Source organism: Cantharellus anzutake, assembly GCF_015039405.1.
Source record: "Cantharellus anzutake strain C23 chromosome Unknown EI90scaffold_61, whole genome shotgun sequence".
NCBI classification, from domain to species: Eukaryota; Fungi; Basidiomycota; class Agaricomycetes; order Cantharellales; family Hydnaceae; genus Cantharellus; species Cantharellus anzutake.
In genome coordinates, this window is record NW_024067011.1 from 3,847 (window position 1) to 75,935 (window position 72,089).

Sequence of the window (72,089 nt, forward strand, 5' to 3'; positions counted from 1 at the left end):
TTGCTGGTCAACCAACCTTCTTGGATAGTGTTCAACCGTCTGAGTAGCTGCACTGATGCTCTGGTGCACTGATGGAAAAATATAGGTTTTACACAAGGGCCTGAAGGTGTCAGGGCATGGCCTATCTGGCTACCCTGACCCCCTATGCCGGAAGGAGAGAAGCTGTAAGCTGATCCGGGTTGATCGGAAGAATGCAGGTAAAATCCCTCATTCTCTCATGCCACTATCTTCCACCACGCATCACGCATTTCCCACATCTTGCTTATGATTACCCAAATGTATTAGTCTTCTTGTCATGTTATTCTTCCTATTGGTTGCCATGTACTGTACTCACACAAGGATCATGGGGCTGTGTAGTGGTGTCATCAATCATGAGTAAGCAGGCTGGACACAGGTGTACTCTGACAATGGTGCCTATGTCACAATATCTCAGCCATTTTAATGATTGAATGGTAAAAACGACTTAACTGCCTTGGTCCCACGCCCAAATCACAATCTGATTCCGAGGCACTTTTGTTTTTTCTTCCATTCAGTTCGACAATGAAAAAACAAAAGCCCTCACCCACATGCTGCCTAACCGCATTCGTCATTGGGGGTCCGCGATGCGGCTGCAAGCAAGCCTGAAGGGCTTTTGCACTGTCAGGGCACGGACGGTTATCCGGCCGGCCCGGACCCCTATCCGGATAGGTTGAGTACCCGTAAGCCGATATCTGCGTGTGATTTGCCGTAGTTAGAACACAGGCTGTATTCAATGCGCTATTTCCGCTATCGCGTCATCCCTCACCCGCTATTGCCCCCTTATCCGCATGATCTATTCTCCTATTTCATGTCGCTTCTCTATCGGCTACCATGTGTTCCCAATGTAGCCGCGCTCTTGTGAGTTGCGGAACTCATGTATATAAGGCCTTATTGCCAGCTGGGTTGGCCCCCCAGCTTTTACAACGACTAGTTTCCCGGGGAGATTCTTACGTGCGAACTGACGCGCGGACTCTGACATGCACCCACCTTGGTTGAGGACGAGGATGAGGATGAACCAGTAAGGACTCGTGTTAACTACCTTGCCAGGCTGGTTCCTCGGCTGCTGACCAGCCCAATCGACAGGACCGACGCGCCAACGTTACCTGTTGCATCCCCTAAACAGCACCCGATGCCTGGGATTCCCAACACGTGCGCATCGGACTTCGGTCTTGCATGCATGGGCAGGGTGAAACATGTGGAAGGAGACACCAGAAGTGAGTCCGTTCCCCAGAGGCTTCGCAGTTTTTGCCCATTGAACACGCTGTAACTGACTGGCCCATTTACGTTCGCTGTAGATCTTGTATCAACGATGCATGACACTGCACTAAACCTGCTGACGCTGTACGCATCCCCTATGCGTCACCTTCGACTCTGAGTCCGATCGGAAACCCTCCATGACCGTCTGGAGATCCCCTCACCAGTGCATCTACAACTCAACGACGAGGAGGACTTTCTTCCTCTTCCCCCCGTTCACCCTCTTCCTCTTGTTTGAGAGCTAACTTTTTTCCATTTACATTCACGCTCCGTTCTGCGAACACAATGCCGAGAAGTTTACCACCTCTTTGTTGCCTTCATCTACCGTGTCACCCTGACCCTTCCCTCATCCTCGGAACCGCCTCCATCAGACTACTGCCCCCATTCCCACCTGCTAGCCTCATCGAGTCTATTTTGCTCAACTTTTCTTATTTTTGTATATAATAAATTCATAGTTGATTGACAATGACATTGCTAAGAATGAATTCTATTTGTTGGCAGAGTGGAAAAAATGGACCGATTCGATTTTCGCTGAACTCACAATATTACAAACTCAGCAGCACCCTGACAACCCCTGGTAGCAATGAATTAATTGCAAGGAGGCAACGCAGGAGCGCAAAAACTTGCCAGGACTTGCGAAATTTAGCGGAGGAGCTGGAATTGGGCATGAATGTGTACCTGGAGTGCCGCTACCTTCCCCCCAAGCCTCAGGTCTCCATGTGTCGAGAACCTCTCGATTTAACCGCTTTTCTAGGAATTTTGAATGAAGATCAGTGTTTTAACCGTTTAACCAAAATTTATCTATAGATTACTTGGTTAAACTTTATGTTTTAACCGGAACAACACTCGATATGGATGAATTGAATAAATGGTTAAAATACAGGCTTCTTTTGGATTCTCATAATCAGCAAATTCCGCATCCGATGTCAGTCTAAGGCCAGGGTTGGCCCTCTACATTTTTAAGCACAATTAGGCTTATTCCCACACACATATCGCGCTTGCACTTCCTTCTCTTACTCTGCTTACTTCTCATTGAATTCACGCGCCCATGGCTCCCTGGACTCACCCTCTCAACTTCTGGGCTTGCTTTTCACGTCTCCCATGCCTGCACACGCTTTTTTTGGGAAAAACTCGCGATATTCACGTGCACGCAATCTTGGAAACAAACCACTAGCATAACCCCAGTCTCTCCTCATGCATTATTCACGCGCTGAGGCATTCTAGACATGCTATGGTGCACTCTAGGCTCTCACTCGCGCTTTTAAACTTGTATTCGCGCTCTCTAGCCATTCCCACTCGAAATTCACGTGTGCACACTTAAAAACACGCGCTCACACACACTCGCGCCGTCTCTGGTATCATCGCACCCGTTCCAACGTGTGCACTTGTATTCCAGACCCATACTCGCGCCCTCTAAGCCCCCTGCATACACACACACGCGCCGCTTTAAGAGATGCGATGTACTGAGCTCAATGCACCCTGGCCACCTGCTGTCATTGCCCACTCCACTGTACCCAGCCATCCACCCTCACTCTCATCTCTTGCTCTCATTCACACTGCCACCCCTCACTCCATTGTAAGGAGCGAAGGTTATGCACCTGGGACTTCTTTTCATTCCTTATTTACTCCGATGTACATACAATCATTATTGTGAATACGACTTCATATTGTTTACTAGAAATGGCCTGCTGTGCAGCCTTGACCTTGCTTGTGACTAGGCTTCTTGCATCCGGTTGCAGCTTTTGTTTGGGTTGAATGACTCAGACATTATGTTTGCAACTTGACCAAAATATCTCCACAACATAAATTAACTGTGGTATCAATGTATACTTTGAGACTTTTGTAAACAAAGGGTGTGGAGGATGGGAATAAAATGAGAGGGAAAGTGACATTGTACTGGCCATTGATTGCTGGAGACAGTGTTGAAGAGGCATCGGGCATGTGTCACGATGTTGTGGGGACAACTCCGTGTACCGCAAAAAGTCGGATTCTGCAGAATTTGGTCACCAACATGCACTACATATCCGCTGACGCTCCCGATACTCATTCTATCACTATCCAACACTCCATACACTCACTCCATATTTTTCCATATTTTCCCCATCATTCCCGACAGCCCCAAGCCAAATTCCCACGCCCAACCACGCCGCCAATTTCACCCCCTCTCCAGATCTCCATAACCACACATACAACCCAGCCATTTTTCTACCCGTTGGTGATGCTATACCTTCCTCCTTTACCCATGGAGCACTTCCCAGAATGGCAACCCCATATTCGGATGGCTCAGCACGGTGTATAGCCTCACATGGTCTTGACAGCACCTGTCAATGGCCATATCTCAGGAAGTACTGCACCAATTGGGATGAATAAGAGCTCGTTGGAAAGCTGGAGACGAGGAGATTGCTGACGGGAGGATAGGCTGGCGCTGTGGCGAAGTGTTGCGGAGATAACTTTCACAATTCCCATTTCGGATCCATTATCATATGTTGCCCATTCATTCATATCTCTTTTATTGTTTCTTTGTTCCCAATTGGATATTCATCATTTACGGTTGCCTAACGGCCCATTTACATTCCCTCATTCCATTCATTCCATTTCCAACTCATATAAAATAGATAATAGCTTGTACATAACAAGTTAGTACTGAATAGACCCGTGAAGGGACAAGCAGAAGTTACATCCAAGAGATGCCATCCACGACCCTAACACCCCCTCTGAGTTAGTTGCTTACGTCTAAGACCCCTCTTATCAGAATCCTCAGCCTTGACGTCCAAGAGAGACATAGGTGAGTGTTTGTTTGAGGTTCTAGCAGACCTGGTAGCGCCCCAGGACCAAAACCCAGCCCCACAAACCACACCCGCGCACACTACAACCCTCCCCCTTCTCTCTGTCTCGAGTCTAGGTGATAGACCTGTTACAACGACCTGGCATATCTGTCACTTCTGTCAACGCTTCCTAGTGCCACTTGGCCCATCCCACCCGCTACCATCATCATCCATCCATCCATCCATCCACCTGTCACCCTCATCCACACTTCCTCCCCTGTGTGTACCTTCCAACCAAGGTTGCCCATTCGAGTGGTTCATTGTTGTCTGCCTGCCAGCCGGATGGCTTGCTAGATGTGTCAGAGACCAGGTTGAGACAAGGGAGTGTCTCCATGGCGGAGGGCTTCGGCCTCAGCGACTTATGCCAGGAGCGCTGTGCCAAGTAACATGTCCATGCCCTAACTTACTAAACTGGCAACCAGAACTGAAGGGGGTAAACTCTAGTCGATTTTATTACTGAGGTGTAACCTATGTACAAGTTGAGTATATATATAGTTACAACGAGGGCGGGTCTGCAAATGGTGGAGCAGAGCTAACGGGGTTAGACATTAGCTGATTGAGTATTACCGACAAGTCGGGTTACGGGGTTAATGGAATGGTAGGCGATAACCCAGAAATGGGAAAGGAGGGATAGGCCTGAAGGTGGGCTTGCAGGGCAAGCGAATGTATTGCCCAGCGGAGGAGGGAGTGTGCTAGCAGATGTCGGAGCTGTCCAGAAGCCTTCGGGGCTCCATACTTAGGGAGGCATAGGTAATAAATTGAAAGGAGGGGGTGGTGACCATCAAGGGGTACTGAGGTGATTGCGGAATACAGGGGCTCCGAGGTTAGTGAAGGAGGAGCGGAGGTAGACCAGAGGGATCGGAGGGAGTGGAAGTTGATGGCCAGGGATGGATATGACAAGATGGCCGGATGGCCTTTTCTCTTTTGTTCACTTGTGGACTATTGTTCCTCCTTTGCCACTTGTTGTTCTTGCTTGCCTTTTGTTGACCAAGTTTTCCGATATTAACTATTTGTCTCTTTCTTCATTCATTAATATCGCACTTGATCTGCCACCCTTCTGGGCCGGTTGTTAGAACCGGGCGGAAACAGACGACTCCGGAGTGGAATCGGAGACTTAGCGTGGAGGGACCTTGGCCTCAGCGACTCAAGCGGAGCGCTGTGCCATTGCTGTTTGTCCATTTGGTCCTTAATTTCACAGTAGGTGAGCAGGAAGTCTCTAGGGGGCATTTCAGGTCGATTTCGGACTGAACCAAAACGAGTATGTACAAGCGCCGATATATATAATGGAAGGGGCAAAAGCACAAGGAGAACAAAGGGTAACCAAATCGGAACAAAGACGTCCGAACGGGAACAAAGGGTAGAAGGAGCGGAGCGGTACCGAAGGTCATAAGGCAGGACCTGTGATACGTCCGAAAGGAGGTAGGGAGGGCGAGGCCCAGAGGGGCAGGAGGATGAGGGGAAGTGGGGATGATGACTAACTGGCTAGAATAGGAAGAAGCAGTAGCCCAAATAGGGATGAGGGGAAAACGCGAGAAATACATTACAAGCGGCAAGAGTGCCGAAGGCGATCCACGAAGCTCGGGGGTTGCGGAGGTTACGGAGGTTATGGAGGCGGGGTTGAAAGTCCGAGGGATATTGGCAATGGTGTTTACGTAGTATGAGGTCACCAATGCAATGGACTAAGACCGAGGTGGAGTCAAAGTCCGAGGTAGGGACTATGACGGAGGCTCGGAGCAAGGTACGAGCGGTGTCCGAGTGCGAAGTACGGGACAGCAGTGGAAGGTCGTAACTTGGCGGAAGGGTGGTGGAGGAGTAACAGAGGGAGGAGAGAGGGGAAAGGTAAGGGAGAAGGAGTGGCGGAAAGGAGAGTAGTCAGGTCCGAAGGTGAGTATCGGAGCGGACGGGGGAAGCGTAGGAGGATGACGGGAGGGTGGAGGTGTTGTGAAGGGGGAGCGGAGTAGTAGGAGGGTGGCGAGAGGTAAGGAGGAGGTGTGTTGCCAGGACCGAAGGTGAGTATCGGAGCGGCAGCGGTAGGTTATGACTCCGGAGGTGAAGAGGGTGGAGGTCCGGAAGTCGGGTCGGGGTCGGGTATGCATGGATATGACACCAGTCCTATTTAGTTAGTTGTGTTTATAACACATGTAGGTTGCACCAGATGTACCTCAGTTCATATATCGACTTGGATTTCCCCCCTCGTCTCTTCTCTACATCGTAAGGCTCCTGTCTGAAATTGGGACAACAACATAAGAATGAAGCGCAGCGCTCCACCTGAGTCGCTGAAGCTGAAGTCCCACCCCTCCGACCTTATGAGCCTGGATGACTTTGCGCGCCTTGCAGATCATCCGGATATGCATCCGACACGTTCCTGACAGCATGACACTTGTCATATCCGTACATACTCGATCCCGACCCAACTCCCAGACCTCCATCTTCACCACCTCCAGAGTCCTACCTCACCACTGTCCGTTCCGATATTCACCTTCGGTCCTGACACCACACCTGACACCACACCTCCTCTCACCCCTCATGCCACCTCCACTCCTCCATCCTTCTCCTGCCCTATCACTGTCCACTCCGATACTCACCTTGGACCGAACACCACTCCTCTCGCCACCCTCCTCCTATTCCTCCTCACAACACCTCCACCCTTCCATCACTCTCCTACCCTTCTCCCATCCACTCCGATTGGCGATGGAGTTTACTTGAAATGAGGTCACCAATGCAGTGGACTTAAGCTGAGGTGGAGTCAAAGTCCGAGGTTGGAACCATGATGGGATCTCGGAGCGAAGGTACGAGCGGTGTCTGAGTACAGGGTATGGGACTGTGGTGGAAGGTTGTAACTTGGTGGAGGTTGGCAGAAGAGGGTTGGAGGGAGAGGAGTGATGTGAGGAGCGGGGAGAGGAGGTGACAAGGTGATGAGAGGAGGTGATGAGAGGAATGATGAGAGGAGTGAGGAGAGGAGTGAGGAGAGGAATGGGGAGAGGAATGGGGAGAGGAATGACGAGAGGAGGTGAGGAGTGGTGTGGTGTCACATCTGAAGGTGGGTATCGGAGCGGATGGGGGTAGGGTAGGACTCCGGAGGTGGTGGAGAGGAGGGTCCGGAAGTTGGATCAGGATCGGGTATGTACGGATATGACAGAGAGTGTGGGGTCGGGATTCTGGGATATGACACTTGCTGTCCTCAAGCCACTGAAATCAGGCAGTATAGAGCTATGATTTTGACAGGAGTGAAACCCTGTTTCACCCTTCCTGTCAGGGACATATATCCAGAGGTCTGCAGGGGCACATGAGGTCACCTGGGCTTGTAAGGTCAGAGGGGTGGTGTTACACAGCATGCAGGGTGTGGTTGTGGACCTGTCCTGGGAAAGAGGATGGAGGGAGAGAACAAGTGGAGGGGCCTTCGGCCTCAGTGACTCTGGTGGAGTGCTGTGCCAACGTTCTGTTAAATGTGTGGCCCTTAACTTTCTTAGAAGGAGGGCATGGTCTCTGGTGGGATTATGGTTGTTGTAGGCAGGATAACCTACTATACCCTACACCACCAGTATTTTGTGGTTTACGTTCCTTACAGGTTTCTCACATGCGAGGACCATCTGCCAACGCTCATGGAGCGTAAACGCATGTTTATTTCATTTTTTGAAGTACAATTCTGCATAAGGCACTGGTACTGAATTGCTCCAGCCCAAAAACTACACTTGGCACTACTGGTCGCTGAGAGACGAGCAAGGACTCAGAAAATAGAGAAAAATAATAAATATGGATTCCCCAAGTTTCATCCAGATCAACCCAGCTGTTGAGGAGTAATGGTGGTGGCAATTTCTTACCTTGCCACAAGGTTCTACACGATGTTGAAAGACATGTGAGGGTGGCGGTGTCGAGAATCCTGGATGGCAGTGCCGAGATCCGTGCTTCAGGAGATCGCAAAACTGGTTTTCAGCCCAAAATGGAAACCACAAGCTGTACTGAAATAAACAAACAACCAGAATGCACTCCGGAGTGCTCAGGAGGATTCAGAAAAATCACAAAGGATGTGTATGAAGATTCAATTGACATGGGGACTCTTGCAGACACTTTCCAGGACATCTAACCCTGTGCATGGGCCAACTTGGCTGTTGACAAGGTGGTTATGGGGGATGGGGCTGACGTGGATGGGAAGCAGGCTCCGGTGCCTAAGAAGGAGAATGGGGGTGCAGGAGAGGATCTGGATGATGAGTTGGATTGTGGGTCATGTGTGTGCTTCGATGTGGAATATGCTTCGCCCAGTACTGCCAGGCCCTCGTCCATTCAATCTTAACTACCCTGTTGTACATCGTTCTCTTTTCTTTTTTTTTGATTTGCTGAATGACATCCCCCCCCCTTGTACCGTGCATTCTGAGTGTGATTTGTGAATAAGGTGCATGTTAGAGATGAGGCGCGGATTCAGATGACTCCGGAGTGGAATCGGAGACTTAGCATGGAAGGACCTTGGCCTCAGCGACTCAAGCGGAGCGCTGTGCCATTGCTGTTTGTCCATTTGGTCCTTAATTTCACAGTAGGCGAGCAGGAAGTCTCTAGGGGGCATTCAGGTCGATTTCGGACTGAGCCCAAAACGAGTATGTACAAGCACCGATATATATAATGGAAGGGGCAAAAGCACAAGGGAACAAAGGGGATCCGAATCGGAATGAAGACGTCTGAACGGGAACAAAGGGTAGACAGAAGCGGAGCGGTACCGAAGGTCATAAGGCAGAACCTGTGATACGTCCGAAAGGAGGTAGGGAGGGCGAGGCCCAGAGGGGCAGGAGGATGATGGGAAGTGGGGATGATGACTAACTGGCTAGAATGGGAAGAAGCAGCAGTCCAAATAGGGATGAGGGGAAAACGCGAGAGATACATTACAAGTGGCGAAAGTGCTGAAGGTGATCCGCAAAGCTCGGGGGTTGCAGAGCTTACGGAGGTTACGGAGGCGGGGTTGAAAGTCCGAGGGATATTGGCAATGGTGTTTACGTAGTATGAGGTCACCAATGCAATGGACTAAGACCGAGGTGGAGTCAAAGTCTGAGGTAGGGACTATGATGGAGGCTCGGAGCAAAGGTACGAGCGGTGCCTGAGTACGAAGTACGGGACAGCGGTGGAAGGTCATAACTTGGCGGGAGGTCGGCGGAAGAGTACCAGAGGGGAGAGAGAGGAGAAAGGGAAGAGGGAAGGAGTGGCGGAAAGGAGAGTTGTCAGGTCCGAAGGTGAGTATCGGAGCAGACGGGAGAAGCGTAGGAGGATGATGGAAGGGTGGAGGTGTTGTGAGGAAGGAGCGGAGGAGTAGGAGGAGGAGTAGTAGGAGGGTGGCAAGAGGGGCGGTGTTCGGTCCGAGGTGAGTATCGGAGTGGACGGAGATAGGGGAGGAGAGGGAAGGAGGAGTGGAGGTGGCATCGGAGGTAGAAGGAGGTGTGTTGCCAGGACCGAGGGTGAGTATTGGAACGGACAGCAGTAGGGTAGGACTCCGGAGGTGGGGAAGGAGGAGTTCCGGAAGTCGGGTCGGGATCGGGTATGCACGGATATGACAGTGCAAAGGTGGGAGGTGTCCCTAACTGGCTCTACGGGGGCAGTATGGTAGAAAAGAACAGGGACTGCAAACAACAGAGCCTCGAGCATATGACCTTGGAAGCGATCATGAATCCCAAGATGAACAAACAATGTCCAGAAGATCCTCAGGAGGCTGGAAAATGAGCCTTGGGAGTCGTAGTAGGAGTGGAATCATAGGAAATTTGGGGGTACCGAGTGAGGTTGGTGTGTAACCAGTGGTTCCGGGAATTCTGGAGTGATGATACTAGGAAGGGTCCGAAGAATCTCCCATAGTATCCGACGGAACAGTAGTGAGGAGTTCCTCTATAACTCAGCAATCTCTGAGATGAGGAAAGCCGAAGGTAGGAGGATCCTTACTAGGAATGGGGTGATGTTTGTGAAGGTCCAAAGTCTATCCCAGAGTCCTCCCAAGAGGATGGGACTCATAAGGGACGACAAGAGTGGAGTAGGTCTTGGTGGAAGCAGTAAGGGAAATCCTTAGTGAGCGAATGGCAGGCATATCCCCTTCTTAGGGTGGACGTCCCAGCATCTAACCTCAATATAGGATTGGTACCAGATTCCTAAGACTGGAAGGAACATGGAAGGGAGGATCACAACTCACTGATCAACAGGGTATCTGAATAACCAGGGTTGGAAGGAATTTCGGGAGGAATGGAAGGCTAGTTGACTGATTAAGGAGGTCCAAAGGTGACAGTTGAGCTCTGTAATACTCCAGAGAACTCTCAGGGTCACGGAGAGCAGGGAGAGTAATGGAGTTAATAAGTCCAAAGCTGACTGACAAGTTGGTGATCAGGACAGGACTGGTATTCCGAAAAGGTGTGTTGAATCGGGATAGTATATTCCTTAGGAGATTCTGGGAAGTGCTTTCATGTTTCGCAGCACTACCCAATTACAATTGCTCAATGGAGCAGACGATTGAGTAAGTGTCCTAGCAACAGGTGGGGTCCAGAAGTCATGAGGGAATGGGTAAAGGTGTTGATTACATGGACAAGGATAAAAGATGTTTTGTGGTCCAGAAGCGTTAAGCCTGAATTACCAGTCGGAGCCTACAAGGAACGAGGGAAACCTCAAAGGGTATGACTGCTGCTTGGAGGTTGGGGGAAACTTCAGAAAGTTTGGGAATCCCAACGGAGCTGCGAAATGCAAGATCGAAGAGGGACAATGAAGGGAATGAAGTGTGAGGTAGGAGAAGGTGCCTACCCAAACTGTCTTCCAGGGCTTAGGAAGTGGCACTCTAGTGAGCTGGGTTGGTGGTGATGTGCTAAGGTAGCAGAGGTCGGGTATAGATTGTAAGGATCGCTGCTGACTAGTGCAGGTGAACCTAGGTGGTTGTGAAAAGATCGAACGGAGTGAGTTCTAATCTACTGTCAAAACACGATGATCCTGGGTGCAGACAGGGCCCAACTAGGGGGGTTCCGAGAGCTCCAGTAGTGAACTGAAGCTTCTCCAGGAAGCCTGAGTCTGCTGACTACTACAAGAGGCTCATAGAAGGACGTGGCCTCAGCGACTTGGAGGGGAGTGCTGTGCCTCCATTACATCTTAGTAGTCCTTAATTTCAGATGTCTGAGGTATCTTGTAAGAGGGGAACATGAATCACTCATAGGGGAGCTTGGGGGTGAGGTTTAGTCAAGATTAAAACTAATGTACAGTGGGTTCTAATCTACATGTATATATAAAGTGGGGAGAGGACTTAGTCAAAGTCTGAATGATACCAAAAGGTACCGAAAGATACTGAAAGGTTCTGAAGGGTATCTTTAATGGGGAACCGAGGTGTCAGGTCGAGGAGGGCAGAGTAGAAGGCCAGGGAATGAATGGAAATGAGAAATGGGTAAGGGAGAGTTAGCTGACTGAATGAAAAGAAGATGTCAGCCATGCTAGAAGTGGGTGATGACTAATCAAGATGGTGAAGGGCAGAGTCACTGAGGGATACAGATAGCTCTGAAGCCGGAGTTACACATCTGAGAAATATTGGGTGACTCCAATAAATGAAATGGGTAGAAGAATGGTTTTAGAAGTATATAACAAAATGCTGGAGGTCCATCTGGAGGTTGGAGCAATCTGGGGATTCTGAAGGTTCCGACTTGGGACTGAGCTTCTGGGGTGGAGATGGCCAAGGGTGAATGTGCCAAAGTCCAGGCCGGAGCTGAGACAGTAGGGGCAGAGGTGGGGTAGGATCATAGGGAGAAATGGTGTAGGGGATGGCAAAGTTGTTAGGAAGGTGCAGTGAGGTGGGGAAGTGTGGGGTTGGGATTCTGGGATATGACACATCATTCCCCTATATCTTGCTCATTTCTGTATGGTTTCTCACATTCTCTCTGCACCAATGATTTTCATTTATTCCGACCTTTCTATTGATACTAAGGTCATTTCCCAGTTCTCAATATTTGCCAAGATAGCAAAAGTTCGTGCACACCATCAGCAATCACGTGTGTTGTTCGCATACATTTGTGCATGGCCAGCACTTAGAACTGATCATTTCAGCTTTCTTGCATGCATGGATGTTTATTACCTTAATACAGTCTCACACGATTTTATGTAGATTTTTCCAGCATGTTCTAAGTTGTTTTTCGCTTTTACTGTGCTTTGTTTTGACTGGTGACTTCCATTTTTGGATAGAGACTAGTTTTTGTGATCCCCTGAAGTACAGATCTTGGCATGCCTGGGACTGGGTGTGTCATGCATGCACACTGCAGGTAGGTCAATGGTACATTGATACAAAGAAGTTGTCCATGTGATAGAAGGAAAAGGAAAGAAGAGGAAAGAGAAGAGAGAAAGAAAGAAAAGGAAGAGAGAGAAAAGAGAAGGAAGGAGAAGGCAGGGGAGGGGAGTGAGGCACTGGGTGAAGTGGGGCTGGGTGGAGCTAGGTCAGGTGGGTGTGCCCTGACACTTACCTAGGCAAAAGATCTTGCTAACTTAATGGTTTCACATGAGGTTAAGAAGCTGGAGCTCAATAAGGATCAGGTTTATCAAATTGAAGAGGAAGCATCCACAGTTCTTGTTGAGCACAGATGAGGCCAAGTGGCCAAAGATGACATTGGAGCAGAAGAAGTAAGTCAACAAGGATGGAATTGGGGGTATTAACATGAAAAAGTGCTGAAGATACCACAACAAAGTGAGGGTCCTACAGACTTGAATTCACCTTATTTGGCCCTTGAAGAGCAAGTGCATCCACATGAGCATGCTGAGTTATTTGGTAAGGAGATCAAGCACCAATGCAAGATGAGAAAGAACTCAGGCTGGGAGAATTGTATGTCAGAGTCAAGATTCACATATTACTCATCTTTGTTCTGATCATCTGCCTATGTTAGCTCCTGATGAGTTTACCCATCTCAAATCACTTTTTTCACCCTCTTTCCCTCACTGTATCATCATCAAAGTCCTCAGTAGAGCATAACAGAATAACCGCTTGCTCTAGTAGATAGTAGCTATAAGGTAATATACAATGAGTATAAGATATAAGAAATGAAAAGAAGGTAACTAACCTCAGTCTCACTATATGTGTGAGAACTGAGGGAAAAAGAAACCAATTCAAAAGATTGAATATAGTTTGTGGCCTTCATGGATAAGTCTGAAGTGACCAAGAAGAAAAGGTGTTGTGACCAAGTAGTCATGCTACTGCGGGAATGTGGCTGTCTGGGTGAGTTCCTTGCTTGGATGTGGGAATGTGGCTGTATGAAAACTCATCCGGCCTCCCATAGCACATGGTCCCTCCAACAGAGCACACAGGATGTTCACCATCCTCAATCTGAATACCAGGCAGTCATTCATTGATTGTCACCCATTCCATGGAAGAAGAGGAGATCCTCAGAATACCCTGCCCCCAGTTCCACAATTATTTTTGTCAACTCTCTTGTCTGGGGGTGGACTCACTGAAAAAGTTGGCTGTTAATGTTAAGTTGGATGATGGTGATGATGACTCTCATGATGAGCCAAAGGATGAGTATGTGTGGAAGATCAATGAGTGGTGGAGGTTTGACAATGATGTGGTAGTGATGGAAGAGAAGCAACAGTTATTGGTTGATGACGTTGTATGTGTAAGGAGTGGTAACCCCACCCCCTAATTTCTATCTTAATTCTATATGTGTCTCATAATAAACATGTATAAACAATGTATATACAATAAGGTGGGAATTTGGGAAAAGGAACAGAACTCCTTTTCCTCCCCATCATTGATAATTAAAGCTCCATACAGCTCAACTTTATTGACGACCTGAGGATTGAGGAGCACTGGGGTTGGAACCTACACCAACCCCTTACAGTATGGTGTTTATTTGCATACCTGGGCCTTCAGGATTCATCTGCCATGATAGGTATATTCCCTCATGTCTTTCTCTATTTGTGGAATCAGGACTCATTGGGTTATTGGTGGACAAAAGTGTCAAGGGATCTACCACCCTAACGAGAAAGAGAGGGGGCCTAGGTGTTGGGAGTGCTCAGGGGAGGTTCGGATGATGAGAAAGGGGGGAGGAGAAATGGTCCGGGTGCGATGTGATAAAAAAAGATAAACTCATAAATCTCACTAATAATCAAACTGATGGGGAACTCTGCCCCTGTACTATGTCTTTAGCCTCTTTGGCTTCGTATTCGCTGCTCTGGGCGCTGGTAACTGTCAGGGCACACCCGCCTGACCCCCACTTCACCTGGTACCCCACCACCCAGTCCTCTCCAACCTCCTTCCCCCTTCTGCTTTCTTTCTCTCCCTATTTCACTTTCTCTTCATCTATTCCACTTTCTCTTTATTTTCTCTTTATTCTACACAGACAGCCTTTCTCTGTATCAATGTACCATTGACCCACCTGCAGCGTGCTTACAACACCCCTGGCCCAGGCACTTCAGGCGACCCCCTGCTATGTCCAACTCATGTGTTCACAGCAGACATCCTTGGGATCCCCCACAGGGACACCTGGGTGACTATGGCTGTATGCGAGGGTGACGTGGCACCCATCATGTGACCCAAGCTGCATGTATATAAACATACCTGAAGTGGGAACCGAAGAAGTAGCATAGCATTCCCCTTTAATAGTAATAACACCCTTTTCCACTTCAGTCTAAGTGGCCAGGGACTGCCTCCTGAGCCGGGCCTGCCAGTACGCATGCCTGCTCCACACCCCACGAGGCTTCCAGTGTTGGGCATCTCACCTGGGCCTCCTCTACCCCAGATGCTGCAAGCAGGAATCTGCTACAATCTCCAGAAAACAGAAGGTAGCACTCCAACTCACTCCCCAAAAACTAGGGAAGAAAGAGAAAGGGGGCTGAAAGGGTGTTGCAGTAAGACCACCAACAACAGCGGTAAGGTTCGGCTGCCGTTGGCTTAGAATAAAATTCCAATCAACAAAAGAAATTGAAAAGGAAAACACAAACTTCCTCATACCACTCCAAACACTGAAACCTCCATCCCTTTATTCCATCCGACTCTCCTTATCCATAGCTTTCTAACGATACCAATTTTGTGAAATTTGGTGGAGATTTGACTGAGAATGGGAATTCTCAGAAGCGGTATACATAACTCGATTATCCGTGCACAGGGAAACTTGGTCCAAATAAAATGCCATAATTCCAAGACTCCTCCAATGACTTCTTCAGCATTTATATTATTTGACTAACCCATATTTTCATTGAGACCAGCTTGCACATGAGCATCCAAACAGTTCATATCGTCCCGTGACTCCCGTCATGCCCGACAATCAGAATATCTCCACAACCGCTGAACCGATTAGGGTGAAATTCACACTGAGTCTTTGGGCATTTTTCTGGATTTAATGACCTCAAGATCGTCCTCTTCCGTTAACTTTTGACCTTGTTCCCATGGTCGCAGTCAAGTGCACAGACTTCACACTTGAGGACATCTCAGGTCGAATTTCTCCACCAAATCTCAACCAATTCCTTCGCGGAAAGACTCTTTCGGTTCGTACAAAAACCCTCTTTCTTTTTTTTTATTACTCCCTCCTACAATTCCTTTTTCCTAATAATGTACAAGGGGGGGTGCCCAATTTGACGTATTTGCTGTGTAAGGCTCCATGAATTTGAGCACACCCATTATGCACTCCTACAACGTGTCCCTGACAGTAACGTCTGCTAGAACTTCATGTCTGTTGGGGAGCACCTCTCTCTGTTGGGGGAGTCCTCTTTGTAAATACAGGAAAGAGGCAGTTATAAATATGAAGAAATACGTGTGGAAATCCGAATGATCCGACAGGTTTAGGACAGCAACAGATCCACAAGGAACAAATAAGAAAAAAGTAATATCAAAGAAATATTGATGTTGTTAAGGAAACAAAGAAACATTGCGATCGGAACAACCGCTAAACCAAATGCGTCACTCGTAACATTATTCGACTTGTGTTAACAAGGGCTTTCCAACGATACCAAATTCGTCCAGATCGGTGGAGAATTGATGGAGATATGGAGGAAGCGGCGGAATATGCGGGTGACAGTTACCCAATTTGGAAACTGATGGTTGTGCGTGGTCAGGAATGGCTTGAAAAAAATCGGAAAAAAATATGGGAAATGTGGAAGGGGTATGTGGAACAGTGGTAGATGTGTTTCGGAAGTGGGGTGCTTGACACGGGTGGTAGAATTGCGATAATCAGCTCATTTGCATTGTTACGGGGATGGGGGAAATTCCCCATTCCTCGATCCGTTCTTATAGTGGGAAGGCGAGAGTCATGTCTAGTTTGTACCATAACTGGAAGTGTAATCGATGAGTGATCGCAGTCTGACCTGGGAGTGGGCGATCGAATTCCCATCGATCGCGATGGGTGATGTAGTGAGCTATTAAGGGATTGATGATTGATAGTCGGAGATATCAGGACAGATGGGTCAGCCACGTATACTTGGCGCTCCTCAATGGAGCGTACCGTGTGCGAGGTCGCGACTGGTGAGATGGGTGAGAGCTTCGCATAGTTGCCATCGGGTACTTGGCGTTCGCAGTGCGAACGTACCGGTAGCGGGTTGATATCGTAGGTGTGCAATGAGGGCTGACTATTAGGGCCTTCGGTGACTTGGCGTTCCCAAAGGGAACGTACCGTTGGCGGGGACATATGATGACTGGCAAAGGAAGAAACAGACGGTGGATGGGCGGCTACTTGGCGTTCGCGTAGCGAACGTGCCGGCATCGAGGGTAAGTGGGCCTCATAGTGTTCACGATCACCATGATCGTGATGGGACGTCGTATGTTGAGTACTGGGGGGAGAGCGGAGTGATGAAGACCCATAGGGTACAGGTTCAATAGGACGATACACACGTTGAGAGTCTTCGACTCTTGACTTCGAGTTCTCGTGGCGAGGGCCGTTAGAGGACTCGATATAACCAGACTTATAAGACATATTGAGAGTTGTACAGTCACACAGGTTCAGTTGAGTCACAGGGAGGGTTGTTACAGAAGACGGTACACGAGACAGTTGTAGAGCAGTTGTTAGTTAGCGGGAACCGCCTTCGGCGGTTTCCATACATGACGCGTGACTATCTACAAATGGTAAGGTCGCGGGAAATCCCACGAAACACAAACAACCTCGGCCAGCACCAAAACCCCAATGGGGAAAGCTTTGCACGAGGGGGGGAAGGGGTAGAACAGGTAAGGAGGATAGGGTAGTGGGATAGAGGACGGAAAGGAGAAAGAGGGGAGGAGCGATAGAGAGGGGAAGTCTTTGACCATGCGATGGATATGGTCGTTGGAGACTCCGTATCCGTAACATGCATGGTACTGGCTGTGCCCGCCTACAGCACTGTGCCATCGCTGTTTGTCCATTTGGTCCTTAATTTCAGAAGCAATGAGCAAGAAGTCTCTAGGGGGCATTTCTAGTCGATTTTAGACTGAGGGTCTAATCGAGTATGTACAAGCACCTACATATAATGGAGAGACGAAAGCACAAGGAAATCAAAGGGGGTCTGAATTGGAACAAAGGCGTCCGAATGGAGACAAAGGGAATTACGGAAGCAGAGTGGTACCGAAGGTCATGGGTTAGACTCTATGGTATGTCCAAAAGGAGGTAGGGAGGGTGAAGCCCAGAGGAGGTGAAGTGGGGTTGATGACTAACTGGCTAAAATGGAAGGAAGCAGTAGTCCAAATAGGGATGAGGGGAAAGTGCGAAAGATACAGTACAAGCAGCAAAAGTGCTGAGAACGTTCCATAAAGCCCAGAGGTAAGGAGACTCAATGGTGCAGCTATTCTCATTATTATGGGTTCAACATGGGGGCCATTATGATTCTATGCCTAGTCTAGTCTAGTTTCTCTTTTAATGACAATACTGTCATATCCATACAATCCCAACCTCCACTCCGGGCTCCCGGAACTCCGAAACCGACTCCAGAGCCCCACTTCCCTTCCATCACCTTCTCCTTGCCGACTCCCAAGAGGTTTTCCCACCTCCAGCTCCAACACCACCTTTGGTCCAACTCTGGACCATTCTGGGTCCGACCTAGTGTTGCTTGTCCCCTATCACAAGCTAGAACAAACATCCTTGAGTCCCCCTAGTAAGACAACCACCATAGCCTTGAAATAATTAAGGACCCCTGACAACAGCAGTTGCACAGCACTCTGCTTGAGTCACTGAGACCAAAGTCCTTGGTATCTAACAGTGTTCAGATAGTGGTCAGACATGGGTGGGGGTTTGGTAGGAGGTTGTACAGCCAATGGAGCCCCAGGGTTTAAGCCAGGTTGTGACACACAGAGTGGAAGCTACTGAGGTTCCATCAAAAAATAAAATAAACTGATAAAAAAAAGAAATCAGGAAAAATGGCAATTGAATTCTTCTGCCCAAATGCTTTTGAAAAGTATCAGTCTTGTCTGGAATGGTGGGGACATGCCAAAGATATGGTCCATGAGATTTTCAGGTTCAACCCACAATCTTTCCAATTTTTCCCATCCTCTTTGTCAAGGTCAGCAAGAAATGGCCAAAGAAATTTGGGAAAAAGGGTCATTGAATTCTTCTGCCCAAATGCTTTTGAATGATATCAGTCTTGTCTGGAATAGTGGGAATGTGGCAGAGATATGGTCCGTGAGATTTTCAGGTTAAGCCCACAATACCTCCCCAATTTTTTCCATCCTCTTTGTCAAGGTCAGTAGAATTGCCTTAAAATTTTCAGGAAAATGGGCATTAAATACTTCTACCCAAATGCTTTTGAATGATATTGGTCTTGTCTGGAATAGTGGGGACATGGCAGAGATATGGTCTGTGAGATTTCTTTTTTTTTTTTTGGTGGAACCTTCACCAGATGTGATGATAGCTGGGCACAGCACTCCAGACTGAGTTGCTGAGGCTATAGCCTTCTGCACTTGAGTTGCACCTTCATCTTGGAATCACACTATCTGACACCAGGTCTTGCTGACTTAAGGTTGTCAAGGGTTAGTAAACTAAATGTTACCCATGACTCAGGTTAAGGGGAAGGCAGGTGGTCACCCAGAAGGGAATAGGGGTGGGAGGACTGAGGGTGGACTTGAAGGGCAAGCAACTGAATGGCCTAGCAGGGGTGGAAGTGTGCTTGCAGACATCAGAGCTGTCTGGAAGACCCCAGGGGGTCCAATACCAGGGTGGCATAGGTAATATATTGAATTGGAGGGTGATGACCATAGGGGGTGTCAGGGGTGATTGCAGGAATGGAGGCATGGAGATGGGCTCAACTAGGGGGTTCCAGGGCACTAGGTAGTGTGCCAGGGCTGTTCTGGAGGTTGTTGGAGTCTGCAAGGGAGAAGGACATGGTGTAACAGGTCTATCACCAAGACTCGAGACAGAAGAGATGGGGTAGTAGTGTGCATGGGTACAGGTTGGTGTTTGGTGGGTTGGTCCTGGTGCTACTGGGACTATGAAATCTTCAACTAAAAAACTCACCTATGCCTCTCTTGAACATCAAGGCTGAGATTCGGTGGGAGATAGAGTTCAAGCAGGTGTAGGATGTCATAGGGGATGTGGATGGTGTCTTTGCCACTTGGATGCAACTACTTTTTCACTTGGGTACTGGTCTATTCAGTACTAACTTGTTATGTACAAGGTATTTCTCTTTTATATGAGCTAAAAATGAAATGAATGGAATGAGAGAGTGTGTACAGCCCAATAGGTGGCCATAAATAAAGAGTGTCCAATCAGGAACAGAGAAACAATAAAGGAAATATGAATGAATGGGGAAGTTGTGATAACAGATCAAAAATGGGGGTTTGGGAGTTAACTCCGCTACAGCACTCACCTATCCTACTGTTGCAAGCGGGAATCGGCTATGGGACCAGAAAGTAATCCTAAATCCACCCCATGATTTGTGACATCGGAAGTTTGCGGAGGTCATGTGTCACCAAAAAAAACACCTGGAAAATATAATTTTTCGTTTTCATTCTGGCTGGAGGTATATCCAGGCACGAATTTCAGCTGGAGCGAAATTTTCCAAGTTAAATTTGAACCATGCTTTGATTTACGCTGTTTTAGATATGTATCTTAACACACCTCCAGCCACATACGTCCCACTCAAACACAAATTAGCTACGATATAAGTAAAATACATGAATTAGAAAGTGAAAACCCACCTCAGTCTCGAACAAGTCTGAGGATGGGGAGTCCCAAAAATTTTATATGCGACCATCGTTCAGTGATGGGTCATCATACAAAGAGAGTTCAGACCCAACCATTAAGGTCGAACTAAGTCCTGCACGGTGACCATCGTTCAGTGATGCGTCGTAGCCATACAAAGAGTTCAGACACAACCATGGAGGTGGTCCGACTAGGTCCAAAATTGATACACAACCATTGCTCAGTGGCAAGGCCGTTGAATAATAAGAAAAAAGAAAAAAAAATACTCGCCACATCTTGAAGTCTGGTTAAGACATCTGCTTGAAGTTCTTGAAGGAGGCGAGTGCGGCGAAGAGCGCCATGGAGAGGTCTTCGTTGGAGCAGGAAGATAGGCAAGTGCAGTGAAGAGTGTATGCCACAAAGTTGGCAAGCTCTGGGGAGGGGATAAGGGCGCCGTTGGACGGGCTTCGTTGGAGGCGAGTGCCATGACTTGCTTGAGAGGGCTTTGTTGGAGTGGGAAGGGCAGCAAGTGCGGTGAAGAGCATATGCCACAAAGTTGGCGAGCTCTGGGGAGGCGAGGCGAGTGTGGTGGAGAGTGCTGTTGGGCAGGTTTCGTTGGAGCAGGAAGGGAGGCAAGTGCAGTGTAGAGCGCTGTTGAGCGGAGCAGGAAGGGGCCGAGTGTGGTGTTTCGTCCACCGATAACCCAATAAGCTCGGACTCCGCAATCGAGAAAGATGCGAGGGAATACACCTATCATGGAATATAAGTCTCGAAGACCTGGGCATGCAAATAAAACTGTACCGAGCGTCAAAGCTGTCAATCAATACGCATCGATGAACAACCACCCGCCTCGCCCTGTACGTATTCGAATTGAGAGTGGGGAACGCCCTGTGTGCTCTATGAAGGGCTTGACGGCGATACAGTGAGGGGAAGAGTGTGAAAAAAGTGATCTGAGATAGGTAAACTCATTGGGAGCTAACATAGGCAGGTGATCAGAAAGAAGACAACTAATATATGAATCTCGGCCCCTACGTTGAAATAATCCTCCCAGCCCGAGTCCTTTCTCATCTCGCATTGACACTCGATCTCTTTAGTGAATAACTCGGCACGTTCATGTGGATGCACATGAACCTGATCCTCGCTTCGAGAACGCTGCACGTGTCCTTATTGAGCTCCAACTTCACCTCATGCAAAACCATTAAGTTAGCAAGATCTTTCGCCTTGATAAGCTCTTGCCATAGCCGTGAGACCTTTTCGGCAGGCATCATATCCATTCGACAAGTCTTACAGACTGACTTGACATCTCGTCAGCAGAAACACACGTAGGCATCTTGGGCATTGGATTTGTTGAACTGACAGGTTTTCTCAACAGGTGTCGAATGCAACATAACACACATGCACTTACATTTAATGAGGGTATTATCTTGTGGCCTTGGCTAACAATTTCCCGCTCCTTATAGTAGGGGTATATCGTTCGAGCGAGCCGAATAAGATGAGAGGGGTCCTGGGCACATGGAGGCACTATGAATGAGGCGAAAAGAGTTGGGGACAGGGTGGTGAAGAGCAGCTCGTACTCTGATAATGACCTTTGATATCAAGATGGAGGAAATGGCATTTCTCGTTGGTGAACTTCTCGAATAGACCCATCACGAGTTCTATCTCGTCCTCAGTGAAGACAAGAGAGTCGGTCTGAAGCAATGTCCTTGCCCCGAGTTTTGACATTGCGAGTTGGCGAGGGAATTGCGCTACTTGACCCTCGCCAAGTGCGATGTTGTTGTTCTTCCGCAGCCATTCAACATTGTGTTCATCCATGTCATAAGTAAACCCGCTGAGAATGGCACCATCAACACACTCCTCAACCATGTCCGAAGACTTGACATAGGCTGCCGGGTCGGTCCAAACGCCTTCTGGGTAGTGCTCCAAATAGTTGTCGACGACATATCTGTAGACATAATATGGATGAAATTAAGGAATATAAACGTTAGAATGTGAATAAGTGTAGACTGATGGGCAAATGACTGCAATAAATATTGATGTGAGAGACATTGTCAGAGGAGATACATTGGTATCAGATCTGGTGGTAAAGTGTGTACTGAGACCATTGCTTTTCTTGAGGACTCTTTGGCCATGTCCTTTCTGGACGAGCTTTGTGAAGGTGTACGGCCTGAATATAGTCGTCAAGCAGGGGTAAAGCACCAGAGAACAGGGGCGTCGAAGTGATTGCTTTCTTCCATTTGGAACTGCCAAGTGCAGACTGCTTTTTCAGGATATCAGCTGCACGTTCGAGAGACCCAATGAGTTTGGATATTTCCTCATTCTTGCTAATCATCTGATCATGTAAGTTGGGTGTCAGAGAACTCATAAATCATACAATATGTAGGTTCTTACCTCTTCATCATCTGATTCATAATTAACTTCTGAGCTAGTTGGGGAAGGTGAGTCCACATCTTGGTCCACGTCAATTATTTGAGGCTGCAGCAGACATATTAAATCGATGTAACGTGATCAAGGATGTGAACTAACTTTCATCTTCTTGGGTGATGCACGATCGCATGATGACGAGCGAGCACGCTTCAAGTTCTTGCTGGTCAAGCAAGTTCTCCATGCGCCATTAGACAACTGTTTACATGAGTCCATCCAAATATCGTCCCCATCTGAAATTGACCCTGCAACTTCGGATCCACCATTCTGAATGTGTGCGATTTTATAGATTGGAATCATTTGACATCGTGAAAGATTTTCAAAGAAATCTGAGGGAAGCGGCCCTTGGGCTTCCACTGCCTGGACAAGATGCTTGCACAGGTGCTGTGCCTGTAGCTCTTGAGCGCCACACTGACACATCCATCGCAACATATCTGTGCCATAGTCCTTCCTGCTGGATGGTTGAGTCGCAAGGGTTACCCATGACTTTTTTGCTTGGGTTTGGAAGGAAGTCGGCGGGAGGGAGAGGCCAAGGTGACGTACTCCATCTAACTCGATGGATTTATTGATTACTTCGGGAATGACACTTGTTATCATTGTATAGATTGTTTGATCAAGCCGTGGCCAATGCATGAAGCCAAGATGAGTGTGTTTGAGGTATTGCCAGTGTTTTTCTGCAGTCATTGTTGTACAGAGATGGGGGAGGAGAGATGGAGTGCTGGATCGGGCCCACAGTTTCCACATTGCAGGTGCGTACCATGATGTCCACATGTATCCCCATATGTCTGCTAAGCCCCTTTTCATACAAAATGTGTACATTTCGTGTACACTTTCCTCACATATCTGAGCTGCTGTTTGGGAAGAGCCATTGCAAGCAGGGAAGAAGGGATGCTGGCAGAAATGTCGAGTCACAATAGAAAGGAGTTGTTTGCGGTGAGCAGCTGGGCAAAATTCATATTCAGGGTCCTTTGATCGCTTCTCATCTGCTTCAAATGCCCAGTCAGGCCCATCCTCCTCATCCGATCCATCCGTATCAAGCTCCTCTTCTAAATTGTCATCAGCTGAGATTCCGTGAGTGAATCAGTGTTGAAAGTCCATCCACATCTACTTACCACACAATTTCTTGGCTAGCACTTTTGTAATGAGCGCCTGACATCACCGGGCACTGAACCATCACAATCCTCGTCACCTTGGCCATCAGGGACTTCTTCAACTTGCTGTGATGTTGAAGGAACTTGGGTTGGTGCAACTGATTGGCCACCGATCTTAAAAGAAAGTCGGGGTATAAAGGTGCAGACAACTTTTATGTCTGCATGCTGCCTCTAATGAACTTTCAGTACTTGTCAAGATTGGAATGGAATTACGAACCACATTGGCAGGGAGTTGATCACGCTGTGCAACAGGAACAAAAATTGGATTGATAAATGGGAACTCAGCTGTTGCCATTGCTGCCTTATATGGAGCAGGTTGACGGTGCAACTTTGAAAGCCATTGTTTTATGGCTCTAAGTATGTGCCAAAAACACAACTGATGCAAAACACAACTGATGCTTAGCCACAGGAAAGACTCCAGAATAGGTGTTTATTTCACTCCAATCTTTGTCCGAGTGAGTGACTTTTGCATTTATATGCCACACATCTCGGAAATGGCACAACCAAGTGGTAAGTACCCTCTCCTTACTCCTGGTTCTGACTTCTTTTGACTTGGTCCTCATGAAGCACCACCCAAGCGGAATTTCCAGTTGCACACTTCCCTAAAGGGTAATCCACCTTCAGCTCCATGTTTCAGACTAGTGAAATTACTCACAAGTTGAGTCCATCACTAACTCTCTTATCCTCTTCCCCCATAATTCCAACACTGCCGGAATTGAGAATGCAATGCACTCATAATCACTGTTCTCGCCCAGGTCAATCATTTGCAGTGTCCCATCTGCAGCTGCTTCAGCATTCATAAGGTGAGCTCTTGAAGATATTATCGGGTCTGGATCAAGTTTCTAGTCCTTCATCTTCAGGCTCTGCAAGAAAACATATACAGAATCATGGCTGAAAGGGGTGGTAGGGGATTTCTGACGTGTGAGGTGCCAGACCTGGCCAGAATGGCAGATAAGTTTTCCCATTAATTAGAACAAGCATTCACACACATCTTTTAATGATTTATCTTTATTTTTCTCGATGATATCCCGGGCTTCTGGTGGCAAGTGGGTTGCACAGTAAGGGATGTGATCATCAATATGCATTATGTCAATTTTAGCAGTGAGGATCCCTTGAATCGGTTGAATGGTGATGTGTAGGTGGCTTTTGCATTCAAAGTAGGCTATTGTTTGTCGGTCCCATTGCTTTGATGAGTCATTGATTTTCCGGGACTTTTGTAGCAATTGACGATCCTGTGCACACCAGTACCGAAAATGGAGTGCAGGTTGTTCTCCCTCCTTCCTAGCATGTGTCTGAGTGTCATGATACCTAGTGTGAGTGAAGATTCCGTTCAACTGTTTCAAAAAGCTAAGAAACCATACCTCCACTTATAGCCGAGTATAATACTACATTGGGTACTTATAATGTCGGCCTGGTTCCTATATGCGCTGATTCCTGCATTGGCATTGGCATCAGGGTCCATTTCCAGTATGTCATTGTAGCCTGGACTGGCAATTTGTATGAGTTGGGAGCCGCCCTTTGGTTCAAGAAGGATGTGGTGGGTGTCAACTTCTTCATCTTTGGCCACTTCAAGCTTAGCATAGAAATCATGAAGTGTTGACAGGTTTTTAAGAGCATCCATTTTTTTTTTTGCTTATTGGAACGACGTCGGACATGCTGTATATCAAGACATATAGTGCAGCAGGAGGACAAGCCGGACTGAGTGGTTTGGAAATGGTTGAGAGGTCGAGATTGGTTGCAGCCTGTGCAGAACTTTTCACTCATGTCACACAGTGAGGTAGTGTTTATTTCCAAGGAGCACAAGTATAGACATGGTTATAGAAATTCACGGAGGCAAAGTAGGGGAAAAAAAAAAAACAATGTTTTTTTGGGGAGAGCATCTCACGTGTTATAGCACATGACCTCCGGCGACCTCCAACGTCACAAACCATGGGGTGGATTTAGGATTACTGGGAACAGAAAATGGAAGGTAGCACTCCAGCTCACTCCCCAAGAGCTAGGGAAGAAAGAACAAGGGGGCTGAAAGTGTTACGGGGATGGGGGAAATTCCCCATTCCTCGATCCGTTCTTATAGTGGGATGAGTGAGGTCATATCTGGTCTGTACCATAACTGGATATGTAATCGATGAATGATCCCAGTCTTGCCTGGGGGTGGACGATCGAATACCCATCGATCGCGATTGGTGATGTAGTGAGCTATTAAGGGATTGATGGTAGGTAGTCGGAGATGCCAGGACGGACGGGTCAGCCATGGGTACTTGGCGCTCCTCAATGGAGCGTACCGTGTGCGAGGTCGCAACTTGTGAGATGGGCGAGAACTTCATATAGTTGCCATCGGGTACTTGGCGTTCGCAGTGCGAATGTACCGGTAGTGGGTTGATGTCATAAGCGCGCAATGAGGACCGACTAGTAGGGCCTTCGGTGACTTGGCGTTCCCAAAGGGAACGTACCGTTGGCAGAGAAACATGATGACTGGCAAAGGAGGGAACAGATGGTGGATGGGCAGCGACTTGGCGTTCGCGTAGCGAATGTGCCGGCATCACGGGAAGGTGGGCCTCAAAGTATTCACGATCTCCATGATCGTGAGGTGACGTCGTATGTTGAGTACTGGGGGGAGAGCGGAGTGATGAAGACCCATAGGGTACAGATTCAATAGGACGATACACATGTCGAGAGTCTTCAACTCTCGACCTCGAGTTCTCGCAGCGAGGGCTGTTAGAGGACTCGATATAACCAGACTTATAAGACATATTGAGAGTTGTACAGTCACACGGGTTCAGTTGAGTCACAGGGAGGGTTGTTACAGAAGACGGTACACGAGACAGTTGTAGAGCAGTTGTTAGTTAGCGGGAACCGCCTTCGGCGGTTTCCGTACAAGACGTGTGACTATCTACAAATGGTAAGGTTGCGGGAAATCCCGCGAAACACAAACAACCTCGGCCAGCACCAAAACCCCAATGGGGAAAGCTTTGCACGAGGGGGGGAAAGGGGTAGAACAGGTAAGGAGGATAGGGTATTGGGATAGAGGACGGAAGGGAGAAAGAGGGGAGGAGCGATAGAGAGGGGAAGTCTTTGACCATGCGACGGATATGGTCGTTGGAGACTCCGTATCCGTAACAGAAAGGGTGTTGCAGTAGAACAGGTCTGTATACAGCTCCTAGAGTTGTGTAGTGTGACCCGGAGGGAACATCCAGGTGGCAGTGCCCAGTAAGCGTGGGAACATTCTGGGTGAGCTGCTTGCTCAGAAAGTTCCCACGCTATCCCATGTGTGTGGATACACAACACAGAAAGGCAACAATGAAGGAATGGAAGGAAGGGATTGGTTGGGGAGTCTGGGGCACCCTAGGGCAGGGTGCTGAACCCTGACAATCATGAGGTGGAGAGATGACTCAGAGCAAAAGGCTATGGCCTCAGTGATCAGAAGGGAGTGCTGTGCCCAGCAAGCATCTTAATTTAGCAGACAGGAAGAGAGTCAAGCAAAGAGGGGGGGAATCTAGTCAATTACAAACTAAGGTATCATGTACCTGTCATATCCATCCCAACTCTGCCTAACCTCCAACCACCTCCACCATCGTTCCAGTCTATCTCCGGTCCAATTCCCTCATGTCTCCTCCTCACCTCTGCCTTACCCTCCAGTTCACCTCTGGACCACCTCCACCTCCTATCTCCAGTACCAACTCCAGTACCTCCTCCACCTATCCTATTCGATTATTAATATTTCTATCCCCCCTCAATCACTACAGACCTCCAAGGAGCCTCTGCTGTCTGCAAAGGGTTTTCCACCCCATTACCCCCTTGTCAGGGGATGACTCCCAGGTCCCCATGACCCTCCCCTATGGTCCACAGCCCTATGGTGTAACCAGCCCTATCCAGGGCACAACCTACTGTGGGTAAGAAGATGAGAAGGAAGCTAACTTCTCATCTTCCCACAGTGGCCGCAATATCAGAAAAACTTCCGGGGATACCCGGAAGTCACATGAGGAATAGGAACCGGGCCTGGAGCATGCGGTGCGCAGAGCATGCGGGGTGGAGCACACATGCGGGTCCAGGCATGGGTCCAGATGCAGGTCCGGGTCCGGGCTAGTCAGGGTGTGTGCCCTGACACCCCTGTCACTAATACCACCCTTCACCCAATTGCTCCACAGCTACTAATAAGGCGATTCTCTCATGAGCTTGCTGACCTGGCTTGTGGGTAACATATAGTCTTGTTTCCCTTTGTACCTGTTATAAGAATGGAGTCTCTTGCAACCATGTCAACTGAATGTCAACCATAGCGGGCCCTCCTGTCAGGGGACAGCTCCTGGGTCCCCATGACCCTCCCCTATGGCCCACAGCCTCAAGTCTGGCCAGCCCTATCCAGGGCACAATGTGGGTCAGAGATGATCATAGAACAGAAAGCAAGTATATACAACTTGCCTCCTGTGGGTCAGAGATGAGAAGGAAGCTAACTTCTCATCTTCCCACAGTGGCCACAATAGATTGAAAACTTCCAGAGATATCTGGAAGTCACATGAGACCCGAGACCCAAGGTCTGGGCCATCTGGCCGCACTGAGCATCTGGCACAGGGCACGTGCGGGAAGTGCAACAGCTGGGTGCGGGTGCAGGTGCAGGTGCGAGTGCGGGTGTGGATGCGGGTATGGGCTAGGTCAGGGTGTATGCCCTGACACCTCCTTATCCATCTCCTCCTTTCTCTTCCTTATATTTCTCCCCGTTCCCCCCCCTCTTACATATCCACCCCATGCTAAGCTTTCCCCTATTGGGGTTTTGGTGCTGGCTGGTATGTTATTCCATTTCACGAGACTCCTCGCAACCTTACTCATTCAGTAGTTAGTGTCACATTCATGTACAGCTCAAGCTGAGAGAGATGAGAACTCAACTACAATCAGATACTCCTACCAACTGTGCAACTTCTGTAAACCTCCTTGTGCCAACATTGTAAATGACTGTGTACAGCTGTAAATGTCTCAGTTACCACCTATATGGGTCATCCCTACCGAGGGTGACAACTCTAGCCATAGGTCGTCAAGTTCGTGCATGACTCAACTCAGGTATGCACATATGTCTCCTGTCACAACTCATGTTGTTTGCACAGGCACAGGGCTCTCATCTGTCTCACTCCATGGTGAGGAATTGGCCAACTCTATGGATGGACTCATACATGAGTCAGGCCCACCAACATCACTGCCAGTATGCTCTCACAAGCACCAAGTAGCTGCCAACCCCACCACATGTTGTTTGACCTTTGAACAACTACCTTCCCCATTACCGGTATGCTCGTACAAGTGCCAAGTACCTGTTGACATGATCATTGGCCATTCGCCCAACAAACGGTCATATACCCCATTGCCAGTACGCCTGTTGAAGGAGGGAAAAGCCAGTAGTACCCCGACACTGCTATATCATGGCCTACAGACGTTACCTAGCATCTGACACACAGTACCCCAGTCCCCCCAAAGCTTGTTGAACTTCCCCTATCATCGTTGTATTTTTTGATAATTTTTCAGACCAGGTTACAGCCCACCCGGACATGTTACCAGGCCACTTTCACAGTATTTTCACCATAACTCCCCCAGTTCTTCTCCGATCCGGACGCACTTGGTATTGTTGGAAAGCTACCATCAAGACGAGTAGAACGAGTCCAATATCGGGAGATTTGGTGCAGCCGTTGTGGAGATCGTCGGAGTTTATCGATTGTGTGGCCGTTCCTATATATCTTTATGTTTTCTGTTGTTTCCTTTGTTCTATGTTGTTCTGTCCGTTTCTATCCGTCCCTAGCACCGTTGGATTTCTCAGACATTAGCTCAGTATAACTTGGGTTTATATACAAGATGTATCTAGTATGATACAGAGATTCTCCCCTCTGCTCCACTAAGTACTAGGTCTGTGTGCCTGGGGTGGTGTCTGAGTGCTTGAAGTCTTGGGGACAGTGCTTCGCAGACAGTACTGCTAGCCCATCTTCCAGGGAGGTCCACCCAGTGTTGAGATTTTTAGGCTGAGTTAGTTGGGACCGGTGTTAGAGATGGGCGGAAACGGACGACTCCGGAGTGGAATCGGAGACTTAGCGTGGAGGGACCTTGGCCTCAGCGACTCAAGCGGAGCGCTGTGCCATTGCTGTTTGTCCATTTGGTCCTTAATTTCACAGTAGGTGAGCAGGAAGTCTCTTGGGGGCATTTCAGGTCGATTTCGGACTGAAAACAGACGAGTATGTACAAGCGCCGATATATAAGGAAGGGGCAAAAGCACAAGGAGAAACAAAGGGTGACCGAATCGGAACGAAGACGTCCGAACGGGAACAAAGGGTTAGAGGGAGCGGAGCGGTACCGAAGGTCATAGGGCAAGACCTGTGATACATCCGAAAGGAGGTAGAGTGGGCGAGGCCCAGAGGGGCAGGAGGATGAGGGGAAGTGGGGGTGATGACTAACTGGCTAGAATAGAAAGAAGCAGTAGTCCAAATAGGGATGAGGGGGAATTGCGAGAAATACATTACAAACGGCGAGAGTGCCGGAGGCGGTCCGCGAAGCTCGGGGGTTGCGGAGCTTACGGAGGTTACGGAGGTTACGGAGGCGGGGTTGGAAGTCCGGGGAATATTGGCAATGGTGTTCACGTAGTATGAGGTCACCAATGCAATGGACTAAGACCGAGGTGGAGTCAAAGTCCGAGGTATGGACTATGATGGAGGCTCGGAGTAAGGTACGAACGGTGCCCGAGTGTGAAGTACGGAACAGTGGTGGATGGTCGTAACTTGGCGGAAGGGTGGCGGAGGAATGAGAGAGGGGAAGGTAAGGAAGAGTAGTCAGGTCCGAAGGTGGATATCGGAACGGACGGAGATAGCGTAGGGGATGACGGGAGGGTGGAGGTGTGGTGAGGGGGGAGCGGAGTTGTAGGAAGGGTGGCGAGTAGGGCGATGTTCGGTCCGAGATGAGTATCGGAACGGACGGAGAAGGGGTCGGAGAGGTAAGAGGAGGGGTGTGTTGCCGAGACCGAAGGTGAGTATCGGAAAGGCAGCGGTAGGTTATGACTCCGGAGGTGAAGAGGGTGGAGGTCCGGAAGTCGGGTCGGGGTCGGGTATGCACGGATATGACAACCGGGGCCTCAGTGAGTCCGAAACCCTAGGTGCCCTTTCCACCCCACCCCCCTTCTTCTTTCCCTTTGGTGAGGGAGCAGCTGGAGAGTGGCGAGCCCTTGACTGTGGTCCAGCCTTTCCTTCCCGCTTGCACCGTCAACCCAACATTAGGAAGCTCCTTAAGGAGCTGTCATTCCCCTCGATACCAGTATGCTCCCTCAAGCACCAAGTACCTGTTAGCTCCCAACTCTCGACTGGTCCAGCTTGGGACATTCCCTTTACTTGTGATCCTATACATCTGTGCATGTCCCCATCACCACAAGGTTCCAGCTTTCTGTCAGAAGCTCAACAGTCACCAGCAAAAGTTCATTACACAACTAAACCACCCTATGTACATGAGGTCGATGAACCCAAGTCATTGTCTATGAGGACAGGAAGAAATGGGTCATCCAGGACCCATTTCTTTAACAGTACCCGTTTTGGTCTTATTTATGTATATAGACCATGTACTGTAGTTGATGGCACCTTAGTGCAAAATCAATGACCGAAATCCCCCCAGAGACCATGCCCTCCTTCTAACAAAGTTAAGGGCCACACACTGTTAATAGAACGTTGGCACAGCACTCTGCCAGAGTCACTGAGGCTGAAGGCCCCTCCACTCGTTCTCTCCCTCCATCCTCTTTCCCAGGACAGGTCTACAACTGCACCCTGCATGCTGTTTAACAGTACCTACAAGTATTGTATATATAGATACAATGGAGGCAAAGGTGGGAGGCCCCAAGAGGCAGGAGCCAGGTTAAGGTTAAGCTGACATACAGTAATATAATCATGGGTTAATAAACTAAATGGTACCCACAACTCAGGTTAATTGGAAAGGCAGAGGTCACCTAAAGCAGACATGGGGATGGTGGTCCAAAGGCAAACTTGAAGGGAAGGCTAATGAATAGCCTAGTGGAGGTGGGAGTGCACTTGTGGACATTGGAGCTGTCCAGAGGGCTTCAGGATTCCATAACTAGGGAGGCATCAGTAATATATTGAATTGGGAGGGTGGTAGGGGATGTGGAGGTGAACATGGAATTCAGGAACTCCAAGGTTGGTGTGGAAGGAGCAGAGGTTGTCGGAGATGGCCAGAGGTGATGGAAAGTGATGGATATGACAAAGTCAAGGTTTCCTCTAAAAACTTACTCTTGCAAAAGAAGGGTGTATGTTGCTAAATGAATGAAGCCAAAGAATGCAGCTCTCAATCACTTCAATCACCTCAAAAAATCCATAACAAGTCTTCCAAAACTAAACCAATTTGTCCCATATGTACAGCTATTTTCTTTTCCTACAACTCAGGATCAAACCCCTCATTCTATCCTCATTCTCCACTGCCCTGACTGCATCACCATATTTGGAATCCATTGTAAGGCTGTACCTGCTTAGAAATGTAGCCTCCCCCAATCTGCATAGGGATTGTTAGCCCATGCCTGTCACTATCAGATGATCACATACTCCATAAATCTTTCCCCAACCCGATGACGTTTACCATAAATTGCTCCAATGCTAGCATGACACCTTCCCATATAAATTTTCTTATCCCAGTCCTTGAGTGGTATAGGGAGCCCCTGTTGGACATCACCATAGAGCCATTGATCTATGGCATCCTTCAAAGTCCTAACTCCTGGAATGGTGACACTTGGAGCTGGCTGAGCAGGTGGATGATGGTCTACCATCTGGTTTGCTTGAGGTGGAGGCTGGGTGGCCCTACATGGATGGGAGATGGGAGGGAGACGAGAAGGACAAGGAGTGGTGATAAAGATGTTCTGTTGATACTGAGCAGGTGGAGGTAGAGCTAAAGGGGGCATAGCCAAAGGGAAAGTGAGTTACAAGTTCTGAAAACCAAACTATTCACTCACAATGTGCTCCAGCTGCCACAACCTGACCAAGCTGCTCCATCAAAGACTGATTGCTTGTCCTCAAGTCCGAAATGAGGGTCGATATCTGTTGATTGACCCATTGGAACTGAGCACGACCTTCACCCACAGTCATTGCCTGGGAGTCAGAAGCAGCACCACCAAGAGATCCTCGATAATCAGTCTTGACTGGGGCCAATGCATCGCTGTAATCAACTTCATTATCTTGAAGAGCATCAATGGCATATTTGATGAGGGTATTTGACTGATAAAATATTGAAAGTTAAGCGTTGTTTTTGGAAAGGGGGGGAGATACACTCACATCTTCACCAGCAGCCCAGCCTCCCCACCAACGACACCTCTCAAGAGACCATTGTTCCACAGTAGGGGCATGAAGCAGCCAGTATTGCACTCCACCATGTCGAAAGCAATGGGATGTGAGACCCAGGGAGTTTAGCCCAGCTGCTTTAGCATACGATTCAAGGAGCTCATTGACACTAGCTGTAGAGAATGTTGAACCCCAGCGAATGTTATGGAGGTTGAATGAGGGAAAGAGGGGAAAGTTGGGAGCCAGGACTTTTCCACCATGGTACTGAAGCTGCAGGAATGTAATCCAGTTGCAAACATGTCTGTATGCATCCACCTCAGGCATCTTGTGTGGGTCACGAAAAGTGCCATAGTCATCAAAGGGGAATGGGTATAGATTGTATGCATGACCTAAAGTTAATAACCCTCAGGTCAACCAAGCCACCAAAAATAGTGACCACTTACCACGGGTTGTATTCCCTGAGCTACCTGAGTCAAGCCGCTTCTGCCAACCCTTGCGATTCTCAAGTGTAACCTGTAGGTGTGGCAGGTCATGGTGTGCTTCTTGGTGATACCAATCCAGATGTTGGATTTGGATACTGGTGAGCTCTTCATTCCTGGACAGCAGTCAGAGATCCTCAATAAAGCAATAGGAGAATACCCATACCTTGTCCACAGGGCCCAACCAAGAGACGAAATTGCAGAGAACATCAAGTGATCACGAACAGCATCCCTTTGGGCAACATCAAGTGAATCAACTGTGGTAAGAGCCCGTTGAAACAGCACAACTGGCACTCTTGATGCTGTCACACCCTGCAACTTCTTGATATCCTCAATCCGAATAGCTTGGGCATGGTTGCGAACCCGGCCTTCAACCTTGTGCTCGTTCTTGATAGCATTAACCAGATCATGTATGACTTGAGCCTCACAAGGGTTCCCCTCACACTCATCAGGTATTGGACTTGGTTTCCAATACCCACTCTTCCCCCTATTCGCATGGAATTGCATTGGCCATGGTCAAAACAATGACCAAATGGTGCCACATACTGGGAAGTAAAATGCCTCTTGAATGCTGAATAGGTTACTCCTACCAGGCTGGAAGATCGTTTCTGGACAGTGACCAGGTGGGTGATATACTCGGATAGGAGTGGCACTGTCACTTCAGTTGGCTTGGCAAAAGACACCACAGCAAGAGGATGACAAAAAAGGGGGACAAGACAAGCACTAATGTCATTCCCCCTCCTAGCAGTGTACTCTTCCACCGTCTCCTTGAGCCATTCCTGCGCACCTGACACAGCAGAGGCATAAGACTTTTGAGTTGACTTGGCCAGAAGATTGTCGCGGATCAGATCAGCAGATGTGATGTTTTGAGCTGGAGGTGTTGGAACACTCTTCCTAGCCACTGGTCTGGAAGATTTAGCAGCAGCAGACGTTGGTTTTGCCTTCCCCATTGTGTGGACACAGCGATGGAGTTCCAGGGTGTAACCCAAGCGGGATGATGTAATAACAGTCAAGTGACCCACTTCGCACACACACAGAGTGCAAAGCCCTCTGCTGTCTCATTTACCACCCACAATCAAGTTGTTCATATCTTTTTTAAGACTCAATTCACAGGAACATAGTTGGCTGCATGTTACTGATACCAAAATGAAACAAAAAAGTAAACAGATAATAAAGTGATGTGTTGGGGGGAGAGAAAAGAAAAGATGCATGTTACCGCATCACATTGTCCAGCCATTCATTTTTGATGCAAGAACTTGGGTATCTATGCACTTCATTTTCAAGCGCACCATACATGCATTTGGTGTGGTAGGTGGGGGAAGGGAAAAACCACATGCATCATGATTTTCTCTGGCGCTGCGTGACGGTGCGATGCAGTGGACAAAGCGTGCATGTCAATCATCCCATATCCAATCACCAATGTGTTCAGTTCACTCACCTCTTTTCTTCCAAGCGTGCCGTTTAAAGTTTAAAGTGGATGGCATGATGGGGTTGATGGGTTTGGAAAGAAAGAACCATCAGTCGCCCCATCCGACCATCCAGCCATACATGGTTTTTCCACTCACCTCCCATCTTTCAGCACGCCACGGCCCAGCCTGGCGTGCAAGGACAGACACGGATTGACTGGACGTGTTGGTTGAGGAGGCGTGGCGTTGTGTGGTGTGGAACACGTGATGGTCCATGTCGGGTGCTCTGCTCTGCCTCATTACTCACCTCCGTGATCCCAGCGCAGCGATGACAGCGAGGTGGCTTTTGGGGGTGGGGAACCGTGATGACGATGCGCATTTCTGTTGTCAATCCAGGTCACTGTTGTGCGCGTTCTGTGTGAGCCATGTGGACTCACTGCCTTCATCTTTGCCACTCACCTTCTTTCACTGATGTCCCTGCCTTTTTCTTCAGCGCTTCCAAGTCGAGTGTGCAGAGGGGATGAAAAGTGACGACGCACGGGTCACGATTTGTTGTTGTGCCGTTCCATGTGAGCCATGTGGACTCACCCTCTTTCGTTGATGTCGGCCCCTTCGTCTTCAGCGCTTCCAAGTCAAGCATGCAGGAGGGGAGGGCGACGAAATGAAAAGCGATGGCACGTGGGTTGCCATTCGTCGTTTGTTGTGGTTTATTTGTTTGTTCGTTCATTTGTTTTTGCATCCACGATCATGTGAGCGACTCTCCAGGAGGGATCGAAATGGGAATGCGTTTGGGGGACTGAATGGAAGTGAATGGGTCACTGAGAATGGTGACGGGCAAGTGAATGGCAGGGATTTCGTCTGAGTGGGACCACCCTCGAAGCGGTCGAAACGGTCTCAAAAGGATCGACAACCTTTCTGTTCTGGGTGTGGCATTCCCTGGGTTCCCATACCGGGATGCATCTGGATCCGGTCAGGTTAAATCAGCACATATAAGTATGTATATAAACCCTGCCTTTGCTGAGGATGGCACCTCAGCATTAACAACAACTAGGATTCTTGGGAATGTCCTCATCACTCCAAACCAATGCACAGTCCCTGACAGAAGGGCTTGTTAGAAATGCATGGCAAGGGGATTCAGACTGTTCTGGAAGTGGAACAGGACTCAAAAACAGGAGGACCTTGGCCCCAGTGACTCAAGTGGAGTGCTGTGCCACTACTGTTTGTTCAAGGGGGTCCTTGATTTCAGGATTGATGAAGGAGAGTCTCAAGGGGGAATCAAGTCAGATTTTTAGTTGGGTTGCTAGTCAATTATAGACTAGGGTACTGTCATGGCCTGGCAATCCCCATGGTCAGGTGCTCATTCCCACACCTTCTCCCACCTCCACTCCAACCCTGTCTACTCCGCTCCCTGCCCAATGCCATCTGGATGAGCCCATCACCCTTCCCCATCATTGGTACCTTTTTCACAGCCTGTGACAGGCCTATGTTCATTTCCTATTTTACTCTTGTTTTCTTGATGGCCATGCACAGCTGTCCTTCTCCCAAGTTCTTTGTTTGTTTTTATCCTCCCTTAAAGCCACCTGCAATCTCTGTGAGATCTGGCAACTTCCATTACACTTAAATACCACTTGTACACTACCTCATACCTTAGTTCAAAAATCAACTAGGGTTACCCCCTGTGATTCTTGCCTGACTCAGTTGCACCCTTTGTACCCTGAAATATCGGGGCCACATCAAGTACAAGGCACAACGCTCTTGGACGAGTTGTTGAAGCCAAAACCCTGCCTCGCTGTGATTGTCATCCCCTGCCCTTGATGGGCTGTTACGCCGAACCAGCAGACCTTAACGGTCACTGATGGTGAACCACAGTAATGTTTCCCATGCCCTGACAGGTACAACAATTATGCACATAGTCTATATATAAGGGAGTTGGAAGACAAAGGGGGTCTGAAGCAGAACAAAGGTGTCCAAATGGAGACAAAGGGGTCTCAGAATAGGAACAACACTGAGGATCAAGGGTTTGACTCTATGGTGTGTCCAGAAGGGGGGGTCTTGTTTTCTCTACTATTTCGGTTTTTGCAGTAATTTCATCAATATTCCAAAAACATACTAAATCTGCTAAATGTTATAAGAGCACACAATTGTCTGGAAGCATAGGAGGGACTCAGTAAGGAGGGACCTTGGCCTCAGTGACTCAAGTGGAGTGCTGTGCCGTTGTTTTGTTGTCTAAGGTTGCTACAGGAATGGGCTCCAGGGAACCCAACCTGAGCTGTTCTGCTCACAGGTGGAGGTAGCTGTGTAGCCATTGGGGGGAGAGCAGGAGAAGATCCGAGGCCAGGTGTACTAACAGTAACTTGGCACTCGGAAGAGTGTACTGGTAGTGAGTGTGGTGGGGGCTCCTTGGGGGAGCCACCTAGTGTCTTGCTAACGGTAACTTGGCACTCCATAGAGCATACCAGCAGTGAGTATGATGGGGGCTCCTTGGGGGAGCCGCCTATGGGTCTGCTATTGGTGACTTGGTGCTCACAGGAGCATACTGGTAGTGAGTATGATGGGGGCTCCTTGGGGGAGCCACCTATGGGTCTGCCATCAGTGACTTGGCACTCGTGGGAGTGTACTGGTAGTGTGGTAGGTTGGGACTTGACAGTTGTTGGACCAGTGCACGGGAATGAGTGACTGTGGGAATTTGGGCCTGTGGGTACGTGGCCAGGCATCCTGGGGCTGCCTGAATCACTTCTCCGTCCCAAGAAGGGAGGAAGGGTTGTAGGACCCAGTAGGGTACTACAGAAAGGGTAGGAATGGGAACTCAACCACCCAGTGGGGAGGTGGGAGCAAGAAGAGCAAGGTCCAGTGTCTGAGCACTCACCAGGCTGTTGAGGTTTTCTCACAGATTGTGAGAATATCAATGTAGACATCGATATGGATCAAATCAGATGTTACAGGGAAGGTTTACAGTGGTGGGACAATGGTGTGGCAGTTACAATCATGGTACAAGGTTTTGGGTTATGTATTTGATAAAGAAAGACCTCTTTTGGCATTTGCCTTTACATGTCATATGACTAGTTTATATATTAAAGTTGCAATGGTCAAGGGAAATCCCTTGAAATTCGACAATTCCCCCAGCCAGCACCAAAACCCAGTGGGAAAGCTTGGCATGGGGTTCAGGTAGAGAAATAAAGGAAAACAATAAGGAGACATACCTGGTTCCACCTGCTTGCAACCATGGACCATAAGATTCTAGTCCATTCCTATAACAAAGGTGGTCCTTAACTTCAGGTTAGCAGGGGGAGTCTCTTGGGGGGACAATCCAGTCGATTCTGGTTCTAGTCGTCAATTCTAGTTGTCGTCAATTTCAGACTAGGGGTACAGGAAATTATGTACAGAGTGTACATATAATTACAGGAGTGGAGTCAGAGAACAAAGGGAACTGGAAGGAGACAAAGGGGGACTGGATGAGGGAACAACCCCAAGGGTCAAGGGTTGGAACTCTATGGTGCTTCCCAAATGGGCAAGGCCAAGAGGGGTGTCAGGGGACGACTCCCAGGTCCCCATGACCCTCCCCTATGGTCCACAGCCTCTGGTCTGGCCAGCCCTATCCAGGGCACAATCCTACTGTGGGTAAGGAGATGAGAAGGAAGCTAACTTCTCATCTTCCCACAGTGGCCACAATATCAGCAAAACTTCCGGGGATACCCGGAAGTCACATGAAGGGGTAGAAACCAGGTCCGGAGCATGCAGCGTGCAGAGCGTGCGTGCATGCAGGAAGCACAGCAGGTGGAAGCGGGTCCGGATGTGGGTCCGGGTCCGGGCTAGTCAGGGTGTGTGCCCTGACAAGGGGAAGGAGTGGAGTGGGTTGTGGGGAATGACAGCTGACTAATATGGAAAGGAAGCAGCCATCTAAATAAGGAGGAAGCAACAAGAGGATTAAATGACACCATACAGTAGGGACTGCAGGGTCTGGAGTAAATTCTGGAGGTCTGGAGTTGGAAGTCAAAGTCCGGAATATTGGCTAGATGTAATAAATTAAATGCAATAAGGAATACAAGGAGATAAGACAGAGGAGGAGGTCAAAGTCTGGGGGCAGAGATGTGACTGGAGTTCCAGAGGTGGAGGTGCGATGGGGTTTCCATACAGGAGTCCGGAGCCGGAGGTGCAGAGCATCACAAGCTCTGGTCTGGAAGGTACGAGGTTGGGATCGGACCCGGAGTAAACTGGAGTCAGACCAGAGGTAGTGTTGGATGTTGTGTTGGAGCCAGAGGTGGAGTGGGCTCTCCACAACCAACAGGGGGAGGAGGTGGTGGAGGATGTGGAGTTCTGGAGGAGGAGATGGAGGTCCAGAATCAGGAGCAGAGGTCTGGAGTTGAATTGATATGACACCTAAGTACAAAGCCCTGAAGGCCTCCAGACAGCTCCAATGTCCACTAGCACACCCCTGCCTCTGCTGGGCAATTTAGTTGCCTGCCCTGTAAGTCTACCTTCTGTCATATCCGTACATACCCAATCCCGATCCAACTCCCAGACCCTCTGCTTCACCACCTCTGGAGTCCTACCCTACCCCTGTCTGCTCCGATACCCACCTTTGGATGAGACCCTGTTCCTCTCTCCACTCCACTCCTTACTCCTCTCATCACTCTCCTCCCTCTGACCCTCTTCTGCCAAACCTCCACCAAGTTACAACCTCCCACCACTGTCCCATACCTCATACTTGGACACCACCTGTACCTTCGCTCTGAGACTCTGTCATGGTCCCGACCTCAGACTTTGACTCCACCTTGGCTTAAGTCCATTGCATTGGTGACCTCATTCTACATAAACACCATTGCCAACATTTCTCAGACTTCCAACCTCCCTCTGCAACCTCCATAAGCTCTGCAACCTCCAAGCTCCACAGACCATACTTGGCACTTTTGCCACTTGTAATGTATCTTTCACGATTTCCCCTCATCCCTATTTGGACTGCTGCTTCCTTCCATTTTAGCCAGTTAGTCATCATCCCCACTTCACCTCATCCTCCTGCCCCTCTGGGCTTTGCCCTCCCTATCTCCTTTCGGATGTACCACAGAGTCTAACCCATGACCTTCAGTACCGCTCTGCTTCCGTCATCCCTTTGTCTCCATTTGGACGCCTTTGTTCCGATTCAGACCCCCTTTGATTTCCTTGTGCTTTCATCTCTCTACTATAATACAGGCACTTGTACATACTCATTTTAGGCCCTCAGTCTAAGATCAACCAGAAATGCCCCCTAGAGACTTCCTGCTCACTGCTTCTGAAATTAAGGACAAAATGGACAAACAGCAATGGCACAGCGCTCTGCATGAGTCACTGAGGCCAAGGTCCCTCCTTGCTATGTCTCTGGTTCCTCTCCAGAATCATCTGCCCTCGCCCAGTTCTAACACCTTCAGGCCCATCACTCTGCTAAACCCATAACCTGACTTGTCAGTAATATTCAGTCGGCTAACCTGTAACTCCGTTAGCTCTGCTCCACTTGGCCCTGCCATCCACAGGCCTGCCCTCTATGTACATAACTATGTATACATAACTTGTAGATAGGTTACACCTTAGTGATAAAATTGACTAGAGTTTCCCCTCTTCTAGAATTCCTTGTCAGGAGGTAAATTAGGGCATGGGTGTGTAACTAGGCACAGTGCTCCTGGGATAAGTCGCTGAGGCTGAAGCCCTCCATTTCGGGGGCATCATCTCTCATCCCGGATCTGGTCTCTGACAATTGTGCAACATGCTAAAAAAACTGTCCATTTTAATGATGACTTAGAGAGGTATCCAGGTGGCAGCAATGTATGTGTGAAGTCGAGGGCTATAGATGAGGATAATGTGGACTTCTATACACCAGTGATGAAGAATGAGGATGGCTTCGCTATTGAAATTGACAAGGAGTTTGGTAAGCCCATGGAGCATCGCAAGTCATGTGCTAAACAACTTTGGATGTTAATCAGTATGTCTTCGGGTTGAGCCTGGGTGATCACCAACTGATATACACACTAGGTGATAAAGTGGGCTCAGCTGACAAGGTGCAGGACAACTGGAAGAGTGCCAACATTCTCCCCCTCTTACTTCAGCATCACCTCCAATTTGCCAGGTGGCATTGTGTACCATGCTTGGATAAGTCACTGCCATCTAATTGGGCACCATGTGAAACTGCCCATTGCTTGACTCTCTCACACCATTCCAGCCCAGAGGTTGAGAGTCAAGACAATGACCAAAGGTAAGGGTATATCAGTAAATGTTTGAAGGCTAGAGCTGAGGTACTGTGGTCCAGAGGAATATGTGGAATGCAAGGTAGTATGCTGGGCTCCAGGCCCAAAGGGTGAGATTTGGTCTTATCTATTGCCCAAAGATTAGGTATGCAGGGCAGTTGCCAAGGTAATGACCATTGTAAGGGGGAAAGGGTTCTACCACCCTAATGAGAAGGAGAGGGGGGCCACAGAGTTGGGAGTGCTCAGGGGAGGTTTGGATGATGAGGAGGGGGGAGGAGAAATGGTCCAGGTGCAATGTGATAAAAAAAGATAAACTCGTAGAAATCAAACTAATGGGAACTCTGTCCCTGCACTATATCTTGAGCCTCTTTGGCTCCATATTCGCTGCTCTGAGCGCTGGTAAGCTTCTTGCTAAAACTTCATGTTCTTGTGGAGCACCTCTCTCTGTTGGGGAGTCCTTTTTGTAAGTACAGGAAAGAGGCAGTTATAAATATGAAAACGTATGCGTGGAAATTCGAATGATCCGACGGGTTTAGGACGGCAATAGATCCACAAGGAACAAATAAGAAAAAGGAATATCAAAGAAATATTGATGTTGTTAAGGAAATAAAGAACCATGGTGATCGCCTCAACCGCTGAACCAAATGCGTCACTCGTAACATTGTTCGGCTTGTGTTGACAAGGGCTTTCCAACGATACCAAATTCGTCCAGATCGGTGGAGAATTGATGGAGATATGGAGGAAGCGGCAGAATATATGGGTGACAGTTACCCAATTTGGAAACTGATGGTTGTGCGTGGTCAGGAATGGTTTGAAAAAATCGGAAAAAATATGGAAAACGTGGAAGGGGTATCTGGAACAGTGGTAGATGTGTTTTGGAAGTGGGGTTCTTGATGCAGGTGGTAGAATCACAATAATTGGCTTGTTTGCATGGTACCAGCTGTGCCCACCTACACCATCAGCACTCAAGCAGGACATTCAGAAAAATGCAAGGCAGACTCACTAGTGTCAATGACCAGGGGACATCAAGTCATCCAAGCCCCAAACAGATGAGGACTAGGTCAAAGAGGATATCGAGTAAGCCTAAACAGGTGAGAGCTAAGCCCGGATGGAAGGTCCCAGTTGTGAGCAAATGCATAGTGAAAACAATGCTGGAAACGACAGCTGGGACCAGTCAGGCAAACGAAATGACTGTTCCAGAGACCCCTAGTGAGCTGCTGCATGAATCAGACAGATCGGTTTTGCTGGTAACAGCTGGCAAGTTCCACACATCCATTGTCCCACACTTTCATCTGATGCAGCAAGGTGGGAATGAGGTGCTGGAAATTGAGAGATTTCATGCAATGACAACCACCCCTTGCTTCGATCTTATGCTGCACAATGTCCTGAAGATTGGAGGATCCCACGCAAAGACCACCATCCCTCACTTCGATTTTTTGCCTCAAAGTGAGAACGAGGTCTTGACAATTGGAGGATCTTACACAGCACCCACCATCTCTCACTTCGATCTGATAACACAAAGTGAGAACAAGGTCCTGACAATTGAAGAATTTACGCAACACCCACCACCCCTTGCTTTGATCTGATGCCACAAAGTGAGGACAGGGCCCTGAAGGTTGGGGTGTTACACACTATGCCTCAACTCAATCTGAAGCCACAAAGAAGCATCACCAGAGAGGGAGGATGCAGTGCATCTCCCATAATGGCCATCACTCAATTCAATCCAATGCCCCAAAGCAGGAATAGCATGAGTACTGCCATTTTGTCAGAGACCAGGTGTTACGGATACGGAGTCTCCAACGACCATATCTGTCACATAGTCAAAGACTTCCCCTCTCTATCACTCCCCCTCTCTCTCTCCCTTTCGCCCTCTATCCCGATACCCTACCCTCCTCACTCGTTCTACCCCTTTCCCCCCCTCGTGCAAAGGTTTCCCCATTGGGGTTTTGGTGCTGGCCGAGGTTACTTGTGTTTTGCAGGATTTCCCACAACCCTTCCATTTGTAGATAGTCATGTGTCTTGTACGGAAACCACCGAAGGCGGTTCCCGCTAACTACTACTACTCTCTACAACTGTCTTGTGTGCCATCCCTTGCAACAACCCTTTCTTGTGACTCAACTGAACCTGTGTGACTGTACAACTCGCAACATGTCTTATAAGTCTGGTTATGTCGAGTCCTCTAGCGGTCCTCGCTGTGAGAACTTGAGGTCGCAGGTTGAAGACTCTCAACTTGTATATCATCCTATGGAACCTGTACCCTATGGGACTTCATCACTTAGCTCTCCCCCCAGTGCTTGACAGACGACGTCATATCACGATCTTGGAGATCGTGAATACTCTGAGGTCCACATTCCCGTGATGCCAGTATGCTCGCTATGCAAGCGCCAAGTAGCTGTCCATCCATCGTCTGTTACCTCCCTCATCAGTCATCATATTCCCTTGCCAATGGTACATTCCCTTTGGGAATGCCAAGTCACCGAAGGCCCCACTAGTCAATCCTCATTGCACGCTCACGATATCAACCCGCTACCAGTACATTTGCACTGCGAATGCCAAGTAACCAATGGCAGTTAGATGAAGTTCTCACCCACCTCACGAGTCGCAACTGCGCACACAGTACGCTCTGTCAAGGAGTGCCAAGTACCCATGGCTGACCCATCCATCCTGACATCTCCGACTACCTACCATCAATTCCTTAATAGCTCACTACATCACCAACCATGATCGATGGGAATTTGATCATCCACTCCCATGCAAGACTGGGATCACTCATCGATTACATATCCTGTTATGGTACAGACTAGATACAATGTTCGTCATCCCTCTATAAGAACAGATTGAGGAAAGGGGAGTTCTCCCCATCCTCGTAACACCAGGTTTGGGACAAACGACAATGTCCCTGTGGATGGGGGCTTCAGCCTCAGTGACTTATGCCAGGAGTGCTGTGCCTAGTACACATTGGTGCCCTAATTTATGGACTGGAGGGAACTCTAGAAGAGGGGGTTGATTTTATCACTGAGGTGTAATGTATCTACAGGTTATGTTATGGATATAGAGTGTTAGAACGTGCGGATTCGGATGACTCCGGAATGGAATCGGAGAATTATCGTGGAAGGACCTCGGCCTCAGCGACTCATGCGGAGCGCTGTGCCATTGCTGGTTGTCCTGGGGGTCCCTAATTTCGGATCTAGCAGAGGGAAAGTCTCTTGGGGGGAATTCAGGTTGATTTCAGACTGAGGTTACAAGTTACTATGTACATTGTATATAAGGAGGGGTCCGGAATCAAAAGGAGCGAGGGTAGGACGAAAGGAGACAAAGGGAGATGGAAAGAGGAACAACACCGAGGGTCAAGGGTTTGACTCAATGGTGTTTCTCAAAGGAGGAATGAAGGGCCATGGCCCAAGGAGGAAGGAAGGAGGTTGGGAGTGGGGAATGGCTAGCTGACTGAATAGAAAGGAAGCAGCAGCCCAAATAGGAATGAGGGAGAATAGCGGAACTGAATGGAGCAATGCAATAGTTGCAAGGTCTGACGTAAGTCCGGAAAGTCCGAACTCGGAAGTTAAACTCCGGAATATTGGCAAACATAATTAAATGGAATGAGCTAACCAATACAATGGGTATAAGCAGAGGTGGGGTCAAAGTCCGAGGTCGGAGCTAAGACTGGAGACGGAGACGCGAACGGGATTCTGGAGCGGAGGTCCGGAGTCGGGAGCATAGGTTTTGCGTACTCGTCTGGAAGGTGTCGAGGTTGGGGTCGGACCCGGAATGTTCCGGAGTCGGACCGAAGGTGGTGTTGGAGCCGGAGGTGGGATTCTTGGGAGTCGGCAAGGAGAAAGTGACGGAAGGGAAGTAGGGCTCCGGAAGTCGGAGTTCAGAGTTCCAGGAGCCCGGAGCGGAGGTCGGGATTGTATGGATATGACATAGAGTCTCCAACAACCATATCCGTCGCATGGTCAAAGACCTCCCCTTTCCATCACTCTCTCTCTTTCGCTCTCTTTCCCAATACCCTACTATCCTTACCCATTCTACTCCATTCCCCCCCCTCATGCAAAGCTTTCCCCATTGGGGTTTTGGTGCTGGCTGAGGTTGTTTGTACTCTGCAGGATTTCCCGCAACCTTTCCATTTGTAGATAGTCATGCTGTCATATCCATACAATCCCGACCTCCGCTCTGGGCTCCCGGAACCCCGAAACAAACTCCGGAGCCCTACTTCCCTTCCATCACCTTCTCCTTGCCGACTCCCAAGAGGTTATCCCACCTCCGGCTCCAACACCACCTTCGGTCCGACTCCGGAACATTCCGGGTCCGACCCCAACCTCGACACCTTCCAGACGAGTATGCAACACCTATGCTCCCGACTCCGGACCTCCGCTCCGGAATCCCGTTGGCGTCTCTGTCTCCGGAACCTCCGGTCTTAGCTCCGACCTCGGACTTTGACCCCACCTCCGCTTATACCCATTGTATTGGTTAGCTCATTCCATTTAATTACGTTTGCCAATATTCCGGAGTTTAACTTCCGAGTTCGGACTTTCCGGACTTACTCCAGACCTTGCAACTATTGCATTGTCCATTTCAATTCCGCTATTCTCCCTCATTCCTATTTGGGCTGCTGCTTCCTTTCTATTCAGTCAGCTAGCCATTCCCCACTCCCAACCTCCTTCCTTCCTCCTTGGGCCTTGGCCCTTCATTCCTCCTTTGGGAAACACCATTGAGTCAAACACTTGACCCTCGGTGTTGTTCCTCTTTCCATCTCCCTTTGTCTCCTTTCGTCCTACCCTTGTTCCTTTTGATTCTGGACCCCTCCTTATATACAATGTACCTAGTAACTTGTAACCTCAGTCCGAAATCGACATGAATTCCCCCAAGAGACTTTCCCTCTGCTAGATCCGAAATTAGGGACCCCCAGGACAACCAGCAATGGCACAGCGCTCCGCATGAGTTGCTGAGGCCGAGGTCCTTCCACGCTAAGTCTCTGATTCCGCTCCGGAGTCGTCCGAATCCGCCCCATTCTAACACATGCATCATGTATGGAAACTGCCAGAGGCGGTTCCCGCCAACTACTATGACATACTATAACTGTCTTGGGTGCTGTCCCTTGTAACAACCCCCTTTTGTGACTCAGCTGAACTGGTGTGCTTGTACAACTCTCAACATGTCCTATATGTCTGGTTACATTGAGTCTTCTGACGGTTCTTGTTGTGAGAACTTGAAGTCACGAGTCGAAGACTCTCGGCTTGTGTATCATCCCATGGAACCTGTATCCTACAGGACATCATCACTCAGCTCTCCCTCCAGCACCTGATGGATGACGCCATACTATGATCTTAGGGATCGCGAATGCTCTGAGGCACACTCCTGTGATGCCAGCACACTTGCTACACGAGTGCCAAGTAGCTGCCCATCCATTGTCTGGTCCCTCCCTCATCAGTCATTGTACCTCATCACCAACAGTACGTTCCCTTTGGGAACACCAAGTCACCGAAGGTGCCACTAGTCACTCATCACTGTACACCCATGTTAACTGTTAGAACGGGTGGATTTGGACGACTCCGGAGTGGAATCAGAGACTTAGCGTGGAAGGACCTCAGTCTCAGCAACTCAGGCGGAGCGCTGTGCCATTGCTGGTTGTCCTGGGGGTCCCTAATTTCGGATCTAGCAGAGGGAAAGTCTCTAGGGGGCATTTCAGGTCGATTTTGGACTGAGGTTACAAGTTACTATGTACATTGTATATAAGGAGGGGTCCGGAATCAAAAGGAGCAAGGGTACTCCGAAAACAGACAAAGGGAGCTGGAAGGAGGAACAACACTGAGGGTCAAGGGTTTGACTCAATGGTGTTTCCCAAAGGAGGAGTGAAGGGCCAAGGCCCAAGGAGGAAGGATGTTAGAACCGGGCGGAAACAGACGACTCCGGAGTGGAATCAGAGACTTAGTGTGGAGGGACCTTGGCCTCAGCGACTCAAGCGGAGCGCTGTGCCATTGCTGTTTGTCCATTTGGTCCTTAATTTCACAGTAGGTGAGCAGGAAGTCTCTAGGGGGCATTTCAGGTCGATTTCGGACTGAACCAAAACGAGTATGTACAAGCGCCGATATATATAATGGAAGGGGCAAAAGCACAAGGAGAACAAAGGGTAACCAAATCGGAACGAAGACGTCCGAACGGGAACAAAGGGTAGAAGGAGCGGAGCGGTACCGAAGGTCATAAGGCAGGACCTGTGATACGTCCAAAGGAGGTGGGGGGGGCGAGGCCCAGAGGGGCAGGAGGATGAGGGGAAGTGGGGATGATGACTAACTGGCTAGAATAGGAAGAAGCAGTAGCCCAAATAGGGATGAGGGGAAAACGCGAGAAATACATTACAAGCGGCAAGAGTGCTGAAGGCGATCTGCGAAGCTCGGGGGTTGCGGAGCTTACGGAGGTTACGGAGGCGGGGTTGAAAGTCCGAGGGATATTGGCAATGGTGTTTACATAGTATGAGGTCACCAATGCAATGGACTAAGACCAAGGTGGAGTCAAAGTCCGAGGTAGGGACTATGACGGAGGCTCAGAGCAAGGTACGAGCGGTGTCCGAGTGTGAAGTACGGGACAGCGGTGGAAGGTCGTAACTTGGTGGAAGGGTGGCGGAGGAGTAACAGAGGGAGGAGAGAGGGGAAAGGTAAGGGAGAAGGAGTGGCGGAAAGGAGAGTAGTCAGGTCCGAAGGTGAGTATCGGAGCGGATGGGGGAAGCGTAGGAGGATGACAGGAGGGTGGAGGTGTTGTGAAGGGGGAGCGGAGTAGTAGGAGGGTGGCGAGAGGTAAGGAGGAGGTGTGTTGCCAGGACCGAAGGTGAGTATCGGAGCGGCAGTGGTAGGTTATGACTCCGGAGGTGAAGAGGGTGGAGGTCCGGAAGTCGGGTCGGGGTCGGGTATGCATGGATATGACAAAGGAAGGAGGATGGGAGTGGGGAATGACTGACTGACTGAATAGAAAGGAAGCAGCAGCCCAAATAGGAATGAGGGAGAATAGCGGAATTGAATGGAGCAATGCGATAGTTGCAAGGTCTGACGTAAGTCCGGAAAGTCCGAACTCGGAAGTTAAACTCCGGAATATTGGCAAACGTAATTAAATGGAATGAGCTAACCAATACAATGGGTATAAGTGGAGGTGGGGTCAAAGTCCGAGGTCAGAGCTAAGACTGGAGGTTCCGGAGACAGAGACGCAAACGGGATTCCGGAGTGGAGGTCCGGAGTTGGGAGCATAGGTGTTGCATGCTCATCTGGGAGGTGTCGAGGTTGAGGTCAGACCTGGAATGTTCCAGAGTCGGACAAAAGGTGGTGTCAGAGCCGGAGGTGGGATAACCTCTTGGGAGTCGGCAAGGAGAAGGTGACAGAAGGGAAGTAGGGCTCCAGAGTCGGTTTCGGAGTTCCAGGAGCCCGGAGCGGAGGTCGGGATTGTATGGATATGACATTAACAACCTGCTACCAGTACATTTGCACTGCGAATGCCAAGTAACCGATAGCAACGATATGGATCTTCACACATCTTACGAGTCATGACTGTGCACCAAGTACCCATGGCTGGCCCATGTATCCTGGTGTCTCCAACTACACACAATCAAAGCCTTAATAGCTCACTCCATCATGCACTACAATTGATGGGAATTTGATCGTCTGCTCTCATGCACGACTGGGAACACCCATTGATTACACATCCCATTATGGTACAAACAAGATCTAACGATCACCATCCAACTATAAGAACAGGTTGAGAAGGGAGAAGTTCTCCCCATCCTCATAACAGGTTAGGTATATATAGTTCCAGAGGGAATCTAGATGGCAGGCCTGTGGCAGGGGCCAGGTGGAGCAGACCTAATGGAGTTATGGGTTAGCCGACTGAGTATTACTGACAACTTGGGTTATGGGGTTTAATGGATTAGTGGGTTATAACCCAGAAGTGGAAAGTGTCATATCCATACAATCCCAACCTCCGCTCCGGGCTCCTGGAACTCCAAACTCCGACTTCCGGAGCCCTACTTCCCTTCCGTCACTTTCTCCTTGCTGACTCCCAAGAGGTTATCCCACCTCCAGCTCGGACACCACCTTCGGTCCGACTCCGGAACATTCCGGGTCTGACCCCAACCTCGACACCCTCCAGATGAGCATGCAACACCTATGCTCCCAACTCCGGACCTCCACTCCGGAATCCCGTTTGCGTCTCCATCTCCGGAACTCCAGTCTTAGCTCCGACTCGGACTTTGACCCACCTCCGCTTATACCATTGTATTGGTTAGCTCATTCCATTTAATTATGTTTGCCAATATTCCGGAGTTTAACTTCCAAGTTTGGACTTTCCGGACTTACCTTGGACCTTGCAACTATTGCATTGTCCTATTCAATCCCGCTATACTCCCTCATTCCTATTTGGGCTGCTGCTTCCTTTCTATTCAGTCAGCTAGCCATTCCCCACTCCCAACCTCCTTCCTTCCTCCTTGGGCCTTGGCCCTTCACTCCTCCTTTGGGAAACACCATTGAGTCCAACCCTTGACCCTCGGTGTTGTTCCTCTTTCCATCTCCCTTTGTCTCCTTTCATCCTACCCTTGATCCTTTTGATTCCGGACCCCTCCTTATATACAATGTACCTAGTAACTTGTAACCTCAGTCCGAAATCGACCTGAATTCCCCCCAAGAGACTTTCCCTCTGCTAGATCCGAAATTAGGGACCCCCAGGACAACCAGCAATGGCACAGCGCTCTGCTTGAGTCACTGAGGCCGAGGTCCTTCCATGCTAAGTCTCCGATTCCACTCCGGAGTCGTCCGAATCTGCCCGTTCTAACAGTATTTCGGACTCCACGTTGCTGTTGTCCAGCTCCGACTTCTAGCACCTGGCATCCGACTGCAATTCCACCTTCCGCAGTCGACCGCACCCTCTGCTCTGGCTTCGGGTAAGCCACCAGCACCTCCCAGCCACTTTGGGCGCTCCTTCCGAAGTCCTGGAAGTGGGTTGACTAGGCACCACTACTCCTTTCTTTCTAGGTGGCGCTTGCAGCGTCCTCCTTCCCCCTTTAGGTCCCTGGAAGCACCCTCCATCCACCCATCCTAGGTTCCCCTGCAGTCCATCACTTCCATCGGCGATCTGACCCACATCTACATCTGCCCACTCATGATTGCACCTACCCGGAACCTTCGACCTCACCTTTCGCTTCCATACCACTTCACCCTGAGGCATCTGAGATTTCTCAGACCCCCCTTAGGTCATCACACATCGACCTACCCCACTCTCCTTACCCTCGGTTCCTGGAGTTACCCTCCGGACCACACCCCATGATGGATGCAACATACCCAACTCCCTTGCTACCATCTCCTGCGATGTCTTGCACCTCCGACTTCAACTCCGCCTACCTCTGATACACCCCTATCCCCGGTTATCGACGCTCTCCCTTCGGTAACACCTCCGATTGAACCTGCGGTTAAGTCCGGCCCCTTCGGCTGTTGATTTACTTCAAGTCCTTGTTCTCCCGCACCTTCGGCTTGAGCAACCAAGGTCTGCAACTCCGGAAATCAAACCGGAAGTCTCTTTGGAGACACACAAATAGTCTGCTCTTCCTTTCTCTTGTTCCTCTCTTCGGTTCCTTTCTGTTTGTTTAATGGTCTACATTTCTCGCCTCTAAGTATAAAACAAAAACAAAACATCTCATTCCTCCATTATCACTTCCCTCCTTGTCCTATATCATCAATTCCTGCCTGAACAGGGTAGCATGTCGCAAAACTAAATACGACCTCGTGCACCTCATCATGAGATCTGCCAGGAGGGACAATCGCGATAAACTTGCTGAAGTGAAGCACGTTTCCACAACTTGTAAAAGAACTTACAAAAGTGGCCTGGAAACCCAAACTTGTGTTGGAAGCCTCAACCGCTCCCCATAACCGTGCTACCGTTACACGATTCAACTAAAACAAACCTTAGCTTTCCAACGCAGTTGACCTCATCCCAAACGGTGGAGAAATGAGCCAGATAGCATGGGAGGAGCTAGGCAGGTTACCAGCTGCTATTAGTATGGGAGGAGCGGGGAATAAATTGTGCATTTTCCCCTATCTTGCCGAATAGCAGTCCAAATGTCCTGAAAGTTTGTGCACTGCAATATATGTCCTAAAGGAACCTGAACATATTTATTCATATTTTTCCGACATCTAAGAGGCACTGAGCTTAGACTTTGCATATCATGTCCCATGCATACCACTCCAGTTCTATTCCAATAGAGGCTGGTAACCTGCCTACACTCCCATGGTGTTGGGTGAACCAAGAACCAGTTTTCAACCATTTTCCATTGGGCCTTTTTCGATAAATCTCCTCATTATTACTCCAACTCACAATCCATGATTTCTAGATGCACAGCAACAGACATGTGACTTCAGTTTGAATTATGTAAGGGTGTCCCGGACGTTGTTGCTTGAAAGGGATGTCCTAGGATGTTGCCATACAAAAGAGGCCTCTGGGCCCTCTTCAAATGTTCTGAGAACCTACCTCTATAGACCTGGATATCGGTTGTCCAAGGGGTGTCTTTGCAGATAATGCGGGGAAAGCTCTAGACCCAGCGAGTGGTTCAAAGGAAAATGGAGGTACTTACATAAATGCATCTCTTGTGGGTCCAGAGTGTTTGAAACCCAAAGAGAAAGCTTAGCCCTGACCGGGGTAAAGCAGATAAGCAAAGTAAGCGCCCCTGTTAGATGAGATTCACATGATGACCTTCCACGACTTATACCGAGAGCGCTTTACCTATTCCCCCTAGCGATTACCAGTTCCATGACATCACGCAAACCATTCTGTCTAACCCTAGTTTGTTCGAGATTGTCACCCCCATCAACGTTGACCATTTCGAGTCTCTACTCTCCTCTCACCCTAATCCTGCTCTCATTGCTTCTGTCTGCTCAGGTTTCGGACCAGGGTTTTTCACTCTTTCCGCTCAGGAGGAGCAACTGCCCTCGCTCTCGCTGGAGTGCCTCTTGATCGTATCCCTGCAATTGGGCGCTGGTCATCTGAGGCCTTCCTCATTTACCTCCGTCAGAACCCGTTGCTGATTCAAAGCACTCTCACTGGCCATTTGGTCTTCGATGTGCAGCGTGCAGGCCACCTACATCAATCACGGCCTAGTCTTCATCTTATCTCACCACCTCCCTCCCCTTCACCATCCTATAATACCATCATTTTTTACCACTCACCCTGAGCCGCTCCTTCGAATGGCAATTGCTGCCGGCCCAAGTTTACTACTTTGGCTAGGACCGATCAGACTGTTTAAGAGTACATACAACATTAGAAGGTTAAAGGATGAAGGAGATCTCACCTCGGTTCCAAGTACATGACCTGAGGAGAGGTGTCAGAGACCAGACTTGAGACGAAGGAATGTCTCCGTAACGGAGGGCTTTGGCCTCAGCGACTTCTGCCAAGAGCGCTGTGCCTAGTGACACGTCCGTGCCCTAACTTACTGACTGGCACTTAGAACCTAGGGGGGTAACTCTAGTTGATTTATCTGCTGGGGCGTAACCTATGTACAAGTGGTGTATATATATGGTTACAGCGGAGACGGTTCCGCAATTGGCGGAGCCGAACGGAGCGGAGCTAACGGGGTTAAGACATTAGCCGACTGAATATTACCGACGAGTCGGTTCGTGGGGTTAGTGGAAAGGCAGGCGTTAACCCAGAAATGGAAAGGAGGGATAGGCCCGAAGGTGGGCTCTGCAGGGCAGGTGAGTGTATTGCCCAGCGGAGGCGGGAGTGCGCTAGCGGACGTTGGAGCTGTCCGGAAGTCTTCGGGGCTCCGTACTTAGGGAGGCGTAGGTAATAAATTGAAATGAGGGGGTGGTGACCATCGAGGGGTACCGAGAGGTTTGCGGAATACGGGGGCTCCGAGGTTGGTGAGGGGGGAGCGGAGTTAGAACGGAGGGATCGGAGAGACCGGAAGTCGATGGCCAGGGATGGATATGACAAGAGGAAAGAAAATTGCACGAGGTGGCTTTTAAGCCATCCTCTGCATCCATCAACGTGGAAGCATTGGGCAATCCTTTAGGGAAATGTCCATGTGCAAGAAATTCAATTCATAGGACTCAATGGGCAGTCCGCAGCGTACAAAGAAAAACAAGGAACTTCAACAAATTCTGTTTGAGTAGATGATTATGTTGTCCAGGCAAGTGTCAACCCAATTTCCATTAATGATATACCGATCACATGTAGTCATGTGCCAAGTGCTATATATATATGGAGGATAGCGGCGTTGGCCGAATTCACCATCGCTGAATTCACCAATGTCTATGCCCAAGGAATTCGAAAGTTTTTCGGATCTGGTTCAAGATGCTTTGGACGACTTTGGGCCCCAGGATGAGTCTTATTTTTACCGAGTCCTTGTTGAGACAGTGCAGAAGTTTGGCCCCTGGAGAAAGGATCTTGTGCCAGACCTTGTGCTGAGTCCGACGTCACATCTGCCCACTTTCAAAGCACGAGTAGGCAGAGAAATCTTTCCATTGATCATTTCTTCTATGCTGCTGGTTCGCACTCACTGGTCAGGTTGTCATCAGTACACTTTCGATTCAAGCCTATCCGGTGGCACCCTTACATTTGATAAGAGCAACAGGTGGACCGTCCAGTACTGGTTAGGCAATGTTATAGATCGCCTTACTGCATTACGCAGGGAGCCCCCCAATCTCCTTCAACTTGGTTCTACCTCCTGCCCCATTCTTCCTGATGCCCAAGTCCCCACTTTACAACACCTCATCGACCATGCGGTACATCTAGAAACGAACTCCCAGCAGCTACGCCTAATCAGTCACATTTATTATTGTGCGGCCGCTCTGAGAGAGATGTGTGAGGTAGGACCACTGGAGTTTTTTGTGAGTATCACTAAATTCATCATCTTTTTTCTTCACTAAGATCGACAATACAGAAAGCGAAATTCTGCCTCACCACCGAACGGTATGCCTCCTTCTTATCCCAGGTGGGTCATACTGACGATGTTTCAGTTATTCCTATGTCAGCCCCCTCATAATGGCCATATTGGTCTCTCCGCTCGTCTTACTCCTTGACACCAATCTCACGAACCCATCTACCCTCCCCACCATCAACAACTTGCTGTCATACGCTACCTTGCAGGGGGGATTCAGTGAGCCTCAGGGCCCTCACAAGTTACTCGAGGATGCCCTTCTCAGCATCATAATTTCTGTTTCAGAAACAGGTCGCGTGGGCGATCCAGACCTTGACGTGCTTCGCAACGCATGGAAAGCAGTTTTGCCATTTATTCCGGAGCCCACCAATTATGTCACTGCTCCTTCCCCCGAGATTGATGGGACAGAGGAGGAGGGCACGGGTGGGCAAGTCAGCGAGGCAGCGCAGACAAATTCCACTGCCACTTCCTCCCAGCCCGCCATGCCCACTTCACAGTCTGCTGCCCTCCTTCCCGCTGCGCCCACCTCCCAATCTGCTGCACCCCCACCTGCCGCACCCACCTCCCAGTCCGCGCCCGCCATGCCCACCTCCCAGTCCGCAGCCCCCCAGCCTGCCACACCCACCTCCCAGTCCACAGCCCCCCAGCCCGCTGCAGCCCCCCAGCCTGCTGCAGCCCCCAGCCTGCAGCACCCACCTCCCAGTCTGCTGCCCTCCCGCCCGCCGTTCCCACCACCTCCCAGTCTCTGTACCCATAACTCCGACTCTCCGACTCTCATATTTAGATCAGTATCTTCTGCTTTGTTATTTCCGTTTTGGTTCTAACTTTCTGTTCCTCCTTTAATATGTCTTCTGTCTATTTCTAGAATTCTCGGTCCCTCCGGACCTCCTCTCTTCTGTCTCGGACCCTTCGGTCCTTGACACCCATCACCTTCCGATGCACCGGCTCCTTGCTGGTCATCACCCAACTGTCGTCTAGGCACTACTGTCACCTCAGTACCCAGGCCTTCGACTTACCCCATCCACTTCGCTTCGGTCTGAATCAACATGGACGAACCTTCATCATTCATAGATGGTCCTTGTCCCTTAAGTTCTGGGACACCTACTGACTCGCCCAATTTCGATCCATTGATCGAGGGGTTTAAGAGCAGTTACCTAGTCTGTGCTTTGGAACAACCCAGTCTGCCTTTCCGTGATCACCCCCCAGTCTCCACTTGGACTCCTTGTCCTATGGTAGACGCTTCCACCCGATTCCCTGTTGCACTCCCCACTGCCTGGCATTCCATTAGTAATGCTAAGCACTCTACTCTGGGATAGCGAGCCATGCTCCGCTTCCATCCCATCTGGCCCCCATCTTCCTTTGGACCTCATCCAGTTGGTTGATACTACGTCCTCCTCTCTTCCGATGACATTTCTACACCACCCTGGCCGACTTGGCTTGTGGTTCTGATGTCTCATGGCATAACTTGTCTCTCCTATGCGCTCCATTGAGCGATAGTCTTGAGCTTACCTTGTCCGGACCTCCGGAACCCACAACCCAACTCATCCACCTCCACTTACTCTTCCGTTAGCCTTCGGACCTCACACCGCTGGTTGACACATACCTTCCCTCATCAATTCCGAAGATGTTCTTACATCGCCTTTGTCAAATGGACCTTGCCTACTGTCTAGGACATACTGGTACTCTACCTCTTGCTCCGTTGAGTGACTGGTACCGCATGTTAGACACTGATCCAGAGTCGGCACCGAAGGTCGCCATTGCGGGCCGCTATAGGCCACGATGGCTGCAATGCCTCGAACAAGGCCTGAGGGTAGGGCATTTGGCCTCAGCAACTCTAAAGGAGCGCTGTGCCGTAGTTGTCTCTTGGCCCTCATTTCGGACTTACTGGGGTTGCCTTGTTGGGGTCAGGACTTAGGGGTCGTGGTCACATCAATATTAGAGCCAAGGTACAATAAAGTATCATACAGGATATATATAGGAAGCGGACCCGGGCCGGAGGCTGAAGGGTCCGGAAGCAAACAAGAAGAAGGAGTGGGGTTGGCCGCATAGCGGCCGGCAATGACCGAGGGTCAAAACAAACAATAACAGATAAATAAAGGAAAGAGCATAGGGCCACGATAGCGGCGATGGTATTGTAGCGGCGCTGGACTCGGAGTTGGGCCAGAGTCGGGCGCGGGGATGATAGCGGCCCTGTAGGGGCCAAGTGGGTGGGGTAGGGGAGTCACGCTGGGCACGGTGCCGGAGGTGGACTCAGGGTGGGGAGGTTGGTGTGGCTGTGGGGGAGTCGGCCAGGTGCAGGGGAGCCTAGGGGCAAGCGGGGGAGTGAGCAGGGAGTCCTCATGGGGGATAGGGCTGAGGTTGGCGCTTGCGCTTGCGCTCGCATAGTGGGAATGGGCTTGGGTGGCATCGGGACAGGCAGCTAACGGGCTGGAATGCATGGCTGTGACATCCTCTCAGTGATTCAGGACTTTTATACCTCATATATGACCTGGGCTGATGTTTCCGTTCATGGTCCCTATAGTCCCATCATGGATCGTACCTCACTGCTTCCCTTGCCCATTCACTTAACAAGTCAATTACCTTTGGCAAATCCTTTCCCTCTTTTATCAATTGTTTTCTGATGGTCCATCTATCCCACACTGCGTCCCAATATAATATTTCCTTATTTAACCGTGCCTGGCTTTCTGTCACGGCCATGCATTCCGGCCCGTTAGCCGCCCGTCCCAATGCCGCCCAAGCCCATTCCCGCTACACGAGCGTGAGCGCGAGCCCCGACCTCAGCTCTATCCTCCCTGAGGACTCCCTGCTCACTCCCCTGCTTGCCCCTAGGCTCCCCCACACTTGGCTGACTCCCCTGCTGCTGCACCAACCTCCCCACCCTGAGTCCGCCTCCAGCACCGTGCCCAGCATGACTCCCCTACCCTGCCCACTTGGCCCCTACAGGGCCGCTATCATCCCCGCACCCGACTCCGGCCCAACTCTGAGTCCAGTGCCGCTACGATACCATCGCCGCTATCGCGGCCCTACGCTCTTTCCTTTATTTATCTGTTATTGTTTGTTTTGACCCTCGGTCATTGCCGGCCACTATGCGGCCAACCCCGCTCCTTATTCTTGTTTGCTTCCGGACCCTTTGGCCTCCGGCCCGGGTCCGCTTCCATTCATTTCTTCCTCCTATATATATCCTGTATGATACTTTATTGTACCTTAGCTCTAATATCGATGTGACCACGACCCCTAAGTCCTGACCCCAACAAGGCAACCCCAGTAATTCCGAAACGAGGGCCAAGAGACAACTAGGGGGCACAGCGCTCCTTTAGAGTTGCTGAGGCCAAATGCCCTACCCTCGGGCCTTGTTCGAGGCATCGCGGCCATCGCGGCCTATAGCAGCCCGCAATGGCAACCTTCGGTGCCGACTCTGGATCAGTGTCTAACACTTTCCTTGTAAGGTATTTCAAATGTTATCTCCACAAAATCGTCCCTGTTGTGTTTGTAGATTCATCACCTTCTCCAGACTCTCTGAATTTTCATCAGATAATCCTCCCAAGTCATCGTCTCCTGAGTCATCCCCATTCTCGCTCTCTTCTGATGGGGTCCCATCAGCCTCCTCCTCTCCTAACCACTGTTTCCTTTCCAAATTATGCCATTTCTCAATTGTTTTCCAATTTCCCTCTTGTGCAGGCTTCTTGTTATGGAAATGGGAAATTCCCATTTTTAGCCTCTTATGGCCTCTGTACAGTATATTATCACGTGACATGTATATAATAACAACCTAACCAACTATTATCACCCAAAACACCCGATGTCTATGTTATTGTAAACCCCACTGTTACAACATCTGTTACATTAATTGTAACATCTTCTCAATGTCACGGCCCCCTCCTGCACCCGGACGCTATAGAAATGGGCCAATTAGGCCCCATTTTTATAACACTTCTGTTTGTGTATGATAGGCTCATTGTTCTTGTGAAAATAAAACATTTTTACCCGTTGCACTGCTATGGGCTTGGACAACACTGTTCCATCCAACTCCGCTAAGACATATGCCCCAGATGGTCGGTTTTTGTCAGGGTAATAGCCCCAAACCCCGAGCCACATGTAATTAAGATACATATAGTCATGTGGGTAAGTGGTAACCTCTGTGTCAAAAACCCGGATCATAGGGGTAAATGCGTGAGTCCGAATGCAGGCAGGGCTCAACTAGAGGGGGGTCCAAGAGCTCCGGTAGTGAACTGAAGCTTCTCAGGGAGCCCAGTTCTGCTGGGTGGTACAAGAGGCTCTAAGAAGGACATGGCCTCAGCGACTCGGAGGGAGCACTGTGCCTCCGTTACATCTCAGTTAGTCCTTGTATTTCTTATGTCTGAGGTATCTTGTAGAATGGGAACGGGATTCACTCAGAGGGACTTTGGGTGGCATTTTAGTCAATATTAGAACTGAGGAACTACAGGTTCTAATCTACAGGTATTTATAAAGGGGAATGGGAAGGACTTAGTCAAAGTCCGAATGACAATGGGGCAACACCGAAAGTGTCAGGGCACACACCCTGACTAGCCCGGACCCGGACCTGCACCCGCTTGTGCACTCTGCCCCGCATGCTCCATGTGCCACATGCTCCGGGCCCGGTTCCCACTCTTCATGTGACTTCCGGGTATCCCCGGAAGTTTTCGCCATATTGGGCCACTGTGGGAAAGTGAGAAGTTAACCTTCTTCTCACTTTCTTACCCACAGTAGGTTATGCCTTAAGATAGGCTGTTTACACACAGGGCTGTGGGCTATAGAGAGAGGGGTCATGGGGACCCGGGGTCGGGGAGGCATGGTGTAGGGGATGGTGAAGTTGTTAGGAAGGTGTGGTGTGGTGGGAGTGCGCGGGGTCGGGATTCCGGGATATGACACTCTGGGTAACTGCTTACACACTACCGTAAAATACACACCATTGTATCACTTACGGCTCTGTGTGCTGAGCTACCCACTGAGACCTCACACTTTTTTAAGTGTATGAGGTGTGTTTTACAACACAACCCACAAAAACTTAACATCTTAACAATCTGACTCGGTAGCGCCAATGGCACCTAAACATGCCTGCAAGGGCAAGGTCGCGTCTGCAGCAATGCTAAAATGAAACAAGCAGTTCATTAAGAAACCACAATCTCCCATCATGGGAGATTCAAATCAACAGTCATCATCAGAAGACGATGAGGATCAACATGATCTGGTAAAAGCAACCACCTCAGGGCTGGCCCTGAAGGTTCTAGAAACTTATGTGGAGTAAGTGCAGGGCCCAATACCCCTAGAACTCCATGACATACCAATCTAACCCAAGCTGGGGAAGATCCCTCACCTCCTCAGGAGGTGATCGACTTGTGCAATAAACATGTAAGCGCCGAACGATCAGCCCAAAAAGCTGATTGGATAGAGTCGCAGGAAACTCCAGGGCCCAACTATCCCCTGGAGTCCTCCCCCATGTCCCCAAGTCAAGCCCCAAAGGCAGACAAAGGGAAACAAAGGGAAGAGCCTCCACATCGGCTATCCAAAAAACTACTGGATTTGTTCCAGGTTCCATCCAAATGGAGGATGGAAAGTGAAGACCAACTTCTTCTCAGGCTGGAAGCCTGAGAAGGTGCGAAAAAACGCCCTGAGAGCAGGATCTCTCAGAGTGCAGAAGCTCCAAAAGAACTTCCGCTGTTTACACTACCCCATGCCATGCCAGACAAGGCAAGGTCACCAACCTCGGAGGAGGTGAACCGAAATCAGGGAATTCGCTGAGGAAGCCTTATGGAAAAATAAGGAAAAACCAGCAAACAGACCCCTCTATGAAAGGGAAGCACCCTCCACAACAGCCTCACCTAAACAAAGCGAGCATGGAGTGTTCACTCCAAGAACCCCTTCTGGAACCCCCAGAAGCAGCAATGTCAACTGGGGAGAGTCACTGCTCGCCCAACCAAACTTCCTCTTGGAAAACCAGGAATCCTGCATAATAAACGCGATAAACTCAATCCAAAGAAAGATTGAGGAAATGAACCACAATAGCATGGCTTGTCTAGAGATAACTCTAGAAAGAATGGCCAACGCAATCGATGCATTGACTGAAAAAATCAGCAAGCAGACAGACTTGCTGAAGGAGATAAACTTCTCACAAAATAGTGAGGAAACAAAAAAAATACCCCTGGGCCATGGGCCAGGACAAAAACAGAACTCGTGAAAAATTCATGAAAAGAACCACCAGTGAAAGCACACTGGAGTATCATCAGCGACTTGACAGAGACGCTAAGGAGATCCTTCTCCCAAGGATAGGAGAAGACAATGCCAAAAGAAGGCATCGTTCAGAAATTAGGAGGAGAATCAGCACATACCAAAGGTTCAGCCAAACGTCCACCTTCGACAAACCTCTCGAACAGAGAGGTAACTCGACCACACTCTCTCAAAACAATGAGAGAATCCAAATACAACTTCAGGCAAATTCGTGTGAACCAAAGAAACGCTGCGAGGAAGATTTCCCCCAGCAAAAACCCCCCCAAAGGAGAGATCTCCATTGGATAGCAACCCCACAAAGGCAGGGGAGCAAGAGGAGTACCTAGAGAAATGGTATGAAAAGGCCATAAGAATGGCCGAAGTGAGAATACTCACTCCCTACCCAGAGGGAGTGAACCCTGAAGCACTAAAAAATGGGCCGGCTTTTCCTGACAAGAAATGGTCAGGAGAGAACAACATGGAATCGTTCTGGCAGTGGTTCACAGAACTACTGGGATTCCTTGCCTCGCAAGGATGCAAAGGTCCCCAATTTGACGAAGTCCATCTGGACTGCTTGATTCATGGATTAGGGGGACCCGCGTTCGACCTCGGAATAAGACTCCGAGATGAAACTCTCCTCAGAGGAGATGAGGGCATGTTCCTTGAAGTTCTCAACATATTGATGAGAACTTTCATTAAAGCCTCTGCCGCATTGAATGCGACAAAGAAGTACTGCAATGTTAAATACGAAGCAGAAAAAGGCCTCAAACAGTTCTACTTAGAACTGTCTACAGCAGCAGCCCAGATGGTGACGCTGCCAGACCAGGTGTCCTTCAATGCCAGGTTCCTAAACTACATTCCCCTCGAATGGAAGAGGGAAATGATCGCTCATGACAGAATCAGAGTGGACTTCTCCTCAAATGAGGAGATGTTAAAAGCAATATCTCATGTAGACAAGATAATCGATGGGCTGAAGATGTCTTCAGCCTACAAATCGGGATATTATACCTGAACAACTACCACAGCAACCACGAGCTGCGGTAGAGCCCTCCCATCAGGAAAGAAGGCTGAAGAGCTGAAATCCAGATGGAAAGATGATACATTTTCAAAAAACTCGAGGAAAACTGACCAAAAGTCAGTTCCAATTTGCGGTAAATGCGGCAAAATAGGGCAAACGAAAGATTACCCAAGACACAATGCAATGAGCAACGAAAAACCAAGGTGCATAGCCACCATGGAGATCGCAAACGCATCAGAAGAAGAGTTGGAAGACTCATCAGATGAAAAACCAGAGAACAACTCTGGTAACTCTGGAGCATCAAGCTTTGAAGTAGAGGACCCATATGAAGGACCTCAATACTCACCCGACTCAGAGGGTGAGGAAGTCAATGTCGGGACCATAAGAATGGGCCCAATGTCAGTCGTCAATTATGACGACATAAATTATAAAATCAAACTGGCTGTAGCATGCCAGTTAGAAAACATGGCAGACAAGAAAGTCACTGAAGCCTTGGTGGAAGCACCAAGAAAAGATGCCTTGGGGAAATACACCAAAGTACCCAAGGAAAACAAGGAGAAAGGGAAGAAGGACCAAAAGTCCATCAAAACCCAGACCCCCTTGTTTGATGTGACATTCCACATCTTGAAAGATGCGGGAAAATACCCTGCAAACAGACCGCTCTCAACAAAGAGAACGCTGGTGGCTCACATGAAAATAGCAGGCATACAAGCCTATGTGCTATTTGACAGCAGAGCCGAAATGGACGCTATATCGCTGGACTTCATCTGCGCGGTCCACATCCCAATTCTCCAATTGGAGAACCCAGTCTTCCTTCAAATTGGGACGAAAGGAACAAGATCACAGATCCTGTTCGGAACAAACGTGGACATTGAGATCAACAGCCATGTAGAAAAACACTACTTCGATGTAATTAACATCGATAGATACGATGCCATATTTGGCGCCCCCTGGTTAAACAAAAACCAGGTAAGCTCCGGTCCCACAAAGTGAGAACAGTGAACAAGGGCAACATAGATACCCTTGGAGTCAGTGAAGACTGTGTGACGAGATCACATGGATGGAAAACTCGAGCAAGAGCTTGAGAACAACCAAAAAAGAAGCCCCCCTGACAGGGAGGCAGGATTGAAACACACCTCAGGGTAATCGAAAGAAAGTACCCTGAAGGTTGGTCCAATCCTAGTCTGGAAGGACTAGAACTTCCAGATGTACCACATCTAGAAGGTCTCTCTGTCATATCCGTGCATACCCGACCCCGACCCGACTTCCGGACCTCCACCCTCTTCACCTCCGGAGTCATACCTTACTGCTGCCGTTCCGATACTCACCTCTGGTCCTGGCAACACACCTCCTCTCACCCCCCACGCCGCCTCTGCTCCTCCTTCCCTCTCCTCCGCTATCTCCGTCCGCTCCGATACTCACCTCGGACTGAACGCTGCCCCTCTCGCCACCCTCCTACTACTCCTCCTCCTCCTCCTCTGCTCCTCCTCCACCACCCTTCCGCCAAGTTACAACCTTCCACTGCTGTCCCGTACTTCGCACTCGGACACCGCTCGTACCTTTGCTCCGAGCCTCCATCATAGTCCCTACCTCGGACTTTGACTCCACCTCGGTCTTAGTCCATTGCATTGGTGACCTCATACTACGTAAACACCATTGCCAATATCCCTCGGACTTTCAACCCCGCCTCCGTAACCTCCATAAGCTCTGCAACCCCCGAGCTTCGCGGATCGCCTTCGGCACTCTCACCGCTTGTAATGTATTTCTCGCGTTTACCCCTCATCCCTATTTGGACTACTGCTTCTTCCCATTCTAGCCAGTTAGTCATCACCCCCACTTCCCCTCATCCTCCTGCCCCTCTGGGCCTCACCCTCCCTACCTCCTTTCGGACGTATCACAGGTCCTGCCTTATGACCTTTGGTACCGCTCCGCTCCTTCTACCCTTTGTTCCCGTTCGGACGTCTTCGTTCCGATTCGGTTACCCTTTGTTTTCCTTGTGCTTTTGCCCCTTCCATTATATATATTGGCGCTTGTACATACTCGTTTTGGTTTAGTCCGAAATCGACCTGAAATGCCCCCTAGAGACTTCCTGCTCACCTACTGTGAAATTAAGGACCAAATGGACAAACAGCAATGACACAGCGCTCCGCTTGAGTCGCTGAGGCCAAGGTCCCTCCACACTAAATCTCCAATTCCACTCCGGAGTCATCTGTATCAGCCCCGTTCTAACACCAGACATGTGACTGATCCAAGAATCAGTTGCCAGAACAACATACCGATCCAAAATCGATATGTCGGACATGTATGAACAAATACACATGGATCCAGATGATGTCCATAGGACGACATTCTCTAAGCCCCACAGGATGTACAACTCGGACACAATGCAGCAAGGAGACTGCAACGCTCCCTGTACTTTCCAGCACATGCTGACCTGGGAACTATGAGGAGAAGTAGGCAGATGCCTACACATCTGGTTCGATGATATATTCACCAGCACAAGCTCAGTGGAGAACCACAATAAAGCATTATTGTGGTTGTTCAATTGCCTCAAGGGGGCAAAGTTCTACATATGCTGAAAAAAATTCCAGCCATTTGCCCCAATCCCAGATGTTCTAGGAAGCCACGTGGACAAACAAGGCATCCACGCTCAAGTGGATAAAATGGAAAAAATCCGCAACTGGCGAGAGCCAGTAGACCACACAGGAGTCCTAAGATTCCTGGGAATGGTAGAATATCTATCGATATTCATGCCAAACCTCAGTGGCTACACAGGGCCACTGCAAACAATCTGCTCAAACAAGCAGACATTCAGGTGGACACCACTCCACCAGAAATGCTTTGACGAGATCAAACGTCTAGCATGCAGGGCTCCGATCCTGAAGCCTGTCCAGTGGAATCCACTGGAAAGCCTCTCAGAAGAAGAGAGGAGCAAACTCCACATCTGGGTCATAACAGACGCATGCCCAGCGGGCATGGGCGCACTAATTGGACAAGGTGAAAAGTGGCAGACTTGCTGCCCGGCCACATTTATGTCCAAGAAGTTCACCAACACACAACGTAGGTACTTTGCCTACGAGCTCGAGGCACTGGGTGTCCTTGAAGCACTCATGAGGTGGCAAGACAATCTCATGGGAGGCCGTGAATTCACAGTAATCACGGACCACAAAGCTTTGGAATATTTCAAAGCGAAAAACCACAACTCAGGTAGACACCTGAAATGGCAAGCCTTCTTTGCAAGCTTTAATTGCAAATAAAATACGTGGAAGGCCACAAGAACAAAGTGGCAGATGCACTCTCACGGTACTACGACTCATCAACTGACGAGGACCTGCATTTCAACGACTATGTGTCGGCGGACATCCATCTGGACAAAAATGCAGAAGATACTATCCCTGACAGAATTGAGGAATATGAAGAACTGCTGCTAAGCAGTACCCTGAGTAAAAACTCAGAGAAAAAGAGACTTGCAGCAATACGTGCGAGAAATACCCTAGAGGAAGCTCTAGGGGGGAGCGATAACCTAGAGGAAATTCTAGGGGGGAGCGCCCAAAACCTGGAAGAAATCATAGTTCCAGAAGAGAACCTTCGAAAACAATTTGAAGGAAAAGACCTCATTGAGCTGGATACTTGCAAAGCCAGATCCACCGGGAAATCCTAGAGAACCTGGGGAATTTCAAAAACTTCTCCATAAAAGATGGGCTGATAACCCGACTTGGATAAGGAGGAACGACCCAAATAGTAGTCCTGAAAGGGAATTACAAAAGGAAGTCCATTCAAGGAATAATCCTCGAAAACATCGACAAAACACTTTGACACTTAGGATCCAAGAAAACAGTGGAAACCCTCCGTCGATACTTCTGGTGGAAGTTGATGAGGAAGGACACCCACAAGTTCTGCAGGTCTTGTGGAACTTGTCAAACAACAAAGAAAAGCACCAGGAGAAATCCCGGACTGCTTCACCCACTTCCGACCCCAGAAACACTGTGGTCGTCAATAGCCATGGACTTCACAGGTCCATTCCCAACAAGCTTGGGATATGATTACCTCTGGGTAATCATCTGCAGGTTGACGTCCAATGTCCACCTAATTCCAATAAAAACATCAACGAACGCATTAGAACTAGCATTTGTATTCCTTTGTGAAGTTGTAAGACTTCACGGTCTACCACACTCAATCATATCAGATCGAGACTCAAAATTCACATCAAAATTTTGGCATGAACTACACCGAATACTCGGTGTGCAGTTGAAATTCACAACTGCATTCCATGTTACAGGAATGGGTTCCAGGGAACCCAACCTGAGCTGTTCTGCTCACGGATGGAGGTGGCTGCATAGCTGTTGAGGGGAGAGCAAGAGGAGATCCGAGGCCAGGTGTGCTAATGGTAACTTGGCACTCCGAGGAGTGTACTGGCAGTGGGTGTGGTGGTCTGCTAATGGTGACTTGGCACTCCGAGGAGCGTACCGGCAGTGGGTATAGTGGGGGCTCCTTGAGGGAGCCACCTAACAGTCGGCTAGCGGTGACTTGGCACTCATGTGAGCGTACCAGTAGCATGGGTAGTTGGCACTCCTTGAGGGAGTAGCCCAATGGTTGACTATCGGTTACTTGGCGCTCAAGGGAGCGTACCGGTAGCGGGATTTGTTGGGACAGGCAGGTTGGTTGACCAGTGCATGGTAGTGAGTGACTGTGGGAATTTGGGTCTGCAGGTATGTGGCCAGGCATCCTGGGGCTGCCTGAGTCACTTCTCCCTCCCAAGAAGGGAGGAAGGGTTGTAGGACCCAGTAGGGTACTACAGGAAGGATAGGAATGGGAGCTCAACTACCCAGTGGGGGGGTGGGAGCAAGAAGAGTGAGGTCCGGTGTCTGAGCACTCACCAGACCGTTGAGGTTTTCTCACAGATTGTATGAATATCGATGTAGACATCAATATGGGTCAAGTCAGATGTTACAGGGAAGGTTCACAGTGGTGGCACAATGGTGGCAGTTACAATCGTGGTACAAGGTTTTGGGGGTTATGTATTTGATAAAGAAAGACCTCTTTCGGCATTTGCCTTTACATGTCATATGACTAGTTTATATCTAATATACAAGTTGCAATGGTCAAGGGAAGTCCCTTGAAATTCAACAATTTCCCCAGCCAGCACCAAAACCCAGTGGGAAAGCTTGGCATGGGGTTTTGGTAGAGAAATAAAGGAAAACAATAAGGAGACATACCTGGTTCCAGCTGCTTGCAACCATGGACCATAAGATTCTAGTCCATCCCTATAACATTCCACCTGCAAGGCGATGACCAAGTGGAAAGAATGATACAAAAAGTAGTACAAATACTACATGCAATGGTCAGACCAGATCAATGCGACTGGGCAGTGAAGCTGTCAATGGCGGAATTTGCGATCAATGTAAGCTCGAACACATCGACAGGATTTGCCCTGTTCAAATTAATCTACGGCCACATGCCAAAGATGTGCCTAACAGCACCACCCTCGGACTACCCAGGAGTAAATGACTTCGCCCAAAAGGCAAAGGAAAACTGCAGCACATGATGTGATAATACACAATTGCACTGCTCAAACAATCCAGGCAAATAAGAAAAGATGCCCGGACCTGCCTTTGAGAAAAGGTGAGCTTGCATACTTCACAGATAAGCTGAACCTACCCAAAGGGAGGGCAGGTAAACTAAAGCCCCTATACATAGGGCCTTATGAAATTCTGGAAACATTTCCAGAGATGTCAAACTACATCCTCAAGTTGCCACCACAACTTGAACAATGAGGAATCCACCCAAGATTCCACATATCCTGGCTCACACCTCACGAGCCAAATGACCAAGAAACCTTCCCAAATAGGGAAGTAAACATATCATATGATTTCGGGGAAGACCCTGATCACAAAGCAGTAGTTTGCGAAATCTTAAACCATGCATGGGTTCACAACGAACTCTGGTTTAAGGTTAAATGGGAGCTAGGGGACACCACATGGGAACCCCTAGGAAATTGCAATGACCTCGTCCACCTGGACGAGTACCTCACATTACAAAATGTAAGGGAACTGTCATATCCATTCTCGGCCATCGACTTCCGGGCTCTCCGACCCCTCCGTTCTAACTCCGCTCCCCCCTCACCAACCTCGGAGCCCCCGTATTCCGCAAACCTCTCGGTACCCCTCGATGGTCACCACCCCCTCATTTCAATTTATTACCTACGCCTCCCTAAGTACGGAGCCCCGAAGACTTCCGGACAGCTCCGACGTCCGCTAGCGCACTCCCGCCTCCGCTGGGCAATACACTCGCCTGCCCTGCAGAGTCCACCTTCGGGCCTATCCCTCCTTTCCGTTTCTGGGTTAACGCCTGCCTTTCCGCTAACCCCGTGAACCGACTCGTCGGTAATATTCAGTCGGCTAATGTCTTAACCCTGTTAGCTCCGCTCCGTCCGGCTCCGCCAATTGCGGAACCGTCTCCGCTGTAACCATATATATACACTACTTGTACATAGGTTACGCCCCAGCAAATAAATCAACTAGAGTTACCCCCACTAGGTTCTAAGTGCCAGTCAGTAAGTTAGGGCACGGACGTGTCACTAGGCACAGCGCTCCTGGCAGAAGTCGCTGAGGCCAAAGCCCTCCGTTACGGAGACATTCCCTCGTCTTAAATCTGGTCTCTGACAGGAACCAGAAAATCTCCCTATCAAAGAAGACAGGGAACTCTCGGCATCACTATGCCCCCAAAAATGGAGGCGGAGGAAGTAAAGCCAAGGGATGATTGCCCACAGCCAAGAGTGTGGGAAAGTTCTGGGTGAGCAACTCGCCCGGACAGCCACACCATGTGCTAGAGATCACATGGGCCAGGCGAGTAACTTGCCTAGACCACGTGAACCACAGGCTCACGTGTAAAAGCATACACAACTGCAACGAATCCCACACACGCAAGAACTAAAACCCCTCCCACCACCACAAGAAACATAACGACGAAATGTCGTTCTCTGGGGGAGGTAACCCTCGATTTGATCCAAACAAGCCACCAGACATCGAGATACGACAACCCAGGGAGCAAGGCTCCCTGGAACAACAACAACACCAGGCACAGATAAGTGCCATGGACTACATGACGCATGCAGCACAATGAGTGCCGTGAACCAACAACCATCTGCGTTGCCAACAGGCACTGCGTACCCCCAGCTTCCTCAAAGGGGCTTCCATATGCAGTGCAAACTGCACCGATGGTGCAACAAGCGCCATTCCAGGGGCAGCATTTGCTGCTGCAGCCCCAGGCATACTCCCCAGGGAACTTCCCTGGCCAGATCAACCCCTGGATCGGCCAATTCGGCCCTGGTCCAACAACACCCCAGCCAAATGCAGGCTGGGAATCAGTTATCGCATCAGCGGTAGCTGCTCAGACAGGTCAGCTCTGCAAGGAGCTGAAAGAGATGAAGTCCCTCATAGGAGGGAGACGAGGGAGTGACAGCGGCTCCTCATCCAGACCATCCAAACGGGCATGGTCTGATAACTCGAGGGTGTCAGAAGATGCCTGCGACAATTGCGTCCATTGGAGGCATGAATACAACAGGGCACAAAGAGATGCTGAGGGCATCTTTGACTCTCTGAAAGACACAGAGAGAGAGGTCGATCTCCAAAAGAGATCAAATTACTAAAATGCGAGCTCAGAGAGGTACATGCACTGGTAGACCTCACTGCCAAACCCATCATGATGGGGGCCTCCCAGGTCAGGGGGAGGGGATATGGTGCCAGTGCACCGACTATCCCGCCACCCCATGGGCAGGCAACCCTGTCCGGGTTGCATAAGGGCCCACCCTCAGAAGGGAAAACCCATGTCAAGGGGAAGAGGGAGAGCGGTAGGCAACCGATGGCAGACCCTAAAACAGGGACCACTGCCAGAGGTGGCGGGCTGCTGAGTACCTCAGCACCCTATGGGCAAGCTACCCTGCAGGGAAGTGTCCACATGTTATACGAGACTGCCAAACTCAACGAGTTCGGCAAAGTCGAAGCTCCAGTCGATGTAACAATCGACCCCAACTTCCCCATGAGGAGAATAGCGGGGTCAGAAGTGGCACATGATGCTGCATACGCTTGGTGGACAAGCGTGAGTGGGAAAGAATTCATACACTGGTACAAACAAGCCGAAGCTGCCTTCAAAAGCGGCAAGGTACATAGAGTCCTTCACGAAAAAGTGAAGGAAACTGAGAAATGCTTCTTGGGACTCCTGAGCATTGCAAAACTCATGGAGGAGTACAATTCCCTGGAGAACAAGGGGAAAATCTCCTGGGAAAGTCTAGGCAAAGCTGCCTATATAAAGTCCCAGTTCAAACCACTCAGGACTCCTGAGGAACGTGCCACAAGAACTGCGGAATGGGAAGCGAAAGCTTCCAAATACCGGGAAAGAGATGCAAGTCTCTGCACTGGACAACCAGGCCAATGACCACCCTTCCCCACAGGAAGAACGGTAGACCTACCATACTCTACACCTGAGCCAAGTAGCTCAGGAACACAACAACCCGCTCCCACCCACTTCGTCGAGCCCACAGCTCGACAATGTAGCCCAGGCTACGTCATCGCACCCGATGCAGCAATCAGATGTCCAGATGAACAACCTGGAGGAAAACCCTCCTCTGGGGCAATAACTCTACCCGTGAGGAAAGGGAAAGTGACACGGTAATACGCCATTGAGGTGCCCGTGAAAACACCTTCCCCAACTCGAGGCCCCGCACACAATATTGTATGTGAGGAACCACAAGTAACAATTGCGGAAATCTCTACTTCATCAAAAAAAAACCCACATCCACCACCGCTCATGTGTAAACACCATTTACACACGAACCCTCATGGAACAAGTGAGGAACACCAAAGACATACAACCTTTGGGTCAAAATTCATTTTCGACAAACTCCATTACTTTCCTCTCTGCAATACCCATGTATCGCCATTCACTTCAAAGTGATGGCCCACACTCACTTATTCCCTACAACCTGTTTTTTCCTCTCCCTTTCACCGACATGTACAAATCACCCACTTTAAAGTGGTGTAATAAAAACACTCATCGATAATTTCAAACTCAATGTAACTCAATTCTTAAATTTCATTCTCTTCATCATTAACATTGTATGTGTCGCAAATGCAATGCAAGGGGGGAGGATGTCAGGGTAATAGCCCTGAACCCCGAGCCACATGTAATTAAGATACTCACATGGGTAAGGGGTAACCTCCAGGTAACTGCTTACATACTACCGTAAAATACACACCATTGTATCACTTATGGCTCTGTGTGCTGAGCTACCCACTGAGACCTCACAGTTTTCTACCACGTAATACAGCCCAAACCATCTCAGCACTCCTTTATTTCCTTGTTGATTATCTAGGAAATTCTTATATACTAATACTATAGTAATTCTTTGTTTAATATTTGCTATAAATTCCCCTGAGAATTCCGTCTTGTTGATGCTAAGCTTGAAGTATTTTTGCTAATTTCCTTTCTTCCATTTTATTGTATGTAGTTGTAATAATTCATAAAAGTTCGTAAAAATTCGTTAAAATTCAGGTTCTTCTATTTTCTCATATCTACTTGTCGTATGGGGTTTTGTGATTTATCTGGCATATTTCCATAATGGGTTTCCATAGTGTGACCGTTATTTCTCCTACAGCATGCTGGATCCAGTGAACACTGTGAAGGAGCAGAACCCATAGCTGAATAATGGTGCTTGGATAGATATGCTGGCTCAAGTGTGCGTGGCAAAGAAACAGCTGGCAGGTTCGACTGTATAGCCAGGAGCTTGAACGACAATTCAGCTGTGCGATCCATATGGCACATCAACCTGACTGCATGCGTCACTGTTACGGATACGGAGTCTCCAATGACCATATCCGTTGCATAGTCAAAGACTTCTCTCTATCGCTCCCCCTCTTTCTCCCTTTCATCCTCTATCCCGATACCCTACCCTCCTTACTCGTTCTACCCCTCCCCCCCCTTGTGCAAAGCTTTCCCCATTGGGATTTTGGTGCTGGCCGAGGTTACTTGTGTTTTGCAGGATTTCCTGCAACCTTACCATTTGTAGATAGTCACACATCTTGTACGGAAACCACCGAAGGCGGTTCCCGCTAACTAACAACTGCTCTACAACTGTCTTGTGTGTCGTCATCTGTAACAACCCTTCCTGTGACTCAACTGAACCCATGTGACTGTACAACTCACAACATGTCTTATAAGTCTGGTTATGTCGAGTCCTCTAACAGCCCTCGCCATGAGAACTCAAGGTCGCGAGTCAAAGACTCTCGACATGTGTATCATCCTATGGAATCTGTACCCTACGGGACCTCATCACTCCGCTCTCCCCCAGTGCTCGACATACGACGTCACATCACGATCATGGAGATCGTGAATACTCTGAGGCCACTTTCCCATGATGCCGGCACGTTCGCTATGCGAACGCCAAGTAGCTGCCCATCCACCATCTGTTCCCTCCTTCGTCAGTCATCATGTTCCCCCGCCAACGGTACATTCCCTTTGGGAACGCCAAGTCACCGCAGGCCCTGTTAGTCAATCCTCATTGCATGCTCATGATATCAACCTGCTACCGGTACATTCGCACTGCGAACGCCAAGTACCCAATGGCAGTTATATGAAGTTCTCACCCACCTCACGAGTCGCAACCTCGCACACGGTACACTCCATTGAGGAGCACCAAGTACCCATGGCTGACCCATCCGTCCTGACATCTCTGACTACCTACCATCAATACCTTAATAGCTCACTACATCACCAATCATGATCGATGGGAATTCGATCGTCCACTCCCATGCAAGACTGGGATCACTCATCGATTACATATCCCATT

The 72,089-nt window shown here is 49.2% G+C and overlaps 4 protein-coding genes across 4 annotated transcripts; 1 reads left to right on the forward strand and 3 right to left on the reverse strand.

Moving 5' to 3' along the window:
* Nucleotides 1-20,454: 20,454 nt before the first annotated feature.
* Nucleotides 20,455-23,765, reverse strand: EI90DRAFT_3019545 (uncharacterized protein; the record flags this gene model as incomplete). Its single annotated transcript, XM_039057377.1, has 9 exons — nucleotides 20,455-20,896; nucleotides 21,278-21,396; nucleotides 21,469-21,498; nucleotides 21,552-21,667; nucleotides 21,733-22,088; nucleotides 22,240-22,475; nucleotides 22,535-22,618; nucleotides 23,396-23,628; nucleotides 23,702-23,765. 9 exons carry the CDS (start codon nucleotides 23,763-23,765, stop codon nucleotides 20,455-20,457), a joined length of 1,680 nt encoding a protein of 559 aa, XP_038911526.1.
* A 478-nt stretch (nucleotides 23,766-24,243) lies between these two features.
* On the reverse strand, nucleotides 24,244-25,339 carry EI90DRAFT_3019546 (uncharacterized protein; the record flags this gene model as incomplete). The annotated part of the gene is made up of 5 exons (XM_039057378.1): nucleotides 24,244-24,320; nucleotides 24,374-24,560; nucleotides 24,600-24,653; nucleotides 24,708-25,026; nucleotides 25,080-25,339. 5 exons carry the CDS (start codon nucleotides 25,337-25,339, stop codon nucleotides 24,244-24,246), a joined length of 897 nt encoding a protein of 298 aa, XP_038911527.1.
* A 7,525-nt stretch (nucleotides 25,340-32,864) lies between these two features.
* EI90DRAFT_2878643 (uncharacterized protein) lies at nucleotides 32,865-33,074 on the reverse strand (the record flags this gene model as incomplete). Its single annotated transcript, XM_039053907.1, has 2 exons — nucleotides 32,865-32,942; nucleotides 33,000-33,074. Coding segments are annotated over 2 exons (153 nt in total), but the record flags the coding sequence as incomplete, so codon positions are not given.
* A 20,297-nt stretch (nucleotides 33,075-53,371) lies between these two features.
* On the forward strand, nucleotides 53,372-54,827 carry EI90DRAFT_3129840 (uncharacterized protein; the record flags this gene model as incomplete). Its single annotated transcript, XM_039064247.1, has 4 exons — nucleotides 53,372-53,566; nucleotides 53,642-53,953; nucleotides 54,007-54,035; nucleotides 54,083-54,827. The coding sequence occupies 4 exons, from the start codon at nucleotides 53,372-53,374 to the stop codon at nucleotides 54,825-54,827; spliced, it is 1,281 nt and encodes a 426-aa protein (XP_038911529.1).
* Nucleotides 54,828-72,089: the final 17,262 nt, after the last annotated feature.